This window comes from Muntiacus reevesi, chromosome 22 (assembly GCF_963930625.1).
Source record: "Muntiacus reevesi chromosome 22, mMunRee1.1, whole genome shotgun sequence".
Taxonomy (NCBI): domain Eukaryota; kingdom Metazoa; phylum Chordata; class Mammalia; order Artiodactyla; family Cervidae; genus Muntiacus; species Muntiacus reevesi.
In genome coordinates, this window is record NC_089270.1 from 36,797,046 (window position 1) to 36,869,134 (window position 72,089).

The following is a 72,089-nucleotide window of genomic DNA, read 5'->3' on the forward strand; positions in this document are numbered from 1 at the left end:
TTTAGAAAGCTTGTAAAAATATATAGGCATTTTCAGGCAATAATAAAAACACTATTACTTTCTCCTTGACATTATATTATGTGTTGTGTGTTTGTGCAACCACTTGGATTATACCCCACCAGGCTCCTGTGTCCGTAGGATTCTGTAGGCAAGAATTCAGGAGTGGGGAACCATTCTCTTTCCAAGGGATCTTCCTGACCCAAGGATTGAACCCAGGTCTCTTGCACTGCAGGCAGATTCTTTATGGTCTGAGCCACCAGGGAAACCTGACATTATATTTCTCTTAAATTGTTTAAAGAACAAAATGCAATTTTACATCTTATAAACCTGAGAGTTTACAACAAAAATTATAAAATACAGGGATAAATATAATGTTCTGAAATAAGCAACTTATGATCCCACAGAAAAATAACAAATTTTAAACTCAACTACTATGTCAACTGCAGTAGTCTCTGTTGTGTTAGTTTATATTAATGAGGACATTTTACATAAAGAAACATTTTTTGCACCCTTTTAAAGAATTCAACTCTGACCAATTTAGAAGAAAGGCACCTTTACAGATTCTTGAGATGTAGCTATCCTTGTTCAATTGCTGACGACTGAAACTGCAAAAGCCAGGCTTCAGCAATATGTGAACCATGAACTTCCAGATGTTCAAGCGGGTTTTATAAAAGGCAGAGGAACCAGAGATCAAATTGCCAACATCCGCTGTATCATCAAAAAAGCAAGAGAGTTCCAGAAAAACACCTATTTCTGCTTTATTGACTATGCCAAAGCCTTTGACTATGTGGCTCACAATAAACTGTGGAAAATTCTGAAAGAGATGGAAATACCAGACCACCTGACCTGGCTCCTGAGAAACCTGCATGCAGGTCAGGAAGCAACAGTTAGAACTGGACATGGAACCACAGACTGGTTCCAAATAGGGAAAGGAGTACTCAAGGCTGTATATTGTCACCCTGCTTATTTAACTTATATGCAGAGTACATCACGAGAAATGCTGGGCTGGAGGAAGCACAAGCTGGAATCAAGATTGCCAGGAAAAGCATCAATAACCTCAGATATGCAGATGACACCACCCTTCTGGCAGAAAGTGAAGAGGAATTAAAAAGCCTCTTGATGAAAGTGAAAGAGGAGAGTGAAAAAGTTGGCTTAGAACTCCACATTCAGAAAACGAAGATCATAGCATCTGGTCCCATCACTTCATGGCAAATAGATGGGGAAACAGTGGAAACAGCAGCTGACTTTATTTTTCTGGGCTCCAAAATCACTGCAGATGTTGATTTCAGCCATGAAATTAAAAGACACTTACTCCTTGGAAAGAAAGTTATGACCAACTTAAACAGCATATTAAAAAGCAGAGACATTACTTTACCAACAAAAGTCCATCCAGTCAAGGCTATGGTTTTTCCAGTAGTCATGTATGAATGTGAGAGTTGGACTATAAAGAAAGCTGAGCATCAAAGAATTGATGCTTTTGAACTGTGGTGTTGGAGAAGACTCTTGAGAGTCCCTTGAATGCAAGGAGATCCAACCAGTCCATCCTAAAGGAGATCAGTCCTGGGTGTTCATTGGAGGGACTGATGCTGACGCTGAAGCTACAATACTTTGGCCACCTCATGCAAAGGGTTGACTCATTGGAAAAGACCCTGATGCTGGGAAAGATTGAGGGCAGAAGAAGGGGATGACAGAGGATGAGATGGCTGGATGGCATCACCAACTCGATGGACATGGATTTGTGTGGACTCCAGGAGATGGACAGGGAGGCCTGGCGTGCTGCAGTTCATGGGGTCACAAATAGTCAGACATGACTGAGCAACTGAACTGAACTGAACTGAAACTGCCAAAGACTGAAGGAAAATATAACTGCTTTTTAAATGCAGATTCCCTTTTTACATCTTTCTTTCTAAACTCCAACTTCATATTTTGATTCATGGTGAGTTTTAGGAATTTATAGGCCCTATTCATGTTGCATAAACATAATGCTTATTGACATTTTGTTGATCAATTTCTGCTCTTCTGTTTCAACACTTTGCATTTCATCACTCTTGATAAAGGAAAATCAAGGTTAAGCTGTAAATTCTGTACCAGTGGGAAGCATTCAAACCTTTGGTTTGACTTTAGAATATAAGCCCAAGCCATTCAACAACTTTTATTGCTCTTCAACAGCCCTGAAGGGTTAAAATTTTACTTTCACATAAGTTAAGATCTCTATATCTAGAAAATATATAGCTTTCTAGTTATAATTTCACTGAGTTTTGCATTTCACTCTTCCAAATATTGGCTTAGTGATAATTATGCAAATAGTGGTAAATATATTTAATTTAACAATATCTTATAAACAAAATATTTTTATGTTATTATATTCTAAAGTATTCTTTTTCATTTTTTAACAGTTTTAATTATGCTTATCATATATACAGTCTTCCCTTGTGTGAGATATAAAAGGTAAATTTAAAAAGGTCATAGAAGTGATTGTGGGAAAATACCATGCTGTTCCTCTTTTTTTTTATTATTATTTTAATAACTGAAAAATAGGATGACTTAAAAGAGAGGATAAAAATACACAGAAATGTTTTTGCTAGACTATAATCATACAACACCAAAATAAGTACTGACAAGCACATTCAAGAAACCTATTGATCCCTCCATACGATGTCAAAAGATAATATTGACAGATTTTTTTTTACCAAATTATCTCTTTCCTGTTCATAAGTATAATAGCTTCTATGATGAAGAACTGGCATAAATTTACTTAACTAATAATAATTATGTCTAAATATAATTAAAGTTCAGTTCAATCAAATCAATTTGATTTTTGTTTCAAATGTTATCCCAAGTTTAAAGACCCATTTTAGCATTTAAAAATTTTTCTACAACTTATTTTCTATATATGTCATGGTCCTATTCTAACATCCATTTAAAGAAAATAATTGTTTTCATATTTGTATTCATCTTTCATTATGTTTTCATACCACATATTAGCACTGTCCTTACTTTTCATTTCAGTTATATACATGAAGAAATTAACCTGGATTCATGAAAAAAATGATAATATCCAAAAATAACAATATAAGGGAGCTCTAAGAAAAGAATAGTCCATGCAGTTAACAAATGAGTTACATTGTCTAATTGTAAATACATCCTGTTGAATTTGGCCAAAAGAGCGCACCTTAAAATTTTCTTGGGAAAACCACTTGTAACCTCCAGGTATTTTGCATTATCTATAATCACAGTCATTTCTGAAGAGAATCTATGAATTTGCTTCTCAAAATCTTTAGACTGACATGTTCAGATTCCAGTAGGTACAGAGAGAGGCTGAAGCAATGTTTCCAGTTAAAACAATGACGACTTGACCAAGTCTCCACACATTCAATCCATATCATGCTTTATTTCTGGAAATACTTTAACTGATAGTTATACAACATGATAGCTGAGATTATGAATTTTAAAGCTGGACCTACTTGCTTTTCAAGATCATCACAACTTTCAAGTTTCATATCTTTAAGAAAAATTACATATCATGTGTTCCACTGAGTCCTTTGTACTGATTTGAATTTTTCCCCAGGATTCCTGAGGGAAAATATCAGGAGGATCAGAAAGCCTTCATTCATTAGGACTGTCTCTTGAATTCTTCCCATCATATAATTAGAAATCTTTTGTTATAATACCAGTTAAGGTTCTTGTCACCATCAGTCCAGATTTGTCAAGTAGGTACCCAAGGAGTCGCATTCTATGTGGTAGATTTATTTAGTCCTTGGCCCCTCTTCTTTACTTCCCCCTAAATCACAATGATAGTGCCACAGTTTTCATCACGTTCCATTGAGGTACTACTAAAATGTGCAAAGTAAATGCTTTCACTCTATTGATCTTGAGTTTAGCCATTGACTTATTTTGGCCAGTGGAAAGTGGAGAATGACAATAATCACTTCTGATCTGAGGCTTTGAGAGTCAGCAGGTATTTCTGCTTGTGCTTGTGCATCATTACCAAGAAAATGTCCTGGTAGACCCTGATCTCAGGGTGAGAAACTGTGGGACCTGGGGACCTGAACCCACCCTGCAATCTATAGCAAGCCTAGACAATTGGCAACCTGAAGGCAAAGAGCTTCAGCTGACCTGTAAAACTATGAAAGAGAAGCTATAAATGTCCATTGTTGTGAGCCGCTGGTATTTTGAGGCTCTTTGTCATATAATAAAAACTCAGTCTTCGGGCTGTCTTTCCTCTGTTTGATAGCATGCACCTCAGCCAGTTTTAACTTCTGCACTACCACTGGAACTTTCCAGTTTATTGCTCAAATGTTTTATTGTTCCCAATCACCTAACAAAAACTTCCCATTTTAACCTGATTGTTCACAACCTGGCGACTATTTACCTTTCCTGGCTTATCTTCAAGTACACCTAAAACTGAAACTATTTGTTCTAGCTCACTGATGGATTCATTGCTCCAAAAGCATATATCATTTATTTCCTGGTTTACCCTGTAGTTCATTACTCACCTCCTTTCTTAAAGTACCCTTTTTATTCTTTTTCTTGAGCAATACATGTCTGAAAGTTCTAAAATATTTCTAGATAATACTTATCTCTTGTGCAGAATATCAAAAGTATTTTGTAACCATATAGAAGAATTCGGCCATTGATGTTCATATAAGGCCAAGTAAAGATGGTACCCAGTACTCTTCACTCCTGAAATCCTGGAAGCCACAGATGCTGAGTGAGCTTTTAGTGTGGCTTAAATTGCTTCCATATTCATGGCACTTTTAGGCTACTCCAGAGAGACACTATTGTCTTAACTGTGTTTACCATGTTAACTAAATATTTAAAAAGCAATTGCATGACTATCCATCTCAAGCAGAAACAGAAATGAAAGAAGATGAACTTTGTTTTTCCTTAGCCCTGATGATGTTAGTATGACATACTTCTGTTTTGAACTATAATCATTGTAATGATTGTAATATTATAAGTTAAAGTTAGAAATCATGAATATTTTTTCATGAATATTTTCTCCTGTGAAGCTTTCCCTTTATTGGAATGACTCCTTTCATGTTCTAACTTTTATACAAATTGACAGTTTAAATTGATACATCTAAATCCCCCAATGAGACTTTAAACCTTGAAGAGTCAAGTTCTAGGTAACTCCAAAACATAAATGGAATCCTATATACTGTAAGTAAAATATTAGAGGAGAAAGAATACAAAGTTTGTACTCCTAAAGATCTAAGTGCAAAATATGCATACATGCGTGTTCAGTCATGTCCGACTCTGTGACCCCATGAGCTGTAGTCTGCCAGGCTCCTCCGTCAGTGGGATTCTTCAGGCAAGAGTATTGGAGTGGGTTGCCATTTCCTCCCCAAGGGGTCTTCCCGACTCTGGAATCAAACCCACATCTTCAGTGTCCCCTGTATCTCCTGCATTGCAGGCAGATTCTTTACCACTTGAGTCATCAAGGAAGCCCTGAGTACAAAATATGATTGTACGAACTGGAAGTTATGATAAGCTATTAAACTCTCCATACTCTAGATTAATCATGTTTGAAAAGGTGGGAAATGATTGGAGTGGGTGTGTAGGTACTAAGATCTAATATGTTTGGGACAAGGTATTTAGTTAACACCTCTTAGTCACCAATCCCACTTCACTGACCTCAAATTCTAAAACAAGATGGCTTTCACATGAAAGATTTGTTCTATTCTGGGAGTCCCCCTATCTACCACATTGTTTCAATTTATGATTAAGATTCTAGAATGTTTAGTATTTTCCAGAACTGTTTTTCACCAACATTTCAGAGTCCCATTGCTATCTCCAGCAAATCCCAAACAAAAGTCAAAGAACTCAGACCCAACTGAAACTGTCCCTAAAATGCAGAAAAGATAACCTAAGCATCACAGCACAGAGTTGGGCTGTGTATCTTCCAAGCTTAGAAAGTAAAGTATCTGTTTCACTGGGAGAAAAACTAAAAGGGAAATGAGCACACCGTTTCTGTTTGATTTTAATTTAGATGTTCTTTCCTAGCACAGATTAAAATTGACAAAAGTTATATTTTATCTAACTAGGTAACAGCTTGAAAGCCAAATTTAAGTAGGGCTGCTTGAAGAATGCTCTGTCAAATATCAAAGCTCTGAAATTCATAGTGTGATGCCACAGTGGAGGTCTGATAGCTCAGACTGCCTGCTAGGCACTCAATAAATATATGACAACAATTGATTAAACCACAGATGCAGTTTAATGATTAAGTACTGCATACCTCTTACACTGTATCAGTAACAAACAGCTGTTTATTTGCTTTATCAAAATCACCAACTTTAGCATCAATATGATGACCATAGAATATACATCATTGTCTGAAATTTCATGTAAGGTTTTCAGTTTTAAAATGAAGTCTGACTAGTAGTAGTCTCTGATCCAGCTTTTTAAATCTTCCTCCTAGATGCCTATAAATGGAGAGGAGAAAGACATTTTCTAGTGTATGCTAAAGCCAAGTCCCTAAACTTATTGCCAAAAATAAAGAGAAACTTTTAAGTAACTAAAGTCATGGAGCTACCTTGGCAAACTCAATTAATTGAACAATTTTTGTCCCTTTATCTTCCAAAACAAAGTGAACTTTCTACTCTTGGAAGTAGGTAGAAAGTGATTCCAATCCACAGTCAATTTCTTGATCAAAATGCAGCAGACCTGTACTCATTAGTGCGGATGTTCTTTGATGTTGCCTAGTATTCTTCACTTCCAGTTCCTAACTATTATCAGAATCTTGTTAGAAATTACACTAGAATTTGCATAATACAATTTGCCTTCTTGTCATAGCAATGACATAGAAAGTTTACCAAGATTGCAAAGAACACTTAGCAAAACTGTAGCTCTCACTTATGCTTTCTGGGTAGTATGTCAGTTCTAATTAAATAATAATTTCAAAGTAGGCAAGATTAGGGGACAAAGAAAGAAACAGCGTTACAATACAGAATAAAAAGAACATCATCCTAAAACAAATTAAAACTTTATCAGGAAAAGATTCTACAGTATACCTTAAGACATGTTAGAAAATGTTCTGCATTGTCATCAATAGGTTATAAGCAGATGAACAGAAAGAAATGTCTGGAGGAGGAAATAGCAACCGACTTCAGTATTCTTGCCTGGAGAATCCCCAAGGACAGAGGAGCCTGGAAGGATACAGTCCATGGCCTCAAAAGAGTTGGACACGACTGAGTGATTAGGAACAAAGAAGGAAGCGTAATACACAAAGGAAAGCCAACACTTGAGATTCTTTGGAATAAAATGCTAGCTGTTTGTCCTGAGTAAGGATGAAAATGCAGTTTTAAATATCCACTGAAACAAGAAGAAAGTTATTTGCAGAAAATAATCTTCAGAGATCTAGATTAGATAACACAGAGGAGATAGACAAGGAGAAAAAGTTTTAAAAGAAATATAGGAACTATGAAAGACAAAGAATGGAAACCTGAAATTAAAAAAAAAATAAGTACTTCTGAGGAATGTACCAGAAATAATAACTAGAATAATTGAAGATACAATTAGAAAGAGTTCTACTAACACTTAAGATGTGTCAATTTGCACCAGAATGTCACTCCAACCCTAACAATGAGAAAAGTCTGATTTTTTTTTTAATTCAACAAGGAAATGAAGTTAACAAGGTAATAAGGTAAATTTAATTCTAATGGGTGATAAGCATTTCTGTGCATCAGAATTACTGTGTAGATTACATGGGAGCCTCATATACAAGGTGAGGTTGCCCCCATCCTACAGCTCTTTCCTGTAGGCCTTCACCACGTGTTCAGGAGAAAGACTGGAGACAGGACAATGGAAACAAAGGAGTTCCCCTGGGGCACAGGCGTGGGGGGCATATTGATAGTGGAGTGTTCATACCTGCAGGCTTCCCAGGCGTCTCAGCGGTAAAGAATTCACCTGCATAGATGACCCAAGAGATGTGGGTTTGATCTCTGGGTCAGGAAAAGCCCCAGGAGTAGGAAATGGAAACCCACTTCAGTATTCTTGCCTGGAAAAATTCCATGGACAGAGGAGCCTGGCAGGCTATAGTCCCTAAGGGTGCAAAGAGTGGGACATGACTGAGTGACTGAACAAAGACACACATTCATACTTAGAGAAACAGATCAATGACTCAAGCTGTCATTCATGCAAAATGGTAATCAGCTGCTGCTAGGGCACAAACTTGACAGACCTTTTTCTGAAACAAAACAAAAGCAAGCTGCTTCTGAAGAAGAGGCAAAGACTCTCTCTTGTCTGGGATCTAACTCAGCTTTGATGGGAAAAGTCAAACACTGACTTGGTCTTTACCATGTCCAAGGCAAAAATGGTCTGGCTGCTGATTTTTGGAAGCTAAAGTAGCTGGTGGAAGATAAAGCTATCTTTGAAAGTGAAAGTGTTAGTCACTCAGTCATGTCTGACTCTTTGCAAGTTCATGGACTGTAGCCCACCAGGTTCCTCTGTCCATGAAATTCTCCAGGCAAGAATACTGGATTGGGTTGCCATTTCTTTCTCCAAGGGAATCCTTCCAACCCAGGGATTGAACTTGCATCTCCTGCATTTCAGGCAGATTCTTTACCATCTGAACCACCAAAGCTATCTTTACATGACTACATTTAGGTTAGAGTCGAACAAAATTCTTTTACTTCCTGGTTCCTGCAAAGGTCAGATGCCTCTGAGGGAGGGATACAAAACCTGCCACTTCCTCTCAGTTCCACTCTGAAGCAACAACAGGCCAAAGCCATCTGCCCTGGGGCCAGGGCAGGGAATGTGCTCAGGCCTAGAAGCTGCACTGACATAAAACTGGAAACTGTTGCCAAGGCAGTCAGAGCATTCACCTGCCATCCAAGGCTCCTTACCAACAGAAGGAAGAGTACCGCCGCTGTGCGGGGGATGAGAAGGAACACGCCTGCCCGCCGATAGACTCTGAATCATGCACGTGATAGAATTTGTCTTCTATGAGTAAAGGACAAAGAGTTCAGATACAGTCTCATCCATGAGTCTCAGACACACAGGACCTGCTTAGGACTAAAAAGGGAGCATGCTGTTCCACCTCCTCCCAGAACAAGACTTGCACTCAAATAGCAAGTCATAACAGTCTTCCATAGCTGAAGGGCCAAGGCAAGTCACCCCTCTGTGATACAGGTGTGTAGGGTCTGATGAGAGGAGAAGATGAAGCCCTGAGTAGAATGGTCCAGCATTCTCATAATTACTCTTATGAGTTGATCTTGTCCCTTCCAAAATTCATATAGTGAAAACATAATTCTGAATATCTTGGAAGTTGATTTTATTTGAAATAGGAACATTACAGATGTATTTAGTTAATACTTCAGTAGGGAGGGTCCCTAATCCAGTATATCTGGTGGTTTTACAAAAAGGGGAAATTTGGGGACAGACACCTACACTGAGAAAATGTCATGTGAAGACTGGAGTCATGCCACCACAAAACAAAGAATTTTTAGAAGCTAGAAAAGAGGTCTGGAATAACCCTGCTGACACCTTGATCTCAGATTTCCAGCCTTCAGAATTATGAGGGGATAAAATTCTGTTTTGAGTCACTCAGTCTGTGATACGTTGTTACAGAAGCCCTAGCAAACTATTGCAACCACATAATAAACAAGGTAGCAATACTCTGCCACTGGAGGCATTTGAATTCCACACTCTATTAAATGCAGATATACCAACAATGAAAACACTAACCCAGCTCAACTACAGACTAGGTTAACACAAGCAGCCATTGTAATGGCCTGACGAGAAGAAAGGTACCCTTTCCCAGCCATAAATAATTTTATCTCAGATTCTACTATTCTTCTACATATAGTGTCCAGCATTCAATCAAATATTATGAGACATACAGAAAAGCAACAAAAAGGAATCAATTGTCAAGGAAGAAAATAGTCTACAGAACCAGATGAAAGAAGCTAGGTGTTGGAAACTATCAATCAGGGATTTTAAAAATAACTATCATTAATACTTAAATAATCTACAGAAAAACTGGGCAAATCCATGAACAGGTAGAGAATTTCCAGAATAGTAGAAAACATTAGGGAAAAAATAGTCAAGTGGAAATGCTAAGAAAAAAAAAATACCAAAAATAAATAAATCTATCAAAAAAAAAAAAACTATAATAAAGATGGGCATAGCAATGAAAGAAAATCCCTGGACTTGATTCATTTATCCTGAAAGTGAAAGTGAAGTCGCTCAGTCGTGTCCGACTCTTTGGGACCCCATGGACTGTATCGCCCACCAGGCTCCTCCATCCATGGGATTCTCCAGGCCAGGATACTGGAGTGGGTTGCCATTTCCTTCTCCAGGGGATCTTCCCGACCCAGGGATCAAACCCAGGTCTCCCACATTGCAGGTAGGCGCTTTAATCTCTGAGCCACCAGGGAAGCCCTTAGCTTGAGATATGTCAATAGAAATTATCCAAACTGAAATACCAAAACCAAACAATAACAAAAGATTTTTGAAAAGAGCACAAACTTGAGAAAATATCAAAGGACCTAAAATATAAATATGAATGGAATCCAGGAAACAGAAGAAAAAGTAAAAGAGAAGATATGGAGATATAATGGCTGAGAATTTTCTAAATTAAGAAATGAAAACAAACCACAGACTCAGGGAGCTCACAGAATGCCAAGTAGAATAAATACATGAATACAAAGAAAAATGCAACAAGATACATCATTGTCAAATTACTGAAAGCTTAAAATAAAAATAATGTTTTAATGACAGCAGAAGAGAAGGAGGAGGAGGAAAGGAAACAAAATGGAAAGAGAGAGAAAATGGAGGAAGGAGGAAAAAGATGTCCCCAGTAATAGGAGTGTAAAAATTCTTTTCAGTTGTACATGAAACATTCACCAATATATGCTATAATTTGGACCTTAAAACAAATCTCAATAAATGTCAAAGGGTTAAGATTGTACTATGTTCTGTGAATTAGAACTCAGTATCATTAAAGTAACTGATACATCCCCAAATAGTTGGAAATTTGTCAATGTTCTTCCAAAGAATCCACGAGGAATAGAACAAATCACAAAAGAATTTGGAAAACATTTTTGAAATACAATTCACTCAAAGAAAACACTACAAGCAAATACGTGAGATGCAGCAAAACCACTGTTTCAAGGGAAATTTATCCACTAAATGTCTGTTAGAAAATCAAATCTCAAATCAATGGTCTAAGCTTCTACTTTATAAAACCAGAAAGAACAGCAAAAAAAGAAAAAGAAATAGGCAAAAGGGAGGATATAAAGATAAGAAATAATGAAATTAAAAAATAAAGTCCATGAATCAATAAACCAATTTTTTTCCTAATGAGTTACATTGATAAAAGATTGATAAGGTTGAAGACTGATAAATCCCTAGCCTAATCGATTCCCTCAAAATAACCAACACTGAGAATGAAAGAGAGGAGGACATCCTTATGGATTCCTACTGACATCTCAGGAAAAATGAGGAAATATTATGAATAAATGTATGCCAATACACTTAGCATCTTAGATGATAAGTTTAAAATCCATGTTAGACACAAAATGCATTAAATAAGAAACAGAAAAAATTGAATATAACTGTATTAAATAAATTGAGGTGCAGTTTAAAGAAGAAACTTCTCATAAAGAAATAATGTAGAAAAAATTCTAAACCTCTTCAAACTTCTGAAGACATACATTGGAAAAACATCCTTCATGATTCATGCTAAACCATGTAAAAAGATACATTAACAAGACAGAAAAAAATGTTTGCTTTGAGAGTTAATAAGAAAATCAGTGAACATAAAAATATTATCTAAGAGGAGTAAAATGCATGCTAGCACTAGCATCTGCTATACTAAATATTAGGATTATGTGAAGTAATTTTTACAGAATTTTAAAAAGAAAATAGCTTGTGGCTTAAGTATTCCATGGAGAAGGAAATGGCAACCCACTCCAGCATTCTTGCCTGGAAAACTCCATGGAAGGAGGAGCCTGGTAGACTACAGTCCATGGGGTCGCAAAGAGTCAGACGCGACTGAGCGACTTCACTTTAAGTATTCCAGGTAGAGCTGTGGCTCAGATTCCCCATTACACCACCATATCCATTCTTCCTTCTACGACAGTGTGTGCGCAGTTTCTAAGTCATGTCCGACTCTCTGTGACCCCGTGGACTGCAGCCCACCAGGCTCCTCTGCCCACGGGATTCTCCAGGCAAGAATACTGGAGTGGGTTGCCCTTTGCTCCTCCAGGGGATCTTCCCAACTCAGGGATCAATCTCAAGTCTCCTGTATTGAGAGGTGGATTCTTTACCACTGAGCCAAGTGGGAAGCCCCTATTACAATGCATTATGTTGCAAAAATAGCAAGGTATTCACCCTTCCCAAAGGCCTTGTCCTTCACAATATAACTCTGTAGTGCCCTCCAGCTCTTACTCTGGGGTCAGCCATGTGACTTGGGATTTTCCGACATTGTCCAAATAACCCAGAACTATGTTTACATAGTTATTTAAAAAAGAACTGTGGATATGGCTTTTTGGCTCATGGGACGAATTCAAGATAAATAGGGTACTACAATACTTTTGAAATAGCTATAAAAGCAAAAGCATCATCAACTTGGACTGAAAGGAATTGAGACTATTACAAATATAAAAACACTCTTGCACTCCCAATTTTCTAAGAGCAGGAAGTAGACTTAGAAATCTGCTCATGTGCCCACAGGAGTAATTTCTCCTGAAGTGGCCAAGAAGGGTGATAAAGAAAGAATTTATCAGAGGATATAGCCAAAAGCAATAGAGATAACAGATTGGGAAGTCAAACCCAGGGAGAGCTAGAGACTAATTGATAATGATATAGCTAAAACAAAAAAGACAGTCAAACATTCATTCCATGGTATGCTTACACATTTTGGCGACAAGTAACAAGTCCTTTAAAAATGGCCATACCTTTTAATACAATAATTTCATTTTTAATATGTATCCAAAGGTAATAATTAGATAGAATGAACTACATTCAAGATTTTGAAGCAAGATAATGGTCCTATAATATGAAAATGTTTAAACTGCAGATCATCGAATAATGAAATGTTATTCATTTAAAATATATTTTAAGTGGTAAAATGCTCAAAATATAATATCAAATTATAAAAACAGAGTATCATATGAGTTATGAGCTTAACTTCTTAAAAGATCATCATAGGCAAACTAGTACAGCCACTGTGGAAAACAGTGTGGAGATTTCTTAAAAAACTGAAAATAGAACTGCCATGTGACCCAGCAATACCACTTCTAGGCATACACACTGAGGAAACCAGATCTGAAAGAGACACGTGCACCCCAATGTTCATCGCAGCACTGTTTATAATAGCCAGGACATGGAAGCAACCTAGATGCCCATCAGCAGATGAATGGATAAGGAAGCTGTGGTACATATACACCATGGAATATTACTCAGCCATTAAAAAGAATGCATTTGAATCAGTCCTAATGAGATGGACGAAACTGGAGCCCATTATACAGAGTGAAGTAAGCCAGAAAGATAAAGAACATTACAGCATACTAACACATATATATGGAATTTAGAAAGATGGTAATGATAACCCTATATGCAAAACAAAAAGAGACACAGAAGTACAGAACAGACTTTTGAACTCTGTGGGAGGTGAGGGTGGGATGTTTCAAAAGAACAACATGTATATTATCTATGGTGAAACAGATCACTAACCCAGGTAAGATGCATGAGACGAGTGCTCAGGCCTGGTGCACTGGGAGGACCCAGAGGAGTCGGGTGGAGAGGGAGGTGGGAGGGGGGATCGGGATGGGGAATACGTGTAACTCTATGGCTGATTCGTGTCAATGTATGACAAAACCCACTGAAAAAAAAAAATAAAATAAAAAAATAAAAATTAAAAAAAAAAAAAAAAAAGATCATCATAGTAAACAAGTTCAATGCACCAAAAAAATTTTTTTTACTTTTACATAGTAGCATTGAGTCAATAATCTTTACCATGGCTATTTGCATAAGTATCTATTAGAATGATCATTACTCCTGTGAAGTGCTACATTTTTTTGCTTTAAATCCAATGCTTTGGTATGTCAGAAACAGATTTTTTAATTTAAAAAAACTAATTTATATTTTAATCACATATGGTGTGACTATCTAGAAAATTTTTTCATACATAATCAGATATTTAATTTGCCAAGAAATAATTTTAGGGCAGCTAGTTTTTAAGCCATTTTTGTTAATCTCCTTGCTAAAAGGTTTTTAATGGTTCTTAAGAGTCATCATTAAAAGGATGGAGAGATCCACTGGACAAAATGGAGGTGTGGATGCTTCAGTGTCAGAAAACAGGAAGAAATAAAGTCTCTGGTATATCAGAAAGGAGTTCTATATATTAATTGCTCTGCAATCATGCTTCATAATCACCAAAAATCCAAAATTTCTACATTAAAACTTGAAATAGAGAAGTGGATTTTTTAAAAGGTAATCCAAAGAGGATCTGATTTTGTTTTAAGATCAAGATGGAAAGAGAAACAACAACAACAAAAAGGTGCTAAAATGAAAGAAAAATAATTGAGTAAAAATTGAAAGAAGATTAAAGTTATAACAATGGTAAATACAAGATAGATAACATTTTTAAAATATAGGAAAAAATAAAGGTGAGAAGCACAAGGTAACTTTATAAGGAAATGGAGTTTAATGTTTGAGATACATAAATTAAAGCAAGGCATAACAATATGGTGGTGATTTAGTCACTGAACTATATATTATCTTACATGGTAAAGTTACTTACAAAAAAAAAATGTTTTAATTGGAGGATAATTACTTTACAATAATTTGATATTTTTTGCCATACATCAATAAGAATTGGCCATAGGTACACATGTGTCCTCTCCATCCTGAATTCCCCACCTGCCTTTCTCCCTATCCTATCCTTCCAGGTTGGCTTTGAGTGCCTGGCATCATATAGGAAACTCTCACTGGTTATCTGTTTTATACATGGTATATGTTTCAATGCCATTCTCTCAAATTATTTTACTCTCTCCTTTTTCCACTGAGTCCAAAATTTTCACTGACTCCAAGCTGTAAAATATTCTTTACATCTCTGTCTCCTTTGCTGCCCTGCACGTAGGATTGTTGATAACATCTTTGTAGATTTCACATATATGCTTAAATGTATGGCATTTGCCTTTCTCTTTCTGACTTACTTCACTCTGTGTAACAGGCTCTAGATTCATCCATATCATTAGAACTGACTCAAACGCATTCCTTTACACAGCTCAAAAATATTCCATTGTGTATATGTACCGCAACTTCCTTATCCATTCATCTGCAAATGGACATCTAGGTTGCTGCCATCTTACATGGTAAAGTTACTTTACAGTGTGACTAAGTTAAGGGTGTCGAGATGGGGAGGTAACCCCACATTTCCCGGTGGACCCAATGTAATCTTTTTATCTAAAAGAGAGAAGCAGGGGAGTCAGAGGAGAGTTTAGAGTAATGTGATTGATGACTGGGAGGTACTCACAAGTCAAGAAATACAGGCAAATTCTAGAAGTGTCAAAAGGCAAAAGTCTTCAAAAGGGACACAGTCTTATCGATACCCTGATTTTAGCCTGTGGAGACAGATTTTGCACTTTTGACCTCCAGAACTGCCATATAATAAATGTGTAAGTCAATAAGGGTGTGGAATCTGTTACAGAAGCAATAGGTAACTAACATGCTCACCATTTTTTTTTTTTTTTTTTTTTGGCCTCAAATTCTTTACATATATGATATTCCCCTTACCTGGAAATTTCTGCTCCAGTTTACCTGGCTAATTTTTGTTTTTTTCTTCATGCCTCAGATTAAATATATTGGGGCTTCCCTGGTGACTCAGATGGTAAAGAATATGCCTGCAATGCAGGCGACCTGTGCTTGATTCCTAGGTCAGAAAGATACCCTGGAGAAGGGAATGGCTACCCACTCCAGTATTCTCACCTGGAGAATCCCAAGGACAGAGGAACCTGGCAACTACAGCCCATGGGATCTTTAAGAGTCAAACACAACCAAGTGACAAACACTAACAGATTAAATACCATTTCCTATGGAAAATCTTGTCTGTGTCTCACCTACAAACAATAGGTATATGTATTATTCATCTATTTATCATACACTTAGTGGCTTAAGACAAGAAATATTTACTATCTAGCCTATTCCAAAGGTCGAAAGTCTAAAAATCATTTTCACTGGGCAAAAATAAAGATGTCAGCAGGGCTTGCTGACTCTTGGGAACAATCTGTTTTCTTGCTTTTTCCAGTTTCTAAAAGCCACCTATAGACTTGGCTCATGGTTCCTTCCTTATTTTATTTCAGCCTCTTGCTTGCATGGTCACATCTGCTAGCAACTCTGGTTTCTTCCTCTTAAAAGGACCCTTATGTTTACAAATGACATAGCAGAATAATCGAGGATAGTCTCCCCAACTAAAGATTCTTAATTTAATCATGTCTACAAAGCTCACTTTGCCATAAACACACACATTATAGGGATTAGGATGTGGACATCTTCAAGGGTCGATTATCCATTTTATCAGGGCTTCCCCAGTGGATCAACAATAAAAAGAATCCACTTGCCTTTCAGGACATACAGGTTCTATTTCTGGGCCAGAAGAACCCTGGAGAAATAAACAGCAATCCCTTCCTGTATTACTGCCTGGGAAACCCCTTGAACAGAGGACCCTGGTGGGCTACTATCCATGGGGTTGCAAAAGAACTGGACATAACTAAGCAGTTGACAACAATGACTATCCATTCTATCAGAGCCCCCATGATACATTCCATACATACCTGTATTTTCATAATCAAAAACACTTTTTAAGTCTTTGCAGAATTAAGCTTATTCACTTGTAATAACTTTTTTGATATTTACTTTTCCTTTTTGGCTATATTCTTTACAAGTGTATTGAAATATATATATGCTGGTGTATAATTTTCATATTTTTTGATAACTATGACTTCTATAATTTGAAATTTTCAAAATATTTTCAAATGGTAAAAATAACCACCTTTAAGTATATTTTATGAAACCTGTGTTCCTAGACTACCCTTGCACAGTTGTGCCTTCCTTTGAAGCTGTTTTTCGAGAGAAAGAAAATAGCTAAGGACATGTCATGTATAAACATGAGGGAAAGAAGTTTTAAGTTATCAGGAATGATTTCAAGTTAGGGGTGATTTTTAGTTCACTGAGCGAGTCTAAAGTGATCTGGATTGCAAGAGTAGACATTCTCATTTAATTCATAAAAGTTGATGGAAGTAAAGTTATATGCTAGAATTCAGAATTAGGACAGGATATCAGAGGATGCTCTAGAATAGTGCTTTTCAATCTATAATTAATGAAGGACTAGTTTCATCATTTTAAATTAATAAACAGTCATGGTTAGATAACTTTATTTAATTCAACATTAAATTACCAAAATATTAAAATGATCCTCTGTCCATGGGATTCTCTAGGCAAGAATACTGGAGAGGGCTGCCATATCTCCCTCAATGAGATCTTTCCAACCCAGTAACTGAACCCGTGTCTCCTATGTCTCCTGCACTGCAGGTGGATTGCTTAAATGCTGAACCAGTAGGGGGGCCAAATATATATGTATACATATGTGTGTGTGTATGTGTGTATATATATACACACATATATACAAGACAAAATTTCACAGACATAGGGGGAAAAGTTATAAGGCTATATATGTTGTTTACTGAATATTCAAAAGATGTCACTTATGAGACCATCATTACACGCCCACTTTTACGTCATTTCAGAATGTAGATTAATGAAAACTTGTGACTCAAATGGCTGTTTTCCAGGTTAAATCTCTTTATAAACATTTTGATGAATACCATGCTTGTCAATATTTAAATATATAATGTGACATATGAGCTTGCTTTTTATCTGTTAGTTTATCTAATCTTGGTGAGATTGATTATAACAGTGCTTGCTTGGGATAAAGTTATGGTGTTTATACTTTGTTTTAAGTATTTGGGAAGATAAGGCAGTCTCAGAGAGGTGTGTTGAATTGAATGGGGGAAAAAAAAAGAAAGAAATTTAAAATGATTTCAGTCAGCTTCAATTTTTAACCATTATCTAAAACGAAGCAGGTTGTGTTGAGTCAGCGAATTAAAATGGACTGGAATGGGTGAATTTAACTCAGATGACCATCATATCTACTACCATGGGCAAGAATCCTTTAGAAGAAATGGAGTAGCTTGCATAGTCAACAAAAGAGTCCAAAATGCAGTACTGGGATGCAATCTCAAAAATGACAGAATGATTTCTATTCATTTCCAAGGCAAGTCATTTAATATCATGGTAATCCAAGTCTATACTCTGACCAGTAATGCTGAAGAAGCTGAAGTTAAACAGTTCTATAAAGACCTACAAGACCTTCTAAAACTAACACCCAAAAAAGATGGTGACTCTTCATTATAGGAGACTGGAATGCAAAAGTAGGAAGTCAAGAAACACCTGGAGCAACGGACAAATTTGGCTTTGGAGTACAGGATGAAACAGGCCAAAGGTTAATAAGAGTTTTCCCAAGAATACGCACTGGTCACAGCAAACACCCTCTGCCAACAGCACAAGAGAAGACTCTACACATGGACGTCAATAGATGGTCAACACTGAAATCAGATTGATTATATTTCTTGCAGGAAAAGATGAAGAAACTCTATAGAGTCAGGAAATAAAAAATCAAAAAAACTGGGAACTAACTGTGACTCAGATCATGAACTTCTTATTGCTAAATTCAGACTTAAATTGAAGAAACTAGGAAAAGCCACTAGACCATTCAGGTATGACCTAAATCAAATCCCTTACAATAATACAGTGGAAATGAGAAATATATTTAAGGAAATACATATGATAGAGTGCCTGATGAACTATGGACAGAGGTTTGTGACACTGTACAGGAGAAAGGGATCAAGACAATCTCCAAGAAAAAGAAATGCAAAAAAGGAAAATGGCTCTCTGAGCAGGCCTTACAAATAACTGTAAAATGGAGAGAAGCAAAAAGCAAAGGAGAAAAGGAAAGATATATTCATTTGAATGCAGAGTTTCAAAGAATAACAAGGAGAGGTAAGAAAGCCTTCCTCAGTGATCAATGCAAAGAAATAGAGAAAAACAATAGAATGGGAAAGACTAGAGATCTCTTCAAGAAACTTAGAGATATCAAGGGAACATTTCATGCAAAGATGGAGGGCAGAACGGTATGGACCTAGCAGAAGCAGAAGATATAAAGAAGAGGTGGCAAGAATACACAAAAGAACTATACAAAAAAGATCTTCATCACCCAGATAATCACTCACCTATAGCCAGACATCCTAGAGTGCGAAGTCAAGTGGGACTTAGGAATCATCACTACAAACAAAGCTAGTGGAGGTGATGGAATTCCAGTTGAGCTATTTCAAATCCTAAAAGATGATGCTGTGAAAGTGTTGTACTCAATATGCCAGCAAATTTAAAAAATTCAGCAGTGACCACAGGACTGGAAAAGGTCAGTTCTCATTCCAACCCTAAAAAAGGAAATGCCAAAGAATTCTCAAACTACTGCACAATTGCACTCATCTCACATGCTTATAAAACAATGCTCAAAATTCTCCAAGCCAGGCTTCAACAATACATGAACCATGAACATCCCGTTGTTCAAGGTGGTTTTAGAAAAGGCAAGGAACCAGAGATAAAATTGAAAATATCTGCTGGATAATTGAAAAAGCAAGAGAGTTCTATCAAAACATCCATTTCTGCTTTATTGTCTATCCCAAATCCTTTGACTGTGTGGATCACAGTAAACTGTGGGAAATTCTAAAAGAGATGGGAACACCAGATCACCTGACTTGCCTCTTGTAAAATGTGTATGCAGGTCAGGAAGCAACAGTTAGAACTGGACATGAAATAGCAGACTGGTTCCAAATTGGGAAAGGAGTATGTCAAGCCTGTATATTGTCACCCTGCTTATTTAACTTACATGCAGAGTACATCATGAGAAACGCTGGGATGGATGAAGCACAAGCTGGAATCAAGACTGCCGGGAGAAATATCAATAACCTCAGATATGCAGATGACACCACTTTTATGGAAGAAATTGAAGAAGAACAAAAGAACCTCTTGATGAAAGTGAAAGAGGAAAGTGAAAAAGTTGGCTTAAAGCTCAACATTCAGAAAACAAAGATCATGGCATCTGGTCCAATCACTTCAAGGCAAATAATAGATGGAAAAACAATGGAAACAGTGGCAGACTTCATTTTTGGGGGGCTCCAAAATCACTGCAGATGGTGACTGCAGCCAGGAAATTAAAAGATGCTTACGCCTTGGAAGAAAAGTTATGAGCAACCTAGACAGCATATTAAAAAGCAGAGATATTACTTTCCCAACAAAGGTCCATCTAGTCAAGGCTATGGTTTTTCCAGTTGTCATGTGATGATGTGAGAGTTGGACTATAAAGAAAGCTGAGCACAGAAAAATTGATGCTTTTGAACTGTGGTATTGGAGAAGACGCTTGAGAGTTCCTTGGACTGCAAGGAGTTCCAACTAGTCCAGCCTAAAGGAGATCAGTCCTGGGTGTTCATTGGAAGGACTGATGCTGAAGATGAAACTCCAATACGAAAAGACGTTGATGCTGGGAAAGACTGAAGGAAGGAGTAGAAGGAGATGGCAGGGGATGAGATGGTTGGATGGAATCACTGACTCAGTGGACATGAGTGTGAGTAAGCCCCAGGAGTTGGTGATGGATACAGGGAGGCCTGGCATGCTGCAGTCCATGGGGTTCCAAAGAGTCAAAAACGACTGAGCAACTGAAATGAACTGAACGAAACTGTACTGCTTTTCAAAATTCATTTCTAATTTCTTATCAGTAGCAATTTCTACAACTTATTTTATAAAATTCTAATTAAACTTAAATTGTTTCAAAACTAAAGTAAGCAATTCTATATTCATAGATTTCTCATATGAGGAACTTACTCTCCTGAAAATCTCAAATAAAAATTTTCTATAAAATTCTTGGTTTTCACACCATGGCTGATTCATGTCAATGTATGGCAAAAACCACTACAATAAGTAAATAGCCTCCAGTTAAAATAAATAAAGAATTTTTAAATTAAAATAACATACAAAATACTAAAAAAAAAAAAAAAAAAAAAAAACTTTATTTTTATTTTCAGTGATAATGTTTTTCGTAAATGTAATCATTTCAGTTCAGTCACCCAGTCCTGTCCAACTCTTTGCAACCCCATGGACTTCGAATGCTTGGCTTCCTGTCCATCACCAACTCCCTGAGCTTACTCACACTCATGCCCATGGAGTTGGTGAGGTCATCCAACCATCTCATCCTCTGTCATCCCTTTCTCCTCCTGCCTTCAACCTTTCCCAGCATCAGGGTCTTTTCCATTGAGTCAGTTCCTCACATCAGTTGGCCAAAAAAATGGAGCTTCAGCTTGAGCATCCGTCCTTTCAATGAACATACAAGGTTGATTTCTTTTAGGATTGACTGGTTTAATCTCCTTGCAGTCCAAGGGACTCTCAAGGGTTTTCTCCAACACCACACTTCAAAAGCATCAATTCTTCGGTGCTCAGCTTTCTTTATAGTCCAACTCTCACATCCACACATGACTACTGGAAAAATCATAGCCTTGACTAGATTGACCTTTGTTCAGAAAGTAATATCTCTGCTTTTTAATATTCTTTCCAGTTTGGTCATATGTTTTCTTCCAAAGAGCAAATGTCTTTTAATTTCATGGTTGCAGTTACCACTTGCACTGATTTTGGATCCCAAAAAAAGAAAGCATCTCACTGTTTCCACTGTTTCCCTATTTGCCATGAAGGGATGGGACCAGATGCCATGATCTTAGTTTTTTGAATGTTGAGTTTTAAACCAGCCTTTTCACTCTCTCCTTTCCCTTTCATCAAGAGGCTCTTTAGTTCCTCTCCGCTTTCTGACATAAGGGTGGTGTCATCTGCATATCTGAGGTTATTTATATTTCTCCCAGAAATCTTGATGCCAGCTTAGGCTTCAGCCAGTTCAGTATTTCACATCATGTACTCTGCACATAAATTAAATAAGCACGGTGACAATATACAGCCTTGACACAGTCCTTTCCCAATTTGGAACCAGTCTGTTGTTGCATGTTTGGTTCTAACTGTTGCTTCTTGATCTGCATATAGATTTCTCCAGAGACAGGTAAGGTGGTCTGGTATTCCAATCTCTTTAAGTATTTTCCACAATTTGTTTGATTCACACAGTCAAAGGGTTTAACATAGTCAATGAAGCAAAAGTAGATGTGTTTCTGGAATTTTCTTGCTTTTTCAATGATCCAGAATATGTTGGCAATTTGATCTCTGGTTCTTCTGCCTTTTCTAAATCCAGCTTGAAGATCTGGAAGTTCTTGGTTCATGTACTGTTGGAGCTTGGCTTGGAGAATTTTGAGCACTACTTTGCTAGCATGTAAGATGTATGCAATTGTGCAGTAGTTTGAACATTCTTTGACATTGCCCTTCTTTGGGATTGGAATGAAAATTGACTTTTTCAATCCTGTGGCCACTGCTGAGTTTTCCAAATTTGCTGGCGTATTGAGGGCAGCACTTTCATAGCATCATCTTTTAAGACTTGAAATTGCTCAGCTGGAATTCCATCACCTTACTAGATTTGTTCATATCGATGCTTCCTAAGGCCCCCTTGACTTTGCACTCTAGGATGTCTGGCTCAAGGTGACTGATCACACCATCATGGTTATCTGGGTCATGAAGACTTTTTTGCATAGTTCTTCTGTGTATTCTTGACACCTCTTATTAATATCTTCTGCTTCTGTTAGGTCCATACTGTCTCTGTCCTTTATTGTGCCCATCTTTGCCTGAAATTCTCCCTTGGTATCTCTGATTTTCTTGAAGCAATCTCTAGTCTTTCCCATCTTACTGTTTTCCTCTATTTCTTCACATTAATCACTTAGGAAGGCTTTCATATCTCTCCTTGCTATTCTTTGGAACTCTGCTCGATACATCTTTCCTTTTCTTTTTTGCTTTCACTTCTCTTCTTTTCTCAGCTACTTGTAAGCCCTCCTCAGACAACTATTTTGTCTTTTTGCGTTTCTTTTTCTAGCAGATGGTTTTGAATCCTGCCTCCTGTACAGATCTGTAATACCTGGTAATTATTCCCAGGTGGCACTAGTGGTGAAGAACCTGCCAGCTAATGCAGGACCTAAGAGACTCAGTTCCATCCCTTGGTAGGGGAGATTCCCTGGTGGAGGAAATGGCAAGCCACTCCAGTATTCTTTCCTGGAAAATCCCATGGACAGTGGAGCCTGGTGGGCTACAATCCATAGAGTCACACAGTCGGACACGACTGAAATGACTTAGCACAATACCTAAATGATAATTATTCTTAAATTAAGAAGCATGTTACAGAATCTAGTGAAATGGTTCTTCTAGACATTTAACTTTTGTTTTTGTTCTTTGATCTTATCTGCTTTAGAAAGTCATGTTGCATTACATCATTTGAATGCAAAAATTAAAAACACATTACAAATGCACAGTGTACACATTATGAAAACTAGTAGTCCAATTTATAGCTTTAAAAAATTGAGACCAACGTGATTTTTACTTTGTAGAAATACTATATGTTTATTAAATAAAATATTTTGAACAAAATCTTTGATTCCTAGCATGTATCAATAGCCGTTTAGGATCAACTTCTATATTATTACATAATAATAATCATAACTTTAATGTGTTAGCTCTATAATTAATTTTCACAGCAAGTCTTTTTCCAAGAAGCAAGGAATGTATCATATCAATCTACATTGTGACAGTCTCACCCTTTAATCTACGTAACTACTTCAGAAGGCTTTCTGATATCAAAGCTATTTCTTCAGAACATACTTCTACCAAACAGATTGGAAACTACATTTTGAAACTGTGTAATCTTTTATCTTTTAATAAAACAGAAATATTGTCATATATCTAGCAATGAAACTAAAAAGATTATTCTTCCTTCCCATCTCTATTATGTTCAAATCATAGATGCATTTTTTAAAAGTGTCATGTTAGTCATATCTGCACATTTGCCAGGTTGCAAGGAAAAATGTGTTGATAACTTTGATCTCTGAGGCCTATCACAAACAGGTCACAATTTTCTACTCTATACTTTACTATGTGAAATGCAAGTTAACATATTTATGTCCAGTATATGTTAATGAGACTCTACCAGAAGAAACTGGCAGAGGAAAACAAATTTCTGCACAGGGGATTCAGGAAATCCTTTGGTTAGGGGAAAAGGGAGTAGTTTTGTCCCAGTATAAAATAATTAGTTGATTAGTTGTTCCATGTGAGAAAGAGGAATGTGTAGAACAAAACATAAATAGGTATAGTAAGTTGTAAAATTCTACAGACAGACAATTTTACTTGTTGTGTTCAAAGCTACCAAAGGTTTGACGGGTTTATTAACAAGAATTGCTTGAAAAGTGCTTTTATATTAAATAGTATATTGATACAAAACTAGAATTTGGTTTTCTGTCTGTTAAAATAGCATATTTTCTTGAATTACTGGTTTGTTCTTAATAAGAGTTTGCAAAATGTGTATCTTGGTCTTCTGAATAGTCTGCCTCGAAGGCAAAAGTCTATGTCATGTCACAATTGTTCCCTGTGCTTTATTTTGACTTTATCATGACCTTAGTTAGTTAAGAAAATAATATTTTTTTCACTTTTATGCTAAGTTCTTATTATATCTTATGTATATGCTAAAAACAACTTGTTATGTGATTTTTTTTTGCTTTGTGTGTCAAAAGCAAGCAAATATCCTTGTCAGTTGCATTTATTTTTAATGAACTTTCATCAGATCTTTTGTTTTTGGAAATTATCAACGGTAAATTAATCACGAGTTTAAAGTCTTGCATTCTCTCGACATAGTTTTTTGTTTTACCCTAGTACTTCGTTGAAAGCACTTTCAAATTCGCTACAGGGCAGAATGTTGTTTCAAAAAAGGACTGTCTCTGAGACTCTTAGAAAATGACAATACCAGGTACCCCTGAACATACATTTCAGATGGTATTCCTTAAATAACTTTGTTTGAGACCATACCACTGGACGGTCAGGATTTTCTTAACTCTAATGCAGAAGCAAACAGGTTCACACAACAACTTAGAATCTATCAGAACAGAATTCCATAGGCCACAAAGAACTCATAAAAGATGAATTATGAATACTGCTGACTTAAAAACCTATTTTCTGGATATGAGGAATCCTTTTTTGTTTGCTTGTTTTTTCTTATTCTCTCCATAACTTCTAACAAATTAGTAGATTATGTTCTTACAAACAAATATATTAATCCTCATCCCTTCATATTTTGGAAATATTTATTGACTGAATATTCTTATTTTATGGCAATATAAACATGGTTTAGTTTCAGTAAGCATCTGTCTTCCTTTGTTAGCAGGATGTAGTTGAAAATACTGGTAATTAAAAAAGAAACAAACAGAGACTTGATTGAAATGTATTTGGGAATGATGGTTTAAATCACATATGATTAGACACCATTAAAGGGCTTCCCAGGTGGCACTAGTGGTGAAGAATTCATCTGACAGTGCAGGAGACTCAGGAGGCAGGAGTTCATTCCCTGCATTGGGAAGATGCCCTGGAGTGGGAAATGGCAACCCACTCCAGTATTCTTGCCTAGAAAATGTCATGGATATAGGAGTCTGGTGGGCTACAGTCCATGGAGTCACAAAAGAATCAGACACAAACAAGTGAGTGAACACTTAAAAAGGCACTACTAATGAGTTCAAGTTAACTTTAGGAAGCCAAAACTCACAAACCCCTAAGTAGGAAAACAAGTGAAGTATCTAGCTCAGGTTTACAAATGGTTAGGATGAGCATTTTTTTTTTTTTTTTTTTTTGCAGGCATAGGGAACTTAGGATATTTTAGGAATCTCTAGGTGAGAGAAAATCACCCAAATTTATAATTATTGTAGGTAAAATATAATGATGAATGATTGGCTTGGCTGCCTAGACTTAAGAGGTTTTTGAAACCATACCTGAGATTCCTTATGAAAATTTCCAGCAAAGTAAATTTTAGAAGGTCTCTAAGCATAAATCACCATTCAAACAATATCTATGAAATAATGAAGCCAAATCTAATGAGAGAAGCCTCAACTTCTGATCTAGAATAATGTTTGTTTTCATTCTAATCCCAAAGAAAGGCAATGCCAAAGAATGTTAAAACTACTGCACAATTGCACTCATCTCACACTCTAGCAAAGTAATGCTCAAAATTCTGCAAGCCAGACTTCAACAGTACATAAACTGTGAACTTCCAGATGCTCAATCTGGACTCAGAAAAGGCAAAAACCAGAAATCAAATTGCCAACATCCATTGCATCATCAAAAAAGCAAGTTCCAGAAAAATATCTACTTCTGCCTTATGGACTATGTCAAAGACATTGATTGTGTGGATCACAACAAACTGTGGAAAAAGCTTTAAAAGATGGGAATACCAGACCACCTGACCTGTCTCTTGAGAATCTGTATTCAGGTCAAGAAACAATGGTTAGAACTAGACATGGAACAATAGACTAGTTCCAAATTGGGAAAGGAGTTCATCAAGGCCATATATTGTCACCATGCTTATTTAACATATATGCAGAGTACATCATGAGAAATACTGGGCTGGATGAAGCATAAGCTGAAATAAAGATTGCCAGGAGAAATATCAATAACCTCAGATATGCAGATGACACCACCCTTATGGCAGAAAGTGAAGAAGAACCAAAGAACCTCCTGATGAAAGTGAAAGGGAAGAGTGAAAACAGAAAACTAAGATCATGGCATCCAGTCCCATTCATTTTGGCAAATAGATGGAAAAATAATGGCAACAGTGATAGACTTTATTTTGGGGGGTTCTAAAATCACTGCAGATGGTGACTGTAACCATGAAATTCGAAGATGCTTGCTTCTTGGAAGGAAAGTTATATCCTACCTAGACAGCATATTAAAAAACAGAGATATTATTTTGCCAACAAAGGTCCATCTAGTCAGAGCTATGATTTTTCCAGTAGTGATGTATGGATGTGAGACTTGGACTATAAAGAAAACTGAGCACTGAAGAATTGATGCTTTTGAGCTGTGGTGTTGGAAAAGACTCTTGAGAGTCACTTGGACTGCAAGGAGATTAAACCAATCAATCCTAAAAGAAATCCACCTTATTCACTGGAGGGACTAATGCTGAAACTGAAGCTCCATTACTTTGGTCACCTGATACGAAGAACCTAGTCATCAGAAAAAAACCCTGATGCTGGGAAAGATTGCAGGCAGGAGGAGAAGGGGATGACAGAGGATGAGATGGTAAGATGGCATCACCAACTCAATGGACATGAGTTTGAGCAAGCTCTGGATGTTGGCTATGGACAAGGAAGTCTGATGTGCTGCAGTCCATGGGGTTGCAAAGAGTCAAACATGACTGAGTGGCTGAACTGAACTGAGCCTTTATTTGACATTATCTTTGATCAAAGGAAAAACAACTGTAGAAAGAAAATGTGTGCTGGACAACTGTAGCACACCCAAGCAGATTATCATACTCTGGCCCTTTCAATTATTTTTTGGGCTATTTTGCAACACTTGGCAAGTTGTAACTAACAAATAAATATGAAAAATCAATTATGTTACCAACATTTTATTGGAATGGATCCTTTCATGTGGCATGCATTGTCAGCATCTATCCAGTCGCTAAGTTATATCCAACTCTTTGTGACTCCATGGATTGTAGCACATGAGCCTCCTCTGTCCTCCACTATCTTCCAGAGTTTGCTCAAACTAACGTCCATGAAGTCAGTGATGCTATCTAACCAGCTCATCCCCTACCACCCTCTTTTCCTTTTGCTTTCAATCTTTCCCAGCATCAGGGTCTTTTACAATGAATCAGCTCTTCACAACATGTAGCCAAAATATTAGAGTCTCAGTATCAGTCCTTACAGTGAGTATTCAGTGTTGATTTCTTTTAGGATTCACTTGTTTGATCTCCTTGCAGTCCAAGGGACTCTCAAGAATCTTCTCCAATACCACAATTCAAAAGCATCAATTCTCCAGTGCTCGGCCTTTTTTATGGTCTAACTCTCATAGCTGCACATGACTGCTTGAAGAAACATGGTTTGACTATATGGACTTTTGTCAACAAAATGATGTCTCTGATTTTTCATATACTGTTTAGGTTTGTCACAGCTTTCCTTCCAAGAAGCAAGTGTCTTTTAATTACATGGCTGAAACTCCAATACGTTGGCCACTTGATGCAAAGAACTGATTCATTTGAAAAGACCCTGATGCTGGGAAAGTTTGAGGGCAGAAGGAGAAGGGGAAGACAGAGGATGAGATGGTTGGATGGCATCACCAACTTGATGCATGAGTTTGAGTAAGCTCCTGGTGTTGGTGATGGAGAAGGAATTCTGGCATGCTGCAGTCCATGGGGTAGCAAGGAGTTGGACACATCTGAATGACTGAACTGAACTAAATAAGATGCCAGTGTTCAGGTATCTCTCATCTAAGAGCTTGCAAGACTTGAGGACTTTATCAGACTTCTTGATGACCCAATCAACAGATTGTGCAGGAAGAAATCTCTTCTACACATAGTCTACAGTGATTATGAGTCCTTCAAGGTTATCAAGCCCTCAGAATTTATTTCATGGTGTTTCTCAGATGGTGGGGGAAGACATTTGCTACATGGATACCTAGAATCCATATAAGAGTTTAGTTGGTCAGGTTTTAGCTCTTGGTGATACCAAGTAAGGGAGAAGGGAGAAAAATTAGTAACATTTAGTTGGGAGTATAATCACATGTTGAAGAAAATGAAAAGAATTGAAAATATTGTAAAGGTTAATATCCTTTCTTGGATCACAGTCTTGTCATGGCAAAGGGGCTTGCATAACTCAATGAAACTATGAACCATGTCATGCAGGGCCACCCAAGATGGAGAGGTCATGGTAAAGAGTTCTGACAAATCCTGGTCCACTGGAAGAGGAAATGGTAACCCACTCCAGTACTCTTGCCACAAGAACTCCACAAACAGTATGAAAAAGCAAAAAGATATGCCACTAAGATAAAGGACAGAAAATGTAAGCTCCTAACAGATGTAGACGAGATTAAGAAGAGGTGGCAAGGAAACTTTCTGACCGGTCCAGTGGCTAAGAATCTGCCTTCTAATGCAGTGGGAAGCAGGTTCAGTCCATGCTTGGGGAACTAAGATCCCACACGCTGTGGGGCAACTAAGCCTCCCAGGCACCAACTACTGAGACTGCCCACCCCAACAGAGATCCCACATGCGACAACTAAGAACTGATGCAACCAAACAAATAAATAAATATTTAAACAAAAAAGAAGCGGTGACAAGAATACCCGGAACTGTACAAAAAAGGTCCTAATGATCTGGATAACCACAGTGATATGACCATTAACCTAAAGTCAGACATCCTGGAATGTGAAGTCAACTGGGCCTTAGGAAGCATTACTATGAAGAAAGCAAGTGGACAGAATTCCAGCTGAGCTATTTCAAATTGTAAAAGATGTGAAAGCGCTGCACTCACTATGTCAGCAAATTGGGAAAACAGCAGTGGCCACAGGACTAGAATGGGTCAGCTTTCACTATAATCCCAAAGTAGGGCAACCCAAACAATGTTCAAACTGCCACATAGTTGCACTCATTTCACATGCAGGCAAGGTTATGCTCAAAAATCCATCAAGTTAAACTTCAACAACGTGAACTGAGGACTTCCACACATCCAAAATTGCCAACATTTGCTGGATCACAGATAAAGCAAGGGAATTCCAGCAAAACATTTGCTGCTTTGATCATGCTAAACCCTTTGACAGTGTGGATCACAACAAACTGTGGAAAATTCTTGAAGAGGGGGGAATACTAGACCACCTTATCTGTCTCCTGAGAACCTGTATGTAGGTCAAGAGGCAACAGTTAGAACTGGACGAGAAGCAAGTGATTAGTTCAAAATTGAAAAGGAGTATGACATCGAGTATGTTATCGCCCTGCCTATTTAACTTATATGGGAGAACATTGTAAAAAATGCAAGGCTAGAAGAATCACAAGCTGAATATTCAGGACTGATTTCCTTTAGGATGGACTGGTTGGATCTCCCTGTAGTCCAAGGGACTCCCAAGAGTCTTCTCCAATACCACAGTTCAAAAGCATCAATTTTTTGGTGCTCAGCTTTCTTTATAGTTCAACTCTCACATCCATACATGACTACTGGAAAAACCATAGCTTTGACTAGATGCACCTTTCTTGACAAAGTAATGTCTGTGCTTTTTAATATGCTGTCTAGTTGAGACATAACTTTTCTTCCAAGGAGCAAGCACCTTTGAATTTCATGGCTGCAGTCACCATTTTCAGTCATTTTGGGTCCCCTGAAATAAAGTCTGTCACTGTTTCCATTATTTCCCCATCTGTTTGCCAAAAGTAATGGGACCAGATGCCATGATCTTAGTTTTCTGATTGTTCAGTTTTAAGCCAACTTTTTCACTCTCCTCTTTCACTTTCATCAAGAGGCTCTTTAGGTCTTCTTCACTTTCTGCCTTAAGGGTGGTGTCATTTTCACATCTGAGGTTGTTGATATTTCTCCCAGCAATCTTGATTCCAGCTTGTACTTCTTCCAGCCCAGCGTTTCTCATGATGTCCTCTGCATAAAAGTTAAACAAGCAGCATGACAACATACAGCCTTAATGTACTCCTTTTCCTATTTGGAACCAGTCTGTTGTTCCATGTCCAATTCTAACCATTGTTTCTTGACCTGCATACAGATTTCTCAGGAGACAGGTCAGGTGGTCTGGTATTCCCATCTCTTTTGGAATTTTCCACAGCTTGTTGTTATTCACACAGTCAAAGGCTTTGACATAGTCAATAAAGCAGACGTAGATGTTTTTCTGGAACTCTCTTCCTTTTTGATGATGCAATGGATGTTGACAATTTGATCTCTGGTTCCTCTGCCTTTTCTGAATCCTGCTTGAACATCTGGAAGTTTATAGTTCATGTATGGTCAAAGCCTGGCTTGGAGAATTTTGAGCATTATTTTGCTAGTGTGTGAGATGACTGCAAATGTATGGTAGTTTTAACATTCTTTGGCATTGCCTTTCTTAGGGATTGGAATGAAAACTGACCTTTTCCAGTCCTGTGGCCACTGCTGAGTTTTTAAAATTTGCTGGCATATTGAGGGCAGCCCTTTCACAGCATCATCTTTTAGGATTTGAAATAACTCAGCTGGAATTCCATCACCTCCACTAACTTTGTTTGTAGTGATGCTTCCTAACGACCACTTGACTTCACATTCACATTCTAGTCTGGCCTTAGGTGAGTGATCACACCATCGTGATTATCTGGGTCATGTACCATTTCTGTCCTTTATTGTGCCCATCTTTGCATGAAATGTTCCCTTGGTATCTCTAATTGTCTTGAAGAGATCTCTAGTCTTTCCCATTCTATTATTTTCCTCTATTTCTTTTCACTGATCACTGAGGGAGACTTTCTTATCTCTCTTTGCTATTTTTTTGAACTCTGCGTTCAAATAGGTATATCTTTCTTTTTCTCCTTTGCCTTTCACGTCTTTTCTCTTCTCAGCTATTTGTCAAGCTTCCTCAGACAATCATTTTGCCTCTTTGCATTTCTTTTCCTTGGGGATGGTCTTGATCACTGCCTTCTGTACAATGTCAGGAACCTCTGTCCATAGTTCCTGTAAAACCTCTGTCTGCAGACCCATTCCCCTGAATCTATTTGTCACTTCCACTGTGTATTTGTAAGAGATTTGATTTAGGTCATACCTGAATGGTCTAGTGGCTTTCCCTACTTTCTTCATCTTAAGTCTGAATTTGGCAATAAGGAATTCATCATCTGAGCCACAATGACCCCCTGGTCTTGTTTTTGCTGACTATATAATGCTTCTCCATCTTTTTCTGCAAAGAATATAACCAATCTGATTTCAGTATTGATATCTGGTGATGTCCATTTGTAGAGCCTTCTTTTGTGTTATTGGAAGAGGGTATTTGCTATGACTAGTGTGTTCTCTTGGCAAAACTCTGTTAGCCTTTTATCTGCTTCATTTTGTATTCAAAGGTCAAATTTGCCTGTTACTTCAGGTAGCTCTTGACTTCCTACTTTTGCATTCTAGTCCCCTTTTGTGTGTTAGTTCTACAAGGTCTTGTAGGTCTTCATAGAACTGTTCAACTTCAGCTTATTCAGCATTACTAGTCAGAGTATCGACTTGGTTTACTGTGATATGTAATGGCTTGCCTTGGAAATGAGCAGATCATTCTGTCATTTTTGAGATTGCATCCAAGAGTACTGCATTTTGGACTCTTTTGTTGATTATGAGGGCTACTCCATTTATTCTAAGGGAGTCTTGCCCACTGCAGTAGATTTAATGGTCCTCTGAGTTAAACTCACCCTTTCCAGTCCATTTCAGTTTGCTGATTCCTAAAATGCTGATGTTCACTCTTGCCATCTCCTGTTTGGCCACTTCCAATTTGCCTTGATTCATGGACCTAATATTCCAGGTTCCTATGCAGTATTGCTCTTTATAGTATTAGACTTTACTTCCATCACCAATCACATCCACAACTGGGTGTTGTTTTTGCTTTGGCTCTGTCTCTACATTCTTTCTGGAGTTATTTCTCCACTGATCTCCCATAGCATATTGGGCACCTACTGACCTGGAGAGTTCATCTTTCAGTGTCCTATCTTTTTACATTTTCATACTGTCCATAGGGTTCTCAAGGCAAGAATACTGAAGTAATTTGCCATTCCCTTCTCCAGTGGACCACATTTTGTCTCAACTCTCCACCATGACCCATATCTGTCTTAGGTGGCTCTACAACTTATCAGCTTCAAGAAATTCAACAAGTGCTTCTGCATAACAGAAAGATTTTCATCCATCAAATTCCTAGAATTCATTAGACTGAATACTTTCTAGGGTACAACATCTGGCTTTTTACTTAATACACTCTCTCATATTAATATTTCTCATTTTTATTTTAAACATCTGTCTTTTAAGATGCCTTTACATGACACAACAGACATTTGCCACTATCTCTCAACAGATGGTTTAATTGCTTTTACAGGAACAATGCCAACAAGAGTTCTCAGGAGCCTACTTCTTAAAAGCTACTTTTCCCCACTCTGACTTATAATTCCCTCTGAGTTATTCAGCAATGAATGATATTCATTTGGTTTAAACAAATGGTGGAGCTGACAATGAATCTCCCTCATCTTATGGTAACAGAGCCCTTCCTGGAGAGGGAAGTGGGATGGGGGACCGGGATGGGGAATACGTGTAACTCTATGGCTGATTCATATCAATGTATGACAAAACCCACTGAAAAATAAAAATTTAAAAAATAAATAAATAAAGCTTATCTTTACCTCATATCACAAGTTCTTACACTACCATTCTATAACAAGAAAACTTATATTTTCTTGAGACATTAACTGTGAAAATATTTCATAATCTGTAAAAGTGGAAATAAATAATACAAATGTCACTTCCTTATTTTTCCAAGTCCTGTTAAACTATAAACAAAAATCAAGCTTAATTAAAACACAATATAATGTAAAAATAACGAGCCATTAAAAACCAATGACACATTTTCTCCGATCATATATCCTTTTGAGTTATACTCAACAAACTAGTTTTAAAATACCACATGTTGTATTGTGATTCTTCTACACATAAGCATCATATTCTACACCAACTTATTCCCCATAATGAACTTCACCAAGACTAGTCTAAACCTGTTCAATGCTGAATCCACTGATCACACACATAGAAGCATGAGGAGTCTTCAGTAAGACAGGAAATTAGTGGATAAGAAGTCAGGATTAAGACTAAATATTAAAAGTACTCCTAGTTTAAATATGGCTATTGCATTAGCTAAGGACTAATCGATTTTAAAATATTAATTTTCTAAATTAATTTTAAAGATGAAAGAAATGTTTAAATACCCTTTGAATATCAATGAGTATGTTTCTAATTCACTCTGTTAAATTCATTTCCAGAATTCTATTCACTTCATATTATCTCTTGACATATTTAAACAAATAAAAAATATAATAACCAATAGGAAGCTAATCAAAATATCAAAGGTAAAGAATTTGCTACACAATCAACTTGAGAAATCTTAAAGTCTGATCTTCAAAATTAAGTATTTTGCCCTTTCAGCTCTGAAGGACAGACTTAAGTTATTTAACATAATATATATGGTTGATATGCTAGAAAGGAAATTATTTGAAATATGTGAACATTATTTAGGGATAATAGTGGTATGTGGACAGAGCATATTAACACTGAGAAAATTTTCAAAAACTCATATCCTTATCCAGCACAAAGAGAATACATTAACATGGAAAAGCAGATTTGGACTCACTACCCACTTTTTCATTAAGCAAAAAATGTGGTGGCCACACTGAGAGTGAATTAACATTTTTACTGTTTCTTGATATATGAAATCAAAGCCAGGAATCATATTGATGTTCACAAAATACTTACTATGAATGCAGTGGTATATAGATTACTATTAAAGGACACCTACATTGATCCACAAAGTAATCCTCTACCCTCCTCCATACTCTCCTTACAAGACCACAGACACAAAAACCAAAGTCACAAAATAAATGGCAACAAAATAAAAAATTTCCTCTCTTGTAACATGAGTTCCTCATTGATAAACAGAATAAGAAGCCATCAACTCTGATTCTCTCATATCTGTATAGTCCTTGGTTCAAGAATTTTTTTCATTAATTTGCAGTTTGCTTCAATGAACTGGTTATCAAAATATCTAAAGACACCTACCATATAGTAATTCTTTTTCTTCCTTTAATACATAGTTAATATTTTTCATCATCTTAAAATAGCATTCAAGAAAAGATTTCTGACAATAACTTCCTCTATTTTCTCTTTGTAATATTTGTCATAATATTGCAGTGTGAAACCTTAAATGCTTCCCCAACTTTTGGTGTTGTCTGTACCTTTAGTAAAAAGTTATTCACTTCTACTGCATGGAGATTAAAGCATGCTATTTTTTTGCATATTGCTTGAAAAAATCTTCCTTAATTTACTGGATCAAAGATAAAAGAATCAATGACAATTTCCAACTGACTATTCCCAGTTCTTCCTTCTCCCATTCCTGCAATGAGTGAGCATCACCACCACCACCAGTCCACTAGACAACTCGTGCCTAAGTCTCCCTCTGCTAAGGAGGTACAGAAAGTGTCCCAGTCTAGGATGGTGGTTAGTCACAGGTAAGGTGACATTTGAGAGTGGGCAAAATCAGGGTAGACTCTTCAGGTTACAGGACAGTTATATTGCAACTGAGTCCTCAGATCAAAAGGCTGCAGTGTTGGAAAAAGTCACCCCACAGTTAGCTAGGATCCATGCAATCTCCTGGTGCCTAATACTGAAGGCGTTTCTGTCTACTCCTCAGACAAGACAATCCCTTCCTTTCCTGCTTTCTTTCTCTCTCCCTTTGGTGCCTGCTCCTTCCTTTCTTTCATCTCCTGTCCCCGTTTCTTCCCTTTCTTCTTTCTTTCCTTCCCTATCTGTATCATGCAAGACTGTCAGTGGATGTTTCTGAAGTGGGTAATTTTACTTACTCATGCAGTCGAGGAGAGTGGAATATTTCTCAGGCTATAAGCTGGATACTTCACAAGGAAACAGGGGAAACATATCAATTAATCCTTAAAGAAATGGTTTTGCCAGACACTTATGCCCCTCTTTGACAAGGCTTTACAATGGAAAATAAACTGGGGAATAGTGGTAAATTAATCTCCAGTCAAATGTGATTCAGTTTTTTAAAGATATTCATAAATGCATTTCCTATTTGCACTTTTATTTTCCTGCTGCCTATGTGAAATCCTGCCACTTGCACATTTATGTGGCCCAGCATATACAGATTTTCATTGCACATTCAGCACTGGAGACCATTTCACTCTTTGTTTACGATGTTATTTTGGATTGTAGTGTTTATGTAACTCTTTCTATCACTTTTTATGCTGCAGTGAACCACATTTCAGTCATGGGTCCATTTTGAGTATTAGGGATATTACGCAACACAAGCATAAAAAAATTACAAATTTAATAATGTTTACAGTAGCATGAAAATATATTAGATGAGACAAACTGTATCGTATTAGCTAGATATTTGCAAATATCAAACTAATGTGGTCCTGAAAAAGACATATATAACCTTAGCAGCAGTCCCCAATCACTTTAGCACTGGGGACTGGTTTCATGGAGAACAATTTTTCCATGGGCCAGGGGGTTGGGAGATGGTTTAAGGATGATTCAAGTGCATTATATTTATTATGCACTTTATTTTTATTATGATGACATCAGTTCCACCTCAGATCACCAGACATTAGATCCCAGAGTTTGGGAACCCCAGCTTTAGAGGACATAATTATCATTAACTGTATGAGTAATGCTATTTCTATGAAAATAAAAATTAGCCTTACATTTCAGATTTGTTTAAGGCTATAAACAAATTGCTTCATGGATTTTGGATTTTTTTCTCTTCAAACTGACAAACTGCCTTCAACATGGCCACAAACCATACTTGAACAAATACCACTCTATCAAAAAAATACCACTGTTTCCCTTCACATTTCTTGTCTCTAAATTCCCTTCATATTACATTGTGTTTTGCCTTCTGAGACATGACATGTGTACACACACACACATTATAATTAGAAAATAAATTTAGAAAGACTCCTGTGTTTTGACCTCTTATCATAATTTAAAGCAATTAATAAAGAGCACAGGGACATAAAAACATATTTTGACCTTAGAGTATTTCTCTCTATGAAGCCAGATAAAACACGCAGTAGCTTTCGTTTGTACACAGCTTACATCTTCTCCACAGAATGTGCGATGACTGCACCCTTACTCCAGAGGGATGCTGTGCAATATCTAGAGCACAAAGAATCTGAAGGAAGGAGACTGAAACCGTTGTGACCAAAAAAAAAAAAACCAGCATTGCTGATTACAGCAATAATGATATTGCATATCCATTTAGAAAAGGGCATTCTGGAAAGAGTCAAAATTGACTTCTCTATCACACACTTAAGGCTATGATGAACAAGCATGTGTATTTATATACAAAAGTAGTTTCATGAATTTTCTAATAAATAGTTGGCAAATTAATTTTATTGCAAAAATAACTATTCACTGTGTTAGTACCAATAAACTGGCTCAAACTGACATCAAACTTCTTTTCCTTACTTGCAAAACAGGAACAATAATACCTAAACTTCCTCTCTGAAGTCAGCATGTATTGAACTCATATCCTGAGCAAATTCTAGAGGAACAATGCTTAGCCTTAATTCTTGCTTTCACTCTGTGTGTGGCGTGGGGTGGGGATTGGACATGTGCTACTGAAATAGTTATTGTATTAAACATTATAGAAGACAGAGGAAAAGACAGTATTAACTGAGTCCTCAGCATGTTGGTTTATATTTTATCATTAGTTTTAAAAGCCATATTGAGTGAGATACTTTATCTAGTAGAGTTTATGGAAGGATCAATTATACACCAGGAAAGTGAAAGGGAGAAGGGAATAAAAATGCTCCAAGAGTTGCCTTTATAGCAGGGATGGTGTGGAAGTCTTGAGTTGCTACATATACAAAGCAATAGTGATAGCTTCTGACCTCAGTGACAGACTATTCAGACAAAACTTGCTTTCTACTCATGGCTGGGTATATTTTTACAAGGTAGTATCATAAAGAAAGAGAGATTATCAAGGAAGACATTGATCCTAAAATCAATTATAAGCTTGTTAATGTGTTCAATTTCATCCATTTCAGGCCTGGTATAAACAATGGACATTTTAGCACTCATTTTACATTGACAGAACTAAGAATTTTCAGTTCTATTATGATGGCAAAATATGTCATCTTGTCAAAAGTGAGTAATTATGACAACTATATTTCACGTGTCTGAGAAGAAGGCCAATTTAAAACTTCTTGGCTATTATTTTGAAGAATTAGAGGATTCCTAAGGCAATCAGGCTAAAGAGTAGACGATCTGAAAAGGTGGAGAATTTTTGGAAATTAAAAAAAAAAAAAACAGAAGGAAAGAATTGGGGTATTTTTACAAGGGCAACTAAAAACATAGACTCCCTGACAAATATATACTCTCTGATAAAAAAATGTATAAATTATATACATACATCTTTAAGATAATCATTATATTTCTTTGTATACTATACTTGAGATAACTGTAAGTGGTTCTCTCAAGGCTAGATATGAGCAGTTATGATCATTTTGTCACCTAATATTTGCCAGATATTTTAAAATTATTCACTTGCATTCTTCACAATATAGACCCATCTGAAGAGATGAAAACTCTGAGTAACATGTTACCAAATACCACACTAGAGGTCAGCTGAAGGCTAAAACCCTATTGTCTCTTCTTGATATAAAGTATGACCTAGGAACATGTAGACTCAAAAATAATGGAAGACTGAGAGAGACAAAGGACAATATTTGAAATATGAAAATGTATTTAAAACAATAAGTCAAACGAAGGTTTAAAAAATCTAATGAACATATATGAGACCAAATTTGAGAAGACAATTTTTGACTTTGCCTTGTATAAGTTGCTTCTTAAACCAAACTTCTTCTGAAAAGAGGTTAACATAAATTTTCCCAAAGGTTTCTCCAAGCATGAATATCAGCACAATAAAAGAGAGTATAGACTTTAAGGTTATTATTTTCTGGATTTTAATCTGAAATTTACCACATATCGGCTGAGTGAACAATGGCTAGTTAATTAGCTTTCATGAGTCTAAATTTAGTCTTAAGTATGTACCTTTTAAGACTGTGCAGGGGAGGGGATTATATTTTTAAAAATGGAAATTAAGTGCTTGGCCATTGCAGTCAGTACCAAAATCATCTATTCCTTTTTATTAATTTAAAATTCTATAAATTATAAGTTCTAGATTACTAAATTATGCTCTAAAGATTACTGTTTGTAGGTTTTTCTAGCTAAGTGAACTTGGGCAAATATCTGTTTCTTTATGTGTAAATAGGGTGTAAACGCAAGCTTTCTTTTCCACTCCTTAAGAAGAAGAAAAAAAGCATAAAAACATAGTCATGAAAATAGCTATACTCATGAAAAAATGGAAACAGAAGGAATTAGCCCTTCTGGGTACTTACAGTGTTCTAGGGGATTTGCTTGCAGTATTATCTTCATTTCAATCCTGTGAGGTTTTATTATTATTATTATCATTTCACAAGTAAGAAACTGCAGCAAGGGTAGCTTGGCCAAGGTTGATCCAAGTCATCCAACTGTTAAGTCATAGAGCACCAAAGTCAGTCCACAGTATGCTCACCTACCCACTCCACACATGACTTCTGAATAACCAAATTGTTAGTAGGAGAAAAGGACTATTTAATCTTAAAGCAAGAATGAAAAAGAGAAGGGTAAAGAACAGGCTAATAGATGCTACGAACAACTATTTAAGTGTCTGCTCATTTAGCAGAACAAAATAAAACTCACTAAGCTGACAAGGAGTCATAGATAATAAGTAAACAAATCACAGAGGAAATGAATGATTATTAAATGCAACAAAATTGTTTAATGTGTATGTCTAATAGTATGTTTTTCATATTTTTATAAAATTGCCAGTGAGAAGAGGAAGAAAAACCCACGTTAATTCATCACATATTCTGATACACTTCAGCTGCAGATTAAAGGAACCATGCCAGTTGCTGCAACTCCAGGCAGAGAGCGAAGGAATCCTACACGAGCCCCCTGGGTTTATAGAAGTCTATCAATCACCCTGTCGGTCTTCCGGATCATTATTCAAGTTGCTATACCCAATTTTGCTGGATATATCAGATCGACTCCAGCTCCATAGGTAATTTCTCTCCCTAATGGGTTTGGAATTTGTTCTTTTTTTATTATCTTTGGGCTAATGTCCTGCTCAAAATCTTTTTGAAAATGATGGTAAGAATGTCAATCATTACCCGTGTGCATGTACATGTGCGTGTGTGTGTGCACGCCTGTGCATTTCCTTCACAAACAATTACCTTACTGTTAATACACAGGGAATTTAAAGGTATAGACAGAACAGTTCTTTAGTGCTAGTAATATTAGCTGAATATCATGCTTTCTTATGTTACTATTAACATATTATTTTATATATTCCTTTGCTTATTCTAAGGGATCTTCAAGGATAAGGAAAAACATACTTAATGGTTCCAGGTTGATGCAAAAATTTGGCAGATATCTAATCATTTGATCAATAAAGAACAACACACTGGGAAGATTTAACTGAATATTTATCAAAATTAAATCAGCAAACAGATACATACACATAAACATATATATGTGTGTATATATATATACACTCTGTCACTAATTTTATTACTATAGACAATATTTATTCATAATATCAATAATTGTATTAATTATATGCAATATAATATTTAAATACATAAGCCCTTAGTGACTGAGCTGCATCATTAATGAAACAAGTATAGCTCTTGGACTGTGTGTGTGCTCAGTCACTCAGCTGTGTCCAAGCTTTTGTGACCTCATGAATTGTAACCCATTAGGCTCCTCTGTCCATGGGATTATTCCGGCAGGAATACTGGAGTGGTTTGCCGTTTTCTTTTCCAGGGGATCTTCCCGACCCTGGGATTGAACCCAATAATTGATACTCCTATTCATATTTGCCCTCCAGACTTTGTCCTTGTAATGCAGAATTTTCTTGATACAACTTCCCATCATAATCTCCCTATGTCCATTTACCTTGGAATATATCTTTGCTGATAGAAGTTAATTTAATGTACCTAAAATTGTTCTTGGGGAGGATATCTTTCCAAATATAATTTTCAGTCAGCTGTGGCATTTTGAAAAGACCATTGTTCATTGCAATTAAAAGAATTGAATTCATATCTCAGACCTGACATGGACCAGGCATAAACTTCCTTTTCCATTTACATTAAAAATGATATCAAAGCAAAACCACAGAGATACTGGAGATTATGATTTATTCTCAAATAACTCAATCCTTTTGTTCCTTAATCTTAATTTTGAGAGGAATAGCATCCTCTGACTTCCATATAAACACTTTTCCAATTCATCCTCATAACAACGAATGCTACAAGGTAGCACATATCAACATTATCCATACTTTATACAGGAACAGATAGGAAATTTGCATGAGGCCAAATGCACTATGCCTGGCTCCATAATCATTGGGCTTTCTGCTATGTACCTTGCTTTGACTTTGGTTAGTCAATGAATCTGAGACAGTTATAGAGAGAAGTTACCTTTTATTATAATATATAAACAAACACATAATAGTTCCTTTTTTTTGCCTTCATTGAAATAGGAAAATATCTGTCCTATGGGCAAAGTGGATAATTGTTTTATGAGGGTTATGCTTAATCCCTTATGCTTATGCAATTAATTTGTATGTTTGTCATTCTATGCATATATATACAAGACTAACCTAATTTATATGCATATGTATAGACATCTATAATGTATGAGCACATATATGTACATACACACACAATTAACAAGCTTTCAATCCTATCCTTTACTGCTCCAAGCGACACTTGTATTTTTTCTCTTTGCTAAATATAGTGCCAGATCAATCTCTTACATATCCTAGATTTACTTGTTTCTGCTATTATGCATGTTATTAAAATGAGAATTAGATTTTCAAATCAGACACATAACACATTAGATATAAAAAACATGCTAACATTAATTAACATAATTTTTTTGGTGGAAGTGTCCTGAAGAAAACAACAGCTGTATTGGACTGGCACAATTAGTGAGGCAAGATAGTATAAAAGATACTCACCATCTACAGATAATCTGAGGTTTGTGAGATTGTCAGAAAAAGCCATTACCTAAGTTACCATGGTTTTTTACAGAAATATAATCATAAAACCTCAAAATCATCATGTTGAATGGTAAATACATGTGGGATGTCATGAATTTCCCCATGAGTTTTCAGACTGATGATATTATGCTATAAAATATGTCTTTTACTATTCTGAATATGGTGGCACCCAGTAAAAATGATTACATATGTTATTTCAAATTATATTTAATTTTATCATCATTATTTTCTTTTCTTTCCAGATGGACAGTGTATTTTCTTCCTATTTTTAAAGACAGAAAGGTGGAAAATTGGTGAATGTTATGAGGACACACTGGGAAGTACATTGTTACTATGGCAATAGAGAAGAGAACAAATGCCTCAATTCTTCTTGGTAAAATTCCATTTCTCTGTGTGAAATGTTATAGTTCACTGCATTAAGTGTAAGAAAATAGTCTTTAACATTTTTAATTGAACTAGGTATATTTTAGTTTAATTTAAATGCATTTAACACCTACTATGTTCCTGGTAATTCAGTTTACAAATATGACTGAAGCACCTTTTCTGACCTCTTTTCTGCCTGTTTGGGAAAACTGGGAAACTGTTAACTTTGACAAAAAAGGCAACAAGTGGTGGAAGGGAGGTTTCCACAGGAGGTAAAGCATCTAATACTCTCCTCCCCTTCAACTTGAAAATGCATGTTCAATTAATTTTTCTTCAAAGAAATTTTGAAAAGCTGCATTCTTACAATAAATAGACTGCCAGCAGGAAATCATGACAAAACTCTTCTTAACCAGTAGGGATATACAGAAGATAGTAGGAAAAAATACTGTAGGATAGACTAAAAGGAATTATCAAGTATTTTTAAAGGAGAAATATGGTGATACCTTTTCAAGCCTAAATATAATCATGGCAATCACTACTTAAAACCAGTTATTAATGAGAACCAGTGACATGACTTAAAGAGCCATTTGAGAGCTAGCTCTTGCTTGCTTCTGAAATCCCATTCCATTCCATTCTCTGTTTTCTCCATACTTTGTCACTCTGATCTTCTTTAAGTTCCTTGAACAATTTTTCCTTTCTCAACACCTCCATATAAACTGCTCTCTCTGCTTCAAACATCTCCTGAACTTGAAGTATCACTTTAATATCCTTGAAAAGTCTAAGCTGTTCCAAATTTCCACCATTATCATCATTACTACCACTCCTGCCTTAAACAGATCAGCTCAGTTCCACTATTAAACTGATATAATATTATCTCCATTAAATCTATCCCATATTATAGTTATTTTTGTGATTTACAAGCTCTATTAACTTACAAAAATGCATTGAGGTAGTGCTCTCAACATGGCAGAGCAGAAAGACCCTGGGAGCACCTCCTCTTATACACACACCCAAATCACAAATGTTTACAGAGCAACTAGAGGAGAAAAAGAGGAACCTACCAGAAAACACAGATACTCTACAACAAAAGATAGATACTCTACAACTAAAGATAGAAAGATGGAGCCAAACAAGGCAGGAATGAGGGGTAGAGTCACACTATATTCAAGGCCCATACCCCCGGGTGAGTGACCATCAAATGGGAGGATAATTAAAGCTTCAGAGATTCTCCCCAAGGAGTAGGGGGTCTGAGCCCCATATCAGACTTCCCAGCCCAAGGTTCCTGTGCTGAGAAAATGTGATCCCAGAATATTTGGCTTTGAAGGCCAGCAGGGTCTACTTTAGGGAGTCTCAGACTACCTAAGGGAAATAGATACTCCATTTAAAGTGCACACACAAAACCCCACACATTCCAGGACTCAAGGAAGAAGCAGTAATTTGAAAGGAGCCTGAGTCAGACCTACCAGTTGATCTTGGCAAGGCTCTTGGGGAGGCAGGAAGTGATTGCAGCTCACCTGGAGGACCCAGACACAGGCAATAGTCATTATTGTGAGCTTATTCTACCACATGCACACAGGACTGGCGGGTACCATTTTGGAATCCTCCATATAGTTTAATCATGGCATCAGCGACTTGATGGACATGAGTTTGAGCAAGCTCCGGGAGTTGGTGATGGACAGGGAAGCCTGGCGTGCTGCAGTCTGTGGGGTTGCAAAGAGTCAGACATGACTGAGTGACTGAACTGAACTGAGAACATATAGTTAATTAGCTTCAGCATCCATTCCCATCTTCACCCACAAGCCTGGAGGCACCAGTATAGGGATGCCTCAGGCCAAGCAACTAAGTGTACAGGGGTATAGCCTCACCCAGCAGCAGACAGGCCATCACAAGACTCTCTGAGACTAAAGCCGCCCCTGGACACAGCTCTGCCCACCAAAGGACATGGCTCCACACACAGGCACAGGGACGAGGTCTGACACCTAGCAACCAGAGACACTAGGACCAAGGGTTTCCCTTCATGGCAGGCCCCAACCCAGGATTCCTAGGCCCTAATCACACATACCAGCAAGCCTGCTCTAGCTTCAGGAACAGCCTCTCCCATCAGCAAGTTGACATTAGTCCAGTTCAGTCGCTCTGTCGTGTCCGATTCTTTGCAACCTCATGAATCGCAGCAAGCCAGGACTGCCTGTCCATCAGCAACTCCGAGTCTATCCAAATGCATGTCCATCGAATCGGTGATGCCATCCAAACATCTCATCCTCTGTCATCCCCTTCTCCTCCTGCCCCCAATCCCTCCCAGCATCAGGGTCTTTTCCAATGAGTAAACCCTTCGCATGAGGTGGCCAAAGTATTGGAGTTTCAGCTTTAACATCAGTCCTTCCAATGAACACCCACAACTGATCTCCTTTAGGATGGACTGGTTGGAACTCCTTGCAGCCCAAGGGACTCTCAAGAGTCTTCTCCAACACCACAGTTCAAAAGCATCAACTTTTCAGTGCTCAGCTTTCTTCACAGTACAACTGTCATCCATACATGACCACTGGAAAAACCATATCCTTGACTAGACAGACCTTTATTGGCAAAGCGATGTCTCTGCTTTTTAATATGCTATCTAGTTTGGTCATAACTTTCCTTCCAAGGAGTAAGCGTCTTTTAATTTCATGGCTGCAATCACCATCAGCAGGGATTTTGGAGCCCCCCAAAATAAAGTTTGATACTGGGTCCACAGTTTCCCCATCTATTTCCCATGAAGTGATGGGACCAGATGCCATGATCTTAGTTTTCTGAATGTTGAGCTTCAACCAACTTTTTCACTGTCCTCCTTCATTTTCCTCAAGAGGCTTTTTAGTTCCTCTTCACTTTCTGCCATAAGGGTGATGTCATCTGCATATCTGAGGTTATTGATATTTCTCCTGGCAATCTTGAATCCAACTTGTGCTTCGTCAAGCCCAGCGCTTCTCATGATGTACTCTGCATATAAGTAAAATAAGCAGGGTGACAATATACAGCCTTGAGTACTCCTTTTCCTATTTGAAACCAGCCTGTGGTTCCATGTCCAGTTCTAACTGTTGCTTCCTGACCTGCATACAGGTTTCTCAAGAGACAGGTCAGGTGGTCTGGTATTCCCATCTCTTTGAGAATTTTCCACAGTTTATTGTGATCCACATAGTCAGTGGTTTTGGCATACTCAGTAAAGCAGAAATAGATGTTTTTCTGAAACTCTCTTGCTTTTTCAATGACCTGGTGGATGTTGGCAATTTGATCTCTGGTTCTTCTGCCTTTCCTAAAACCAGCTTGAACATCTGGAAGTTCATGGTTTACGTACTGCTGAAGCCTGGCTTGGAGAATTTTTAAACATTACTTTACTAGTTTGTGAGATGAGTGCAATTGTGCAGTAGTTTAAGCATTCTTTGACATTACCTTTCTTTGGGATTGGAATGAAAACTGACCATTTCCAGTCCTGTGGCCACTGCTGAGTTTTCCAAATTTGCTGGCGTATTGAGTACAGCACTTTCAAAGCATCATCTTTTAGGATTTGAAATAGCTCAACTTGAATTCCATCACCTCCACAAGCTTTGCTCGTAGTGATACTTTGTAAAGCCCACCTGATTTCACATTCCAGGATTTCTGACTCTAGGTGAGTGATCACAGCATCGTGATTATCTGGGCCATGACAATCTCTTTTGTACAGTTCTTCTGTGTATTCTTGCCACCTCTTCTTAATATCTTCTGCTTCTGTTAGGTCCATACCATTTCTGTCCTTTATCGAGCCCATCTTTTCATGAAATGTTCCCTTGCTATCTCTAATTATGTTCAAGGGATCTCTAGTCTTTCCCATTCTGTTCTTTTCCTCAATTTCTTTGCATTGATTGTTGAGGAAGGCTTTCTTATCTCTCCTTGCTATTCTTTGGAACTCTGCATTCAGATGGGAATATCTTTCCTTTTCTCCTTTGCTTTTGCTCCTGTTCTTTTCATAGCTATGTGTAAGGCCTCCCCAGACAGCCAGTTTGCTTTTTTGCATTTCTTTTCCATGGGGATGGTCTTAATCCCTGTCTCCTGTACAATGTCACGAACCTGCGTCCATAGTTCATCAGGCACTGTGTCTATCAGATCTAGTCCCTTAAATCTGTTTCTCACTTCCACTGTATAATCATAAGGGATTTGATTTAGATCATACCTGAACGGTCTAGTGGTTTTCTCTACTTTCTTCAATTTAAGTCTGAATTTGCCAATAAAGAGTTCATGATCTGAGCCACAACTAGTCACCGGTCTTGTTTTTGCGGACTGCATAGAGATTTTCCATCTTTGGCTGCAAAGAATATAATCAATCTGATTTCAGTGTTGACCATCTGGTGATGTCCATGCGTGGAGTCTTCTCTTGTGTTGTTGGAAGAGGGTGTTTGCTATGACTAGTGCATTCTCTTGGCAAAACTCTGTTTGCCTTTGGCCTCCTTCATTCTTTACTCCAAGCCCAAATTTGCCTGTTACTCCGGGTGCTTCTTGACTTTCTACTTTTGCATTCCAGTCCCCTATAATGAAAAGGACATCTTTTTTGGGCGTTAGTTCTAAAAGGTCTTGTAGGTCTTTATAGAACTGTTCAACTTCAGCTTCTTCAGTGTTACTGGTTGGGGCATAAGCTTGGATTACCGTGATAGTGAATGGTTTGCTTTGGAAACGAACAGAGATCATTCTGTCATTTTTGAGATTGCACTCAAGTACTGCATTTCAGACTCTCTTGTTGACCATGATGGCTACTTCATTTCTTCTAAGGTATTTCTGCCCACAGTAATAGATATAACGGTCATCTGAGTTAAATTCACCCATTTCAGTCCATTTTAGTTCGCTGATTCCTAGAATGTCAATGTTCACTCTTGCCATCTCCTGTTTGACCACTCCCAATTTACCTTGACTCATGGACCTAACAGTCCAGGCTCCTATGCTATATTGCCCTTTACAGCATCAGACCTTGCTTCTATCACCAGTCACAACCACAACTCAGTATTTTTTTTTTTTTGCTTTGGCTCTATCCCTTCATTCTTTCTGGAGTTATTTCTCCACTGATCTCCAGTAGCATATTTGGCACCTACCAACCTGCAGAGTTCCTCTTTCAATATTCTATCATTTTGCCTTTTCATACTGTTCATGGGGTTCTCAAGGCAAGAATACTGCAGTGGTTTGCCAGTCCCTTCTCCAGTGGACCACATTCTGTCAGACCTCTCCACCATGACCTGTTCATCTTGGGTGGCCCCACACGGCATGGCTTAGTTTCATTGAGTTAGACAAGGCTGTGGTCTTGTGATCAGATTGGCTAGTTTTCTGTGATTACTGTTTCAGTGTGTCTGCCCCCTGATGCCCTGTTGCAACACTTACTGTCTTACTAGGGTTTCTCTTACCTTGGACATGGAATGTCTCTTCATGGTTGCTCTAGCAAAGTGCAACCGCTGCTTCTTAACCCCAGGACAGTTGGAGCACCACAGCATGCTGTGGTAGGACCTAGTCACCCATCAGAAGACTAGCACCAGTCTATATCTGGTTGGTTCCCATCCCCAACACCAGCAGACCAACACAAACTTTGGTATGTTCCCAAATCTTAAAATTTGTTAGAAACACTAAAGTCAACAAATAGCCAAAACTATCCTGAGAAAGAAGAGCAGAGACAGAAGTATCAATCTTCCTGGCTTCAGACTATACTACAAAGCCACAGTAATCAAAACACTATGGTACTGGCATAAACACAGAGCCACTGATGAATGGAACAGAACAAGGAGCCCTGGAGTAAACTCACATAGTCATTTAATCCATGACAGAGGAAGCAAGAATATACAATGGAGAAAAGATAGTCTTTTCAATAAGTGGTGCTGGGAAAACTGGACAGCTACATGAAAAGAATTGAAATGAAAACATCTTCCCACACCTTTACAAAAACAAACTCATAATGGATTAAAGACCTAAATGTAAAACAAGAAGCCATGAAACTTCTTAAAGAGAACAAAGGCAAAACACCATTTGACATAAATCATAGCAATATTTTTTGGATCTGTCTCAAGGCAAAGGGAGAAAAAAGCCAAAATAAATAAATGGGACCTAATTTTTTGGGGGGGGTCTAATTTTAAAAGCTCATTGATAAAGACAAATATACAGTAAAGGGAGTCAATCAATCTTGCACAAACCTATCAAAAGCAGTAATCATAAGGGGAAGAGAGTAAAAACAAAGAGTTGTTAAAATGTATCTGAAATTAAGAAATCAGCAACTTAATCATTCATAGATAGATAACTATATATAAATCTTATGATAATCACAAACCAAAAATCTATAATTGATACACAAAAATGAGAAAGGAACCCAAACATAACATTAAAAATAGCCATCAAATTATAAGGGAAAAGAAAAAAAGAGTAAAGGACATTAAAAAACTAGAAAAATAACCAGAAAATAATTAGCATAATGGCAATAAGTATATGCATATCAATAAATATTTTAATGTAAATGTACTAAACACTGAATTAAACTTGAAAGTTTTGTAAAGCAAATTAAACCATCAATAAATAAAAAGACAACCTACTCAATGGGAGAGAATACTTGCAAATGATATAGCCTACAATAACAATATCCAAAATATATAAACAGCTCATACAATTCAATAACAAACAAAAGCAAATCATCTGATTAAAAATGGGCAGAACATCAGAATAGGTAGTCTTTCAAAGAAGACATACAGATAGTCAACAGGCACATGAAAAATTGTTCAACATCATTAATCAGAGAAATGCAAATCAAAACCACAATGAGATATCACCTCCTACCTATCAGTGGCTACCATCCAAAAGAACACAAATAATAAATGTTGGTGAGGATGTAGAGAAAAGGGAATGTCGTACACTGCTGATGTTGTTAATGTAAATTGGTACAGCCACTGTGGAAAGCAGTATGGAAGTTACTCAAACAAATAAAAGATAGAATTACCATATTATCTAGTAATTCTACTAGATAAGAAAACAAAACATTAAACAGAAACATTAAAAGAAAACAAAAACATTAATTCAAAAAGATGCATGCACTTCAGTGTTCACAGCAGCATTATTTACAATAGCCAAGATATGGGAGCAACCTAAATGCCAACAAACAGATGAACGGATAGAAGATGATGTATATGTGTATGTATACATATGTGTATATCTATATGTATGTGTATATATACATACACACATGTATATTCACATATATTTACAATGCATACTACTTAATTTAAAAAATGATCATTTTCATCAATGTGGCTGAATATGGAGGTTATTATGCTTAGTGAAATGAGTCAGAGAAAGAAGATTACTGTATGATATTATTTATATGTGGAGTCTATAAAACACAATAGTGAATGCAATGAAAAAAGTAAAAAGCAGGCTCACAGATGGAAAGAATATGCTAGTGGTTACCAGTGAGGAGATGGAAGGGTGGAGGAGCTAGAACCAGTAGGTTAATAAGTGGTACAAAGTTCTATGTACACAATAAACAAGCTGTAGGGATATACTGGGCAACAGAGAGGCTATAGGCCACACTTTCTAACTATAAGCTGATTGTATTAACAATGTTGAATCACTGTTGGACACTGGAAGCTAGCATAATATTGTAAATCAAATAGAGCAATAAAAATTAAATTAGAAAAAGTAGAAATTTTTAGATTTGCATTTCTAGTAGACAGTAGATAAGTTTTTAATATTTTCCCCAAATAGCTTTCTATTCTGGGCTTGGATTCATAATTTAATCATTATCTATATAAGCAATGCATATTATCATGAAATAAAAAGAGAGCTGCCTCTTTTGCTAACTATATTATTCTGAGTACCTACACAAGATTTGACATATAATCAGGGTACAATCGGAGAAGGCAATGGCACCCCACTCCAGTCCTCTTGCCTGGAAAATTCCATGGACGGAGGAGCCTGGTAGGCTGCAGTCCATGGGTCGTAAAGAGTCAGACACGGCTGAGCGTCTTCACTTTCATTTTTCACTTTCATGCATTGGAGAAGGAAATGGCAACACATTCCAGTGTTCTTGCCTGGAGAATCCTAGGGATGGGGGAGCCTGGTGGGCTGCCGTCTATGGGGTTGCACAGATGGACACGACTGAAGCGACTTAGCAGTAGCAGTAGCAGTAAGGGTACAATGAATATTTGTTGAATGAATAGTGTTTTCAAGATCACATTGCTATAGGAAATATGATTAAAAGGAAATAACACTAAGGACAAAAAGAAGAATTAAGAAAGCTTTTTGTGAGTCCAAAAATTTAAATAAGTCAAGAAAATTGTACAAAGGAAGGATAAAATAAATCTTATTAAATGTTCAGAGAATATTTCACCATGGAAGTAATATTTCCATTGAATTAAAAGGAATATGGAAGACTTAAATAGAAATCATGGAAGCAAAAAATACTCAGGGTTGTTGACAAAGGCCTCCCAAAGATATTTATGTTCTAATCCCAGAAGCTATAAATATGATACTTTATGTGGCAAAAGGAACTTTTAACGTGTGATTAAAATAAGGATCTTGAGATGAGACAATTAACCTGAATTATCTGGGTGAGTCAAATGTAATCACAGAGCAGTTTATTATAAAGAGGTAGGAGGGTTAAGTTTAGAGAAATGAGCTGCAATAATGGAGGTAGAGCTTTTTTTTTTTTTTTTTTAATTTTATTTTATTAGTTGGAGGCCAATTACTTCACAACATTTCAGTGGGTTTTGTCATACATTGACACCAATCAGCCATAGAGTTACACGTATTCCCCATCCCGATCACCCCTCCCACCTCCCTCTCCACCCGACTCCTCTGGGTCCTCCCAGTGCACCAGGCCTGAGCACTCGTCTCATGCATCTTACCTGGGCTAGTGATCTGTTTCACCATAGATAATATACATGCTGTTCTTATGAAACACTATATGCAAAACAGAAAAAGAGACACAGAAGTACAGAACAGACTTTTGAACTCTGTGGGAGAAGGTGAGGGTGGGATGTTTCATAAGAGGTAGAGCTTTGAGTGATGCACTTTATATATGGAAGAAAGCCAAGAAATATAGAAATCCTTAGAAGTTGGTAAAAGCAAGAAACTATCAACTCCCCTTGCAGGCTCCATATTAAGTAGAGAGAACTTCCTCAACTTCACAAGGAACATCCACCCAAAACACTGAAAGTAACATATTTGATGGTTAGATACTAGGTGATTTTCCCTTAAAATGAGGAACAAGATAAGGATGTCCCTTCCCAGATCTCTGATAGAAAATCATTCTTAGTGAATGCAATAGACAAGAAAATAAAAACCTTTTATATTAGAAAGCAAGAAATAAAACTGTGTTCATTTGCATATGACTTAATTGTTTATGCAAAACTATGATGTTCTAGAAGATAAAAGAGGAGAAAAGCAAGGTGACTTTGGGTTTGGCAATGAATTTTTAGGTATAATACCAAACACATGATTCATGAAGAAAAAAACTTATGTTGTACTTCATTAAAATTTATAATGGTTTTTTAACCTGACTTTATATCTACTTTGCAAAGACACTGTTAAGAAAACAAAAAAACAAGTCACACAGTAGAAGAAAATATCTGCAAAATAGGATTCATATCCCTCAAATCTGCAAGAACTCTGGAAACTCAATAATAAGAAAATAGGCAACACAATTAAAAAGTAGGCAAGCAATCTGAACAATCGCCTCATGAAAGAAGGTATCCAGATGGAAATAAGCATATGAAATGATGCTTAATACTATATGTCAGTAGCAGATTGCAAATAATGACAGTACTACGGAATCTGGTGGACTGCTGTCCATAGGGTTGCACAGAGTTGGACACAACTGAAGTGACTTAGCATGCATGCATGCACACACCTACAGAATGGCTAAAATCAAAAACAGTGACAGCACCAAATGGTGGTGAGGATATGGACCAATAGGAACTGCCATTCTTTGCTGGTGGGACTGCAAAATGATACAGCCACTTTGAAAGATAGTTCAGCAAGGTTTTTGTTTACAAAATGAAACATAGTTTTACCACATGATTGAGCAATCAGACCAAGTATTTACCTAAATCCACAAAATCCCACACACAAAAGCTTATAGCAGTTTTACTATAATTGCCCAAAATTGGATGCAACCAAAATGAATTTCAGTAGGTGAATGGATAGACTGATAAATCCATACAATAAAATGCTATTCTTTGATAAAATAAGTGACCTCTCAAACCAAGAAAAGACATTGAGGGGCCTTAAATGCATATTGCCCAGTGAAAGAAACCAGCTTGAAAAGACTACATACTACATGGTTTTAACTATATGATATACTGAGAAAGGTAAAATTAGAGAGAGTAAAAAAGATCAGTAGCTGCCAGGATTTGGGGAGGGAAGGATGTACTGGTGGAGCACATGGTGTTTATAGGAAAATAAACCTATTCTGTGTAATATTGACATCATGCATTTGTCAAAACCCATTGAACTGTACAGCATGAAGACTGAACCCTAATGTAAACTACTGACTGTAGTTAATATTAGTTCAACAGCTGTAACAAATGTACCACACTAATGCAAGAGGTTAGTAATAGAGAAACTATTGGGGAGGGGGTAGGCAGAAAGGAGAAGGAAATACACAAGAACTCTTTGTAAAGCTCATTGTTTTCTGTAAACCCAAAACTGCTCAAATAAGTAAATTCTATAATTGAAAAAAGAAGTTGGGAGAAGTCTGTTTAAAAGAAATAAACTTATGCCTAGTGTTGTATTGCTACTAGGCAAAAGTAGAAAAATCAAAAATAGCTAATGTTCTACTTTTTGTTTTGTTTATCTTTCTATTCTAGTCTATTTTTCCAATTCAAAAGTGTTCTCCAAAAGGGTGTATTTTGGAACAGTTGACAACTTATTAATAGAGGTAGCACTTCTGACATCAAGTGAGAATCAGTTCTATATTTCAACAACAGAACACAAAAAGCCTTGCATTCCTTAAGGATTTCACAAACCGCTTATTAAACTTTCACAGGCTACTTCAAAAAGTTGAAACAGGAGTCAGGTAAAAAACCTCAAAGGGGAAAGAAAAAAAAAAAAAAAAAACTACATAGAAGGCCAACTCCTATTTTATTCTCCACACAAACACAGCTTCCATTGAAAATATTTTTTTTTCCTCCTTTTATACAATGGCAGACCCTAAGAATTCTACAGAGAAACAAACCTATTCCCAAAGTGTACATAACTAGTACTGCCAAACAGAAGGTTATATCTAAAGGTGAAGCTGACCTCTTCACCATGAAGAGAACAGTAGAGAACAAAAAAAGATCTTTCATCTGGACATTTAAGGAACAACTGTGCAAGACTTGTTAGGGTTATAACTATAGATGACACGGAAAACCTGGATTTAAACATAGTCATCCTGAGTACAATATTAGCTTGGCTTAAAGGGCCTATAATATTATTTTTTGAAGAGGTTTGTCTATTAAGAGACTGAGAGCAATCGAAAATGGAATCGTTCTGTGTGGTTACAAGAATATAAAATCCTTTTTCTCCTCCAGAAGATGTTTCCAATAACAAAAAATACCCAAGAACTCAATTTATACTGCAAAATTTATTCCCTATAATTACAATATGTAGAGTAAAAAGTAAAGTTGTATGAAGGTTTACACTCCTAAATCAAAAACATAGAAAGGGGCATAATATATAATAGATTTAAATGTCAATGTACACTTTTTCATCTATATGAAATACTGCTGGTAATTTCATACAGGTACCAAAATAGAGGTGATATTTTTCATCATTGTGATTTGCTTATAACAGGAGGCTATTTCATAGCTGCAATCTTTTATAAAAAATTGTATGCTTTAAATGAGTGGAAGCTCTGAATATAGCCTAGGAGAAAAGGCTACTGTACTAAGATTAAATTTATCTATGAAAGCTTTGCTCAAAAAGTCTGCAGGAAATTACTTTATGGTAATAAATAATTTTTCAAAATTAAATTTATCATAAATATTGAGAAAATGTATGTGGAAGGCACTTTTAATGGGTGATAGGATTTTGACGTAGTTGACAGATAAGATTTGAGAACTACAGATTTCTAGCTGTACTTTCTCCTTCTCTCCTGCTAAAAGCAGCTAAAAACTCATCTGCTTCAAAAAGCCTGGGCTAAGTAACCCTATCAAAATTCACTTTGATCCTGCATATTTTCTCATTTTTGTAGAACCATAATATGAATAATATCCAATGGATCTTTGAAAATAATATTAAATCTTTATTCCACATGCAGTTTTCTGGAGACCACAGTTCTTCATTATTATTTTTAGACCTCATCAGTTCAGTTCAGTTCAGTTGCTCAGTCCTATCTCATTGTGACCCCAGGAACTACAGCATGCCAGACCTCCCTGTCCATCACCAATTCCTGGAGTTTACTCAAACTCATATCCATTGAGTCGATGAGTCCATCCAACCATCTCATCCTCTGTTATCCCCTTCTCCTCCCGCCACCAATCTTTCCTAGCATCAGGGTCTTTTCCAAGGAGTCAGTTCTTTGCATCAGGTGGCCAAAGTATTGGAGTTTTAGCTTCAGCATCAGTCCTTCCAGTGAAAATTCAGGCCTGATTTCCTTTAGGATAGACTAGTTGGATCTCCTTGCAGTCGAAGGGACTCTCAAGAGTCTTCTCCAACACCACAGTTCAAAAGCATCAATTCTTCGATGCTCAGCTTTCTTTATAGCCCAACTTTCACATCCATACATGACTACTGGAAAAACAATACCTTTGAATAGACGGACCTTTGTTGGCAAAGCAATGTCTGCTTTTTAATATGCTGTCTAGGTTGGTCATAACTTTTCTTCCAAGGAGCAACTGTCTTAATTTCATGGTTGCAGTAACCATCAGCAGGGATTTTGGAGCCCAAAAAATAAAGTCTGTCACTGTTTCCATTATTTCTTCATCTATTTGCCATGAAGTGATGGGACCAGATTCCAAGATCTTAGTTTTCTGAATGTTGAGTTTTAAGCCAACTTTTTCACTCTCCTCTTTCAGTTTCATCAAGAGGCTCTTTGGTTCTTCTTCTATTTCTGTCATAAGGGTGGTGTCATCTGAATATCTGAGGTTACTGATAATTTTCCCAGCAATCTTGATTCCAACTTGTGGTTCTTTCAACCCAGCGTTTCTCATGATGTACTCTGCATAGAAGTTAAATAAGCAGGGTGACAATATACAGCCTTAATGTACTCCTTTTCCTATTTGGAACCAGTCTGTAGTTCCATGTCCAGTTCTAACTGTTGCTTCCTGACCTGCACACAGGTTTCTCAAGAGGTAGGTCAGGTGGTCTGGTATTCCCATCTCTTGAAGAATTTTCCACAGTTTCTTGTGATCCACACAATCAAAGGCTTTGGCATAGTCAATAATGCAGAAGTAGATTTCTTCCAAAACTCTCTTACTATTTTGATGATCCAAAGGATGTTGACAATTTGATCTCTGGTTCCTCTGCCTTTTCTAAATTTAGCTTGAACATCTGGAAGTTCATTGTTCATATACTGTTGAAGCCTGACTTGGAGAATTTTGAGCATCACTTTACTGGTGTGTGAGATAAGTGCAGTTGTACAGTAGTTTGAGCATTCTGTGGCATTGCCTTTCTTTGCAATTGGAATGAAAACTGACTTTTTCCAGTCCTATGGTCACCGTTGAGTTTCCATATTTGCTGGCATATTGAGTGCAGCACTTTCACAGCATCATCTTTTAGGATTTGAAATAGCTCAACTGGAATTCCATCACCTCCACTAGTTTTGTTTATACTGATGCTTCCTAAGGCCCACTTGACTTCGCACTCCAGGATGTCTGGCTCTAGGTGAGTGATCTCATCATCGTGATTATCTGGGTTGTGATGATCTTTTTTTGTCCAGTTCTTCTGTGTAGTCTTGCCACCTCTTCTTAATATCTTCTGCTTCTGTTAGGTCCATACCATAGCCCCCATAGCACTTTACAAATGTGAAATAAACAGTGAACAGTTAGTTTTGAAGCTGCTGTGGGTTGTCCCTATTTTCTGCATATTAATGCCCTAGATCACAAGAAGATATTTAAAATGTATTAAAATTTAAATGTTTCTAAACTTCGATAGCGCATTTATGATTCTTGGATCTAAACAACATAACAAAACAGGATAACTTTTGAATGTCCAGTCATAAAAGAATGATAGAATAAAGTATTCAGCCCAGTATTACTGAAAGTTACACCATGATTAGAAAGAATGCATTCGATCTAGATAATTTTATTAATGGATAATTCCTTTTTTAAATTACATCACTCCCTTGCTAAGAGTCCTTTACTCTAAATCCACAATTACATTAAAAAAGAGACACAATAATGCCTACAACAGTGTCAGTTGATAAAAGAAGATGATTCTTTTTAAGTAGATAATTAGTATATATAATATTTTTAAATGTTTGTGCATAAGTACAATGATAAAGAATCTGCCTGCCAATGCAGGAGACTGGGTTTCAATCCCTGGGTTGGGAAGATCCTCGGGAGAAGGAAATGGCATATCACTCCAGTATTCTTGCCTGGAGAATCCCATGGACAGAGGCAACTGGTGGGCTACATGCAGAGATCCTGACACAACTTAATGACTGAGCTCACTGGCCCACATGATTATGCACATGCTGAATAGCAGTAGCTGCCACTGATGGTTTATCAATAATTTGTATCAAAAAAATAAATAATAATAGTAACAATAATTTGTATTATAGAAGTAGCCAATTATGACCTACAGGCCAAATACACCAACAGCTTGTTTTTGAAAATAAAGTTTGAAACACAGTCATACTCTTGGTTTACATATTATCCATGGCTACCTTTATGTTACAATGATAGAGCTGAATATTTACAATCTACCACACAGCCAGCTAAGTCCAAAATATTTACTTCTGGACTTTACAGTTGAATTATTTGCTGACCCCTGATTTAGAGAAATACTGTAATTCCCTGACTATTACATTTGAGCATTTGGATAGTCTGGGAAGAAAGAAATGGTGAGTTTGAAAAAAAAAAAAAAAAAGAGAAATGGTGAGTTTGGAGAAATGATACATATTTTATTTTGTTGTTAAAAAATGAGTTGTAAAATAGAAAACAAATGTAGCTTGGCCTTTGACTAAATCAAGTTTCTGAAGTTTAAAAATAATACAAATGGTACCATTTGTTGCATGCTTACCTTTTGCTATATATGTAATGTTTTCTTTAATAATAGTTTTAATGAGAAGGCAATGGCACCCCACTCCAGTACTCTTGCCTGGAAAATCCCATGGACAGAAGAGCCTGGTAGGCTGCAGTCCATGGTGTCACAAGGAGTCGGACATGACTGAGAGATTTCACTTCACTCACTTCACTCACTTCATACTTTATCACTGGAGAAGGAAATGGCAACCCACTCCAGTATTCTTGCCTGGGCAATCCCATGGACAGAGCAGCCTGGCTGGCCATGGTCCATGGGGTCGCAGAGTCAGACACGACCGAAGTGACTAAACACGCATGCACTTTCAATAAGGTATTATTATAGTTCTTTTCCATGTGAGAAAAATGTGGTTTATGTAGATTAGGGAACAGCAAAATTTACCTAGTAATTTACTTAGGAAGTGACGTGACTAATTCCTGATTTCAAGTCTGGTGAATTTCAAAGCTAAATGTTAACAACAAAGTTAAATTGTACTTTGTTCCTGAACAGTGAAATATATCATGAATATGCATTACCAATATTAGGAAAAAAACTTTCAGCTGAATGTCCCACTAAGAATGAGCTAATGTATACTTCCTTTTTAAAAAAGGCTTAGACATGTTTTTAGTTGCACTGCAAACATTTTCCTCAATAAGAAGGAAAAATGGCTGGAAACAGCTCATATAAGAATATTAATTAAATGGTTTTATAAAACCAGTTACCTACTGTTACAAAGGAACAAAAAGAGAAAGTAAATGCAGTGAAACTCTGCTTTGTCACTCACTAGTTTTGCTTTCTAGCCAAAACTTTTAGACTATCTGAGCTTCAAACTGATCATCAGTAAAGCAAGACTAAGAAATTTGTATCCCAGTGTTCACAGCAACATTAATTATAACTGCCACGATCTGAAAACAACCTAACTATCCATCAACAGATGAATGGATAGAGAAGATGTGGTCCATATCTATGCAATGGAACACCACTCAACCAGAAAAAAGAATGAAATTTTGCCATTTGTGACAACATGGATCAACCTGGAGGCTATCATGCTTAGTGAAATGTCAGCTAGTAAAAGACAAATACTATCTGATATCACCTATTAAGCAGAATCTACAAAATTAAAAACAGTAAAACCAACAAATGAACAAAAGATATAAACAGGCTCACAGGTATAGAAAATAAACTAGTAGTTACCAATTAAGGAGAGAGGAGGAGGGAGGGGCAAGATAGATGAGGGAATGACAAGGTCCAACTATTAGGTGTGCACTAAATAACAAGCAGAGCACAGGAAATACAGTCAATAGTTTATAATAACTTTATAAGGAAAATAATTCTACAAAAAGTAAAATGACTATGATGTACACCAGAAACTAATACAATATTTTAAGTCAACTGTACTTCAATTTAAAAAAAAGAAAAAGTTACAGTAAGTAACTAATGCAACCATGAAACAAAAATGCATAGAATGCAGTAGTTAATAAATTTTAAGTGGTTAATTATGAAATACATTGGTTACATAGGAAGACTTTTTCTTGCAAAAATGTTTATTTAAAAATTAACTCATAGTCTAAAAGTATTGCAAAATAGTATGTTTTCATTTCTCTAAGATGTATGGTTTTCTTGTAAGAGTTGGTAGATTCTACAAAAGCAGGAATCAACAGTTTCTTGAGGTCTTTTTACTTCCAATAACTTAAAAGAAGTATTAGTTTACTGGATACAAATTAAGGCCCAGAGCTAATCTCAGCACAGTGAATATCTTCCACCAAACAAGTTTGCCTGATTCAACCATTGTCTACCTAATACTTTCAACAGCCTTTGTCACTAACCTTACCATTTCCAGAAGCCCAGTTCTGTTTACTTTCTGAACACTTACCACTATTTATTCGAAAGTACAATAACATGCAGAAAATAAGAGTTTTATGGCAAAGATGTTATCTTGGCTAAGCAAGAGCTTGAAACTGGTAATTACTGAGAATTTTGCATTACTACTAAATCTGTTCCACATATATATGTATGCTTACATATTATGCATATATATACAGTAAAAAAAAAAAATCTGGCTTTGTAGCTATTCTTTCCAACCTATTTTAAATTCAGGAAAAAGATCATTTTCCAAATGACACTAATAGGCAATAAATATCATTCTACTATTAAAAGCAAGCAACTCACTGATTTATTATGGGCAGGTTTCTTGCTCTTCACTAACATTTACTATGTATTTACTATGTACTACATATGCTTATTATTTAATATTCATTAAAATTGCAAGAAATGTCTAATCAGTATACATGAGAACTGAGGCTTAGGAACCATAATTTACCCAAAGTCTAAAAGCTTAGTAAGAGGCAGAAATGGAAATCAGTGACAGCCCTTTCTAACAATGAAGTGTGCTATTATACACCAGGGAATTATATTTGCATTTCAAATTGTGGTCATTTGGGATAGTGTGTTCTTCACTTGGAAACAGCTATTATTATAGTCAGTATGTGAAGGATTAGAAAATTATAAAAGGCCTATTATGATGACAGAGGGACAAAGTGCCAATGTATTTATGACTTGCATTTACTTCATTAGATATGCAAAACAAAATGTGGTTTTAGGATGCAATTCTTATGACAAATTCTTTTGTACACCGACAAATCTCTGGTATGAAAATGTCATTATATGAACTGAGACTGGTTAAAAGCAAGCAAGCAAAAAAAAAAAAAGAAAGAAAGAAAGTTACAGCTAATAAATATCTCTCTGTTTTGCTTCTACAAGGCATGAGTACTTTCAGATTTGACTTTCTATTGATCTGTTGAATTTCTGTAGGGACTCAGGTGCAATTGAGTGCAACTCTTGTCTTTTCTAAGTCTAAACTCTTTCTTTACACAATTATCACTCATTTCATGAATCTAATGTGTGTCTGTGCCTTACCCCAATTGAACTTAACCTTTGAAACAAAATTAATCTAATACCAATAACTACTTAAGTGCTGTCTTTCCTGGGCATATTTGCATTTTAAGCCTGTTAACTCTTATTTACAAAAAATAGACTTTTAACCTTCTTCTGGTAAATATATATATACATATATATATATATATATATATTACATTGCAAGGAAATGTGTCATCCTTCAGAGAAGAGAATAAGCCATGTAACTCATGCAGTTGTTCATTTTAAAACAAGACTGATATGGCCATACAGAACGTCAGCCCTGAGGAATAACCCAGGTACATTATCTAGACTCCTATCTTAAGAGCTATTAAGGGTGGAACCCTTTCACTCCTGAGTCCAGAATCTAAGTTGCGTAGCCCTGGAACCTATCGTTTCCCTCCAGTTTTCCTCTCTAACTCTTCTTCTTAACCCAGTCATGCCTCTCTTAACCCAGCCATATATCTTTAGGAACCAAGAAGCCCAGATTTATAGATTAAATTCTTTGGATCTATACATAACATTTTTAAATGTTGTAATTTATAATATGCTATGATTGATTTCTGTGTTTTCTGTCTACAATTGGTCATTAGGGATAAAATGAATAATAGCATAGACTGGTACACAAACAATCCTTATTAACAGTGTCATTATTATTGTTGTTTACTAAGCAATACTGCTTTTAAGAATAATCATTTCACAAATCAAATTATTTGCTGGATGTATATTTTAATATATGAGAAAAATAAGGTTTCTACTTCATGCTCAAATGTCACTTTGTACTTCAGACTTAGATATGAGTTATTAAAAACAGATGAAATTATTATTTTTCATAAATCATAACTGAACAGTTATAACCTCAAGGAGCTCAGCCTGACATACATAACAAAACTACGGGCTAAGTGTGACAATAACATTGTGCTCTTTGAGGTCAGAGTGTTATCTCCAAAGTAATTATTTTCTAGTCCTATTCTGAGACAGTATAATTGATTTAATATATCCAATCAATACATATTTGTTTCTATTGTTTCTGATTGTGAATTTTTTCAGAGAAGTCAGATTGTTATTTTCAACAGAACAAATCTTTGCATATCCAGTGAAAAGGAAAATACTTAGAGAAATTGAAAGCTATCAGCTTTAATTTTACCACTAAAAAACAGAAATAACCTCCTTGTATATTATCAAAAAATAGCTCTACTTCCTTTTTAAAAGATGAATAATCTTTTGCTTCTTCTCTTGATTCCATTTTTTTCCTCTTCAATTCATGCCACCTCTTTAGGGCTTTGATCAAACAAGCATCACTTCTTGATTCATTATCCTTCTTTTTCACTTTTTTTCACCACCCTGCCACCTCCCAACACATGCCAAACAGAATGGTAGAATCTCTAGGCATTAAGTAAAGAGACAATCTCAGTGGTGCCCTAATGACTTTCTTTATTTTGTTACCAAGAATAAATATTAGTCTCGAGTTCATCACCTTCACTTCCTTGCCCTACATTTTTATTTCAGTTTTCAGAAATCTACATAGGTACTTTTTCTTGAAATTGTTCTCTCTAAGGTCATCAATTACTTCCTAGAGGCAAGTTCATTGAAAATCTCTTTGGTTGACTTCTCTTTGATGTCATTAGCATGCATGATCTTCTCAATTAATAACACCTCCTCTCTTTACTTTCATGAAAAAGCTTTTCTTCCTTCTGCTACTTCTCTACCATTTTCTGGTTCTCTACCAGTATCTTTTCCTCTAACTATTCTATGGGTCATATCACCTATATATAGATGGTTTTCTCTCTCTTGAGCCCCAGACATTTGTATCCATATTTAAACTTACATATCTATTTTGAATAAAACATAGACCACTCCACATAGATAATCTCACTGCATATGCCGCACCAGTTCCTCTTCTTCAAATATTCTTTGTGAAATAAAAAAGTGAGAATTGTTTTCCAGCCCCACCCACTCCAGTCAAAAAACTTTGTGTCCTCCACATTTTCAATCTCTTTCCACATTGCCCTACTGACATCACTCAAATTCAGTTCATCAACATGTCAATATTTCTACTTTTTCCCTCGGTCTCCAATGTCACCTCTGTCTGGTAAAGAATCCATCTGCAATGCAGGAAACCTGGGTTTGATCCCAAGGTTGGGAAGATCCCATGGAGAAGAGAATGGCTACCCACTCCAATATTCGGGCCTGGAGAATTTCATGGACTGTGTAATCCATGGGGTTGCAAAGAGTTGGACATGACTGAGCGACTTTCACTTTCACATTTTCCTCTTTTTACTACCTGCAAATTCTTTATTCATCCCTGAAACAACTTAGAGACTGAAAAACAGACTGGCACTTATTTTAACACAGTCATTATCTCCCCTATTATCCTCAATAAAAACTGCTTAACATACCTATGTCAACTCAACTTTCCTTCTCTCGCTCGTGAGTATATGGGCTAAATTTCAGCTTTAAAGTTCATTTGACTTGTCCCACATTAATGTCAATATCTCAGGGCCCTCTGATTTTTATACATTTTCTGTTGGAAACTCCTTCCTTCTCTGAATAACTACTCTTAATTATTTAGGTACAGAAAAAACAACACTATATATAAAAAAGTATCTATGGTATTTCTCACTGGCCTCAGAGAAAAAGACAACCAATATTACAGCACTTACTAGGCAATATTACAACTTTGATATTCTTATCAATCACCTTTATGAAAAATTTTATGGACATAATATGTCTTAATCTTTACATTCACTATGCCTAGTAGCTTTAGTTAATCTTAAATATTTATGAAGAAAAAATGTTAACCTATAATAAAAGACAGAAATATCAAATTAATCAAAGATTAATGCATGAATGATACAACCAGAATGTTATTTATTATCCAGTATAGTAAAACCAAAGTATTTGGTTCAGTTCAATTGCTCAGTCATGTCCTACTCTGTGGCTTAGAACTGCAGCACTTCCGTACCCATCATCATTCCAGTGAATATTCAGGACTGATGTGAGTCCCTTGGACAGTAAGGAGATCCAGTCAGTCCATCCTAAAGAAAATCAGTTCTGAGTATTCATTGGAAGGAATGATACTGAAGCTGAAACTCCAATACTTTGGTCACCTGATGTGAAGGACTGACTCATTTGAAAAGACCCTGATGCTGGGAAAGAATGAAGGCAGGAGGAGAAGGGGACAACAGAGGATGAGATGGTTGGATGGCATCTATGACTCAGTGGACATGAGTTTGAGTAAACTCTGGGAGTTGGTGATGGACAGGGAGGCCTGATGTGCTGCAGTCAGTGGGGTCACAGAGCCGGACACGACTGAGTAACTGAACTGAACTGAACTGGTGTGTTTTAGGATAGACTCGTTTGATCTGGAAGTTCAAGGGACTCTCAAGAGTCTTCTCCAAACTCACAGTTCAAAAGCGTCAATTCTTTGGTACTCAGCTCTCTCTATGGTCCAACCCTCACATCCATACATGACTACTGGAAAACCCATAGCTTTGACTAGTCAGACTTTGTTGGCAAAGTAATTCCTCTGCTTTTTAATACGCTGTTTAGGTTAGTCACAGCTTTTCTTCCAAGGAGCAAGCCTCTTTTAATTTCATGGCTGCAGTCACCATCTGCAGTGATTTTGGACCCCAAGAAAATAGTTTATCACTGTTTCCATTGTTTTCCCATCTGTTTGCCATGAAGTGATGGAACTGGATGCCATGATCTTCATTTTTTGAATGTTGAGTTTTAAGCCAGACTTTTCACTTTCCTCTTTCACTTTCATCAAGAGGCCCTTTAGTTCTTCTTCACTTTTTGTCATAAGGGTGTCGCATGATGTACTCTGCATATAAGTTAAATAAACAGGGTGACACCATATAGTTTTGACATCCTCCTTTCCCAATTAGGAACCAGTGCATTGTTCCATGTCTGGATCTAATTGTTGCTTCTTGACCTGCACACAGATTTCTCAGGAGGCAGATAAGGTGGCCTGGTATTCTCATCTCTTTAAGAGTTTTGAAGAGGAATTATGAGACACCAAACATCTATGGGTACCAAATTGCTCAGCCTTTAAAGAGAACATATTCCTCAGTAAATTCCTTAAGATGAGGACAAAGAGATGATAGAAAATGAAAAAAAATTTCAGCATGTGAAGCCAATAAGCATGAAAAACAATGGATTCAAAAGCTAGAGCAGATGCAGGGCTGTGTCCTAAATAGGGAATATTTCCTACCCCCAGGGGAGAGGTACAATACATTTATCCAGCAGGGTTTCAAAATTACTAATGTAGGTTTCTCATTCTTCTGCTTTCTGAATGGTAGTGTCTCATTTTCCTGAGTGGTAGTGTCTTTTTCAAAGCTTGCAGGCGTGCTAAGTCGCTTCAGTCATGTCCAACTCTTTGCGACCCTGTGGATTATAGCCCACCGGGCTCCTCTGTCCATGGGTTTCTCAAGGCAAGAATACTGGAGTGGGTTGCTGTGCCCCCTCCAGAGGATCTTTCCAAACCAGGGATCGAACCCATATCTCTTATATCTTCTGAGTTGGCAGGCATGTTTATTACCACTAGCACCAACTGCAAAGCCCTTTTCAAAGTATACTAGATGTTGTAATATATAATAACTAAAGATTTTACAATGAAATTTTAATTTATATTATAGATAAATTACAAATATGTAATATATAAATATTTTGTTTATTTATTTAATCAACATATATGCCAGAAAAAGAAAGCCAAAATTCTGAATCTTTTCCATTTTCTGGCAAAATGAAGGAGAGTGTGTGTGTGTGTGTGTGTGTGTGGGTGTGCATATATATATACATACACACATACAAATTACCTTCACCTCACTGCCTTTTCACTTATAGTGGCCCTTGCCTTGAATGTCGTTCTGAAAATGTTCACTTATTTACTCTCTTCTTGCCTTTTAGTCTGTGCTTAAATGCCATATAATCAGAAAATTCTTGGCCCAACCATTTGTATAATTTAAGAAGACACATCGTTTTCTATCTCATTCTCCTGCTTTGTGTTTGGAATGAAGTACTTAAGACCATCCGATATTTGTGTTTATTACTTATTTTGTGTCCCTGTCCTCACTGTGTGTGTATGCTCAGTCGGGTCTGACTCTTTGCGAACCTATGGACTGTAGCCTGCCAGGTTCCTCTGTTCATAGGAGTTTTCAAGCAAGAATACTTCAGTGGGTTGCCATTTCCTCCTCCAGGGGATCTTCCTAACCCAGGGATTGAACCCGTGTCTCCTGCACTGACAGGCAGATTTTTTACCACTGAGCCACAGATTCACTGCAATTTCCTCAGTGCCCAGAAGAGGGCGTGGCTCATATTAGGAACTTAATGTTGAATACATGATTGAATAAATCATACAATGTTAATCTCAATAGATTTCCTATCAAATTCTTTATGTAACAGATTGATCCTTGAAAATATATTAAACATATCATATCACTTAATATTACACTTAGAATATATCTAAACTACCTAAAATGCACCGTGATCTGATCAGATGTATGTGTTCCGACCTCTGTCTATATTCTCCCGTGCAGACTCCAGGGGTAGATTGTGAATGTCAAAGTGGGGTTTTTAAGCTCCCTGTAATCTCTATATGCTCTCCCAAAGTTATGATCAAAGTAAAAGCAGTATACTTGTCAGGCTCATGATACCCTCCCAATCTCTATTCCCAAACAGATTTATTTCTCAGGCTACTTCTCCATGAAAACTCTAAGCCCCACTCTTCATTATCTTTTAACCATATTGGCCTTATTTCTATTTATCCAAACTTTCAAACTTTTATAGACCTCGGGGCCTTTGTGTTTTCTGAAACATACTGATAACAGATTCTCACATAGTGTTCTTGCTATTATCATTTGAGTCTCAAATATTATCTTTTCAGAGAGATCTCAGTTTACATGTCACATCCTCTGGGTGGGTCTTCCCTAAAGTATCGCACACACACCTTCATGTACATGCGTATACACACACATTCACATCCCTTAATCTTCAGATACTTTTCATGATTGTACTTATCAAAATGTGAAATATATTTTCATTTATTTCTTCTCTGGCTTGTGAAGTGTATTCTCTTCCATTAAAGAATACTCCATAAAAGTAGGGACCTTATCTCTTTTATTCATCACTAGGCTTCCATTACCAGAAACAAATGACATAATGGAAGACATTTAATGAATACTAAAAAATAAAAGAAAAAAAACACACACAAATGAACCTAGCATTCAGCCTGAATTTTAATACACTCAAATATTAACCTCAACTTTGTAAGTGGACACCATTTGTGTGCCTAAGATCTGTATTCTAGTCCTAGTTCTTTACAGATCCTCTGGGACTCAGTCTTGAGTTTGAACTAATTTATGGTAACCCTTTGACTTCTAAAGTCCTGTAATTCTGTAGCAAATGAAATATCAAATGCCATTCTCATTAAATACATTTAAAGTCTTAACTATGTTGCAGTATTTGTACAGTTCAATTTTCTATAGACTTACTCTTTAAAGGAGAATACAGAAATATCAATGTATCTTGACTGGAATAATTTGCTGTTGCTGAGCAAAGCTCGACTGTTATCAGTAACATCCTTAAAAAAATGAAAAGTGAGTCAATTGAGTATTCCTATAGCACAGAACAGATTAAGCAATATTAAGGTATTTTTATGTTAAACGTCCCAAATGCAGGTCAACAGATTTAGGCTTAGAAAAGTCTATATGTATCAGTTTACTAGTTGAGTCAGCCTCAATGAAAGATGATGCCTACATTTCTAGAAAAATCTGAAAAGCAGAAGTCAGACAAAGTTATATTCAGTTCACATTTTGGTCAGTTTGAACAAATTATATAACTTCCTCAGCTCTCACTTTTATCATATCGAAAATAAGATATTATTTGTGTTGTAAGTATTATCAATGATATGTTTATTATGTGTACCATAGCATATTTGCAATGTCATAGGTACTAAATAAACTCTACCTGCTGTTAAGATAATGATTAATTGGGAAATTTCATATTTATTGTCTTTAATAAGCTTGATTGCTCTTTTTTAAAATATAAATAATGACAAGGTAGAGATATCTTTTGATGGAAATAAAGTTATGTAAAATTTTTCTTAAAATATATTAAGATCCGGGTCATACCAGTTGCTATTAGTGTTGAAAAGCAGAGATATTACTCTGCTGGCAAAGGTCTGTATAGTCAAGACTATGGTCTTCCCAGTGGTCATGTATGGTTGTCAGAGCTGGATGGTAAAGGTGAAGCACCAAAGAATTGATGCCTTTGAAGTGTGGTGCTGGAGAAGACTCTGGAGAATCCACTGGACAGTAAGGATATCAAGCCAGTCAATCTTAAGAGAAATCAACCCCAAATACTATTTGGAAGGACTGATAATGAAGCTGAAACTCCAGTATTTTGGTCATCTGATATGAACAGCTGACTCATTGGAAAAGTCTCTGATTTTGGGAAGGACTGAGGCAGAAGGAGAAGAGGGCATCAGAGGATGAGATGGCTGAACGGAATCACCAATGCAATGGACATGAACTTGGGTGAACTTCAGGAGATGGTGAGGGACAGGGAGGCCTGCTGTGCTGCAATCCATGGGGTCACAAAGAGTCAGAGAGGACTGGGCAATTGAACAACAAGTAGCTATTGATTCAGACATTTGGACTGAACATGAGATTGAGTCCCAAAGCTCTTTCTTGTTAGATTGTCAATGAAGAAAATGTTTTTCCAAAACAATGATATTTTCTAGATAAGAAATGTTCTAAATGTATATATTAATGCAACAATGAAAACATAGTTTTACCATTTACTGAGTCCCTACAATTTCACCAAGAACTCTACAAGAGAGGATCTGTTACCGTGAACTTTACAAGAGTGGATTTTTCAGCTTGATTTAACAGATGAAGAACCAGAGGGCTTCATTTTGTGACATAACATATGCTTTCCAAACGTTACCATAAAACTAATATAAAAGATAATCAAACTGAAACAGCTTGCACAGATTTTTTCCTGATAAATATAAAAAGCAATAGATGCACATTTATGACTATATAAGGGAATTCATAGTTCATCACAATCTGTGCACAGATTCAGTATGGTACCTGAAATGGTGTTATCATATTTAGTAAATTTTAGATGATTTGCTTATGATGTAATGTTCTAATTGAAAAGTAATTGGCAGCATATGTATGTTTTGCTGTCCTCTCTACTCCAAATAGGGTAATTTGTGGGGTTCATTGGCTACCTCCTTCATCGGAAATATTCTATTCTAAATCTGATTATAGTCCAGAAGTAATAACTACTCAAGTACAAGAAGATTAGATGCCAGTTTAATTTAGAAAAACAAGGATCCCAGGAAACTAACCTAAACTCTAAGTACCAAAAGTAAGGAGATTTGAAAGCTTATCACATCCCTGAAAAATATATCAAGAAAATATATGTGTCAGGAGTTAGGCAAAGAGAAAAACAGACATTCTCAATCCTTCTGCAATTCAAAGGTCTTCCGAACAGAATACATTACACTTGTAAGAGATGAGCATCACTAAAATAAACTAAATTTAAAAACCTGCATATGAAATGGTACTGTGAAAAATGTATATGTACACTAAGGAAAAATTTCAGGTCCTAGAATATAAAGCCATGCGCATCTTATTTAAAAGTTTATGGATATCCACTGTAACTAAGGTTATTTTAGCAAAAAGACTTTTATTAAATATATCTTAATGCTTCTGAAATCACAGATTTCTAAAAGCAAAATAAAATGAACGCTGTTGCTGCTGTTTAGTTGCTAAGTCATGTCCAGCTCTTTGCAACCGTTGGACTGTAACCCACCAGGACCCCCTGTTCATGGCATTTCCCAGACAAGAAAACTGGAGGGGTGGGTTACCATTTCCTTCTCCAGGGGATCTTCCCAACCCAGGGATCGAACCTGCCTCTCCTGCTTGGCAGGCGAATTCTTTACCACTGAGGTATCTGGGAAACCTAGAATAATAAGAACTATAGATTAAGTCCCTTTATATTTCGACTTAAAATATATAGCAAATGAGTTTTTGCCAGGACATTAATGAAATTGTTTTATTTTAATCCATAAATAATGAAGCAGATGTTGTATTCCTCAAGGCAGAAACACGTTTTCATGGGTTGTGTCATTCCTATGACAGCACATGTGGTCTGAACTATATATGGAGGTGAACCAAATGTTTCCCATTTAAAGCTGGCCACAGTAAAGATTTCAGCTCCATCCATGTCATATAAACATGCCATGGGCAAGAGCTCAACAAAAACTTGTAAAAGAGACACCTGTGGTTTTTACATTACGCCCATTTGGTGTAATTAACCAGCTCTATTTTTCATAAGTCAACTTTTTTCATTGTTTTTTAAACTGTCCCTGTAGTGGTCATAAACACCATGCAGTTTTAATGGGGTAGGATTTTGTTTCTTACAACCCCAGGCAACTTGAAATCAAATCAGTCAGGCCACTTCTAACAAGAAAAAAAGAAATTGAGGGCTCTGGTTAACCCAGCTCTAGTTGTAGGCCAATTCTATCCAAATAAAATAGATGGACATTAGTGAAGTTCCATCTTATACAGTCTCAGTAGATTTACCTTTCCCTTGGAGGTTAATCCCCAGCGTGGCTATTGTTTTGTTTTGTTTTCTTTTTTGGCAATATGCTTGGTTCATAACATGCTTTTTTGCATGATTATCCTTTAATAATAACTGTGCATCCAAAATAAAATATAGCTTGAAATAAAATCTCAAAGAATTTCATAAAATTTATGTGGTTATTTTAAAATGTTTATAATATATTTAAGAATAGCCAATACCATATTTAATCAGCACAGCACAGTTGCAGATATGATATATATTTAGGAACTTTTTAGCATTATTTAAGCTTTCATTTGATTCCAAGTATATTTTACTTTTATTGCTTTGCTTACCTCTAGTCAGAGCAGAAATGTGTGACACTTTGGTACATTAGAACAAGACTCAAAAGATGTTTGACATGAGCCTTTTTTGTTGAACAAAAGACACTCCTAGAAACTGTGTATAATTTTTAAAAAAGTTTTCAGGAACATAAATACAGTATATAATGAAAAGTATTTCAACTATCCTAGGAAACATCCTTATTTATAAGAAATCGTATATATTCTTAAGGAAATATATAAATAATACATATGATTCTGCCAAATCAATTTCTTCTTCAATGCTATTGTACCACATACTTCCAGTAACAGCACTATGCTTCACAAAGGGGCAAGGGAATAAAGATATATGTGAAGCGTCCCAAATAAGAGTGTATTTAAACACAAAAATTACATCAAGAACCTCAAAAATTATCAACTGTTGACCAAAATGGTTTCAACTTTTGAGAAAAATAATTTCAAATCTAAGAGTTTGCTATAGGGAAAGAAACAGAAACCTGGGCACAGTATGCAAAGTTCACAAAGAAATTCATTGTAGCATCATATGTAATCATAAAGAAAGGAAAACGACCTACATTCCAAACTAGAGGAATGGTTACACAAACCACACATAATCTATTCAAGTACAAAGTTTCCAAGCACGATTTGGTTTGCAGAATCCGTTTTGGAAATAGTTTGGCATTCCTTGGGCTTCTCTGGTGGTTCAGCTGGTAAAGGATCTGCCTGTAATGCAGGAGACCCGGGTTTGATCCCTGGGTTGGGAAGATCCCCTGGAGAAGGAAATGGCAACCCACTCCAGTATTCTTGCCTGGAGAATCCCATGGACAGAGGAGCCTGGCAGGTTATAACCCAAGGGGTCACAAAGAGTTGAATATGACTGAGCAACTAACACACACACACACACACACACACACACACACACACACACACACACACAAGAATGATCACAAGAGTGTGGTTTATGACAGCAAAGTACTGAAGATAACCCACATGTCATTCATAATAGAATAAAATATTTCTGAGAGAGTCAAAAATCATCACTATTGTATGTACCTATAAAAATACTAGCTATAGCTTCCATGTAATACAATGGATTACATATTTAAGAAAATGTTGGGGTAAAAAAGCAGGATACTAACTAATAATACAGTATGATTTCATGATATAAAGATCAAGAAAGCAAAACTATACCATATTATTTAGGGAAATGCACATAGGTGATAAGGGTTTCCCAGTTGGCACTAGTGATAAAGAACCTGCCTGCCAGTGCAGGAGATGTAAGAGACATGGGTTCAATCCCTGGGTCAGGAAGATCCCCTGGAGGAGGGCATGGAAATCACTCCAGTATTCTTGCCTGGAGAATGCCATAGACAGAGGAGTCCGGTGGGACAGTCCACTGGGTTGCAAAGAGTGAGACATGACTGAAGCCATTTAGCACACAGTACACATATAGGTGACAAAGTGTACATAGAAGTAAGAAAATGCTTTTATAAAAGCATGTTTATAAAGACATCTTGGGGAGGGAACTAAGATGGTGGAGGAATAGGACGGGGAGACCACTTTCTCCCCTACAAATTCATCGAAAGAACATTTGAACGCTGAGCAAACTAAACAAAACAACTTCTGATCACTAGCAGAGGACATCAGACACCCAGAAAAGCAGCCCATTGTCTTCAAAAGGAGGTAGGAAAAAATATAAAAGATAAAAAGAGAGACAATAGAGTTAGGGACGGAAATCTGTCCCAGGAAGGGAGTCTTAATAGAGGAAATTTCCAAACACCAGGAAACCCTCTCACTGGCGGGTCTGGGGGAAGTTTTTGAATCTCAGAGGGC